The sequence below is a fragment of the Hyperolius riggenbachi genome, chromosome 2, assembly GCF_040937935.1.
Source record: "Hyperolius riggenbachi isolate aHypRig1 chromosome 2, aHypRig1.pri, whole genome shotgun sequence".
Lineage (NCBI taxonomy): Eukaryota > Metazoa > Chordata > Amphibia > Anura > Hyperoliidae > Hyperolius > Hyperolius riggenbachi.
Window position 1 is genome coordinate 304,930,839 of NC_090647.1, and position 69,460 is coordinate 305,000,298.

General features: G+C 43.2%; 3 protein-coding genes across 18 annotated transcripts in view; 2 read left to right on the forward strand and 1 right to left on the reverse strand.

Moving 5' to 3' along the window:
• AIRIM (AFG2 interacting ribosome maturation factor) overlaps positions 1 to 2,277 on the reverse strand; it is a 30,121-nt gene extending 27,844 nt beyond the window's left edge. Inside the window, exons 1-2 of one of the 4 annotated variants that reach the window (XM_068269047.1) lie at positions 1,813 to 1,831; positions 1,616 to 1,704 (exon numbers count right to left, since the gene is read on the reverse strand). In XM_068269047.1, coding sequence (XP_068125148.1) covers positions 1,616 to 1,647 — 32 coding nt within the window. In that variant the 5' untranslated portion in view covers positions 1,648 to 1,704; positions 1,813 to 1,831. The other 3 variants (XM_068269048.1, XM_068269049.1, XM_068269050.1) reach the window with 3 other exon arrangements.
• Positions 2,164 to 16,511, forward strand: SNIP1 (Smad nuclear interacting protein 1). Its single transcript, XM_068269046.1, has 4 exons — positions 2,164 to 2,463; positions 7,087 to 7,195; positions 9,449 to 9,999; positions 12,490 to 16,511. Exons 1-4 carry the CDS (start codon positions 2,300 to 2,302, stop codon positions 12,770 to 12,772), a joined length of 1,107 nt encoding a protein of 368 aa, XP_068125147.1. The 5' UTR covers positions 2,164 to 2,299; the 3' UTR covers positions 12,773 to 16,511.
• Positions 16,512 to 22,531: 6,020 nt separating this feature from the next.
• MEAF6 (MYST/Esa1 associated factor 6) lies at positions 22,532 to 53,808 on the forward strand. Of its 13 annotated transcripts, none has more exons than XR_011025839.1 (10): positions 22,532 to 22,695; positions 24,669 to 24,784; positions 25,799 to 25,886; positions 28,893 to 28,938; positions 29,709 to 29,901; positions 37,513 to 37,650; positions 43,548 to 43,577; positions 51,650 to 51,683; positions 51,947 to 51,980; positions 53,680 to 53,808. XR_011025839.1 is itself a non-coding variant. In XM_068265435.1 (9 exons), the coding sequence occupies exons 1-9, from the start codon at positions 22,606 to 22,608 to the stop codon at positions 53,686 to 53,688; spliced, it is 720 nt and encodes a 239-aa protein (XP_068121536.1). In that variant the 5' UTR covers positions 22,532 to 22,605; the 3' UTR covers positions 53,689 to 53,808. The 13 variants fall into 13 exon arrangements, 6 of the variants coding, with proteins under 6 accessions (XP_068121536.1, XP_068121540.1, XP_068121537.1 ...); XR_011025837.1 differs by lacking the exon at positions 37,513 to 37,650 and adding an exon at positions 49,500 to 49,613 and having other exon boundaries at positions 51,629 to 51,683; XR_011025838.1 differs by lacking the exon at positions 37,513 to 37,650 and adding an exon at positions 49,500 to 49,613.
• Positions 53,809 to 69,460: the final 15,652 nt, after the last annotated feature.

Consider the following 69,460-nt stretch of genomic DNA (forward strand, 5'->3'; position numbering starts at 1 on the left):
AAAAACAGTATGAAAAAGCTGTGACAATTAGTTACATTTCCTCTGCTCTCTTCAGACATGTCAGACAGAAACACAGGAGCTGCATGTGTTGGGAGCTCTCTTCTCTGTCACACACAGAGTTACACATAGGGCTCTATTCTCAAAGACTTCCTGCATGCGGTAAAGTACATGCGGGAAGTCTGCGACCAAAACACCGTCAAGTTGACATTCTCAAAATGTTCCGCATGTTTTTTCCGCCTGAGGAAAAATTTCCGCAAAAGTCGGTATTTTCCGCAATAAAAAATCAATTCTCAAAAATGTTCAGGCGCATCATTTCGTCGTTATTTACCGATTTTTTTATCACCTACAAATAGTAGGCGATATATTCCGCATCCCATTGACTTTAATGAAGCCTGGAGGCTTAAGGGCTGTGCTTGCTGGACTTTAATTTTTTTTTTAAACACTTTTTCATGCGACCTTTTTACCGCATGATTCCCGCATGAATAATGGCTGTTTCAGCATCTTTTTTCCCCCATGCGGAAAATATTAGTGAATGTGGAAAAAATGCGGAGTTTCCCGCTGGCGGAAATATAGCGGTAAAATTTTGCGGTGTTTTTTCCTCTTAGTGAATAGAGCCCATAGAGTTAACTGATCAAGTGTGAGGGGAATTTCCCCTCTCCTCATGGCTCAGTCAGCCGTCAGTTTTGGCGTCAGTAAAGTTTGAATGTATTTTGATAACAGTAAACAAAGAAGTTGCTACTAAAATGTATACACCAGTACTTAGCAGCACTTCCCAAACAATTCCTGTGTCAATTGAAAAAAATATGTGAATCGATAGTATTCCTTTAAGTCACATACAGATACTAGACTAGGTGGAACTCGGCTGAGGCAACCGACAAATACCACCTAGGGAGTAAATCTGGCATGTGTATGGAAACCCCCAGAGATCTCCTAAAGATCCTGCATGCCGGATCTTTAGCAATATATGACTCCCAATCTTGCTTGAGTGCATTGTTTTCCCCACACCCACCCACTCCATACTAATTGGTCATGTGGCACACATCATTCCTCATAACAGTAAGCATCACTAGCCTTCATGCATCTGTACAACTGAATGCTGATTGTAAGCTTGCAAGGGCAGGACTCTCTCACCCTTTTGTGCCTTGGAATTTGTTATTCATTTTCTGTCTAGGGTAGGTATAGATTTCATGTGCCCAGCTTGCTGGAAGGTGAACGCCCATCCAGTAACTCATCATTTTCATGGCACAACCCAGAAAAACTAAAATCAGAAGTGTTGTCTGACGTACCAGATTGTATGCCATATTTATTTCCCTTTAAACCAGTTGCCTGGCTGTCCTGCTGTTCTCTCTGGCATCAGTAGTGTCTGAATCACGCACCTGAAACAAGCATGCAGCTAATGCAGTCACACTTCAGTCAGAGCACCTGATCTGCATGCTTTTACAGGGTCTGTGGCTAAATGTAGGTAGCGGATCAGCAGGACAGCCAGGAAACTGGTATTCTTTAAAATTAAATGTCAGCCTCCATATCCCTCTCATAAACCGTTCCCTTTGAATAGCCACTACCTGTAATTAATACAACACATCATTGCATAGTATACTGTATGATGAATAAATACTGTATAATGTATGGTGTGACCCTAGTCCGCATTAGCCTTTTCCTCCCTCACTGAGCTGCTCCCTTTGGCCAACGGTCATCGTCTGTAACCTAGTGATAAATACATAATAATGATAATAATCTAGAAGTTGCTTGATATGATCATGTTCAGTTCTGTATTGTAATTCAGGTTTGCACCTGCTATAACGTATAGGTTACCAGATGTTATTCCAAACGTTATATGAACAATATCTGCGAGACATCTGCAAAAATATACAGTCCCAATTATTATAATGGAAATAAAAAGGTTAGTATCACGAATTCTATCTCCACCCAGTTTCGATTTACATTACATATTGAGGTTAGTCATGTGTTAATGGCAATTAGTGTTGTAATTAAAAGGAAGCTGAGGACAGAAACTCTTGCAAGTCTACTGTATAGTTTGATATAGAGACAGCTGTATGTAAAACACGCCCGGTGATGCGGTGTTGTGTAAGGTGTCCGCGTGCCACTTACGTCAGCAGCCACGCGTAGTTACAGCTGCAGAGAAGCCAGCCACAAGCTTCACACAAGCAGCTACTTCAACGGAACTCCGTCACCGGAAACAGGAAGAAGTGTGAGTCCCCGGCTAGAACATCCGGAGCCCATTGGCTGCTCTTACAGACGTGGTGCTGTTCTCGGTCGGTGTTGTTATTGTCAAAGAAGGATGAAGGAGGAGAGGCAGCGCAGAAAGAAGCAGTACAGCCCGGAGATGGAGTCTGAGAAGAGAAGAAGGAAGAGTCCGGCAGGACATCACCGGGCTCGGCAGAGCTCTCCATCTGACATCAGCGGAGGAGAATCCCCGCCCCGGCAGCACCGCGGTAGAAGCAGGTGAGTCGGGCAGGGCGGGGACATTGTGTGACGTTATTAAGTGTCATTGTTCTTGATTGAGCAACATAAACATCCTGTTTTTTATTTTGAAGTGTATGTATGTCTGATCTCGCTTATTAGGATAGTGCTACTTTTCATGTGGCCAGGCTTCATTCCAGTAGCTGATTACAGTTACTATTTCTTTCATAATATCCTGCCACCCTACTACTACTACTACTGTATGGCTGTCATGTTTTCAGTTGCCTTCCTGCTCTATTTTTTAATGTTGCTACTAAGATAAATGTACAGATGACATCAACTGTGACTGAATATCTTGCCTGACGGCTTTCTCGGCCTGTGAGCATAGAGGCCAGCAGACAGAGCAGTACAGTTGTACATCAGACGATGTATGACCATATCGACTATTGTTTAGTATTTATATAGTGCTGGCATGTTCGCAGTGTTTTACAGAGTATATTGTCTTATCACTTAACTGTCCCTCAGAAGGGCTAAAGGTAGCCATACACTGGTCGATTTGCCATCAGATTCGACCAACAGATAGATCCCTCTCTGATTGAATCTGATCAGAGAGGGATCGTATGGCTGCCTTTACTGCAAACAGATTGTGAATCGATTTCAGCCTGAAAACGATCACAATCTGTGGTGGTGGTGGTGCTGCTGCACTTCTCCTGCAGGTACACCACTCCTGCTCCACTGAAGTACAATTTCAAAAACGGAGACTGCACACAAAGGGCTTTAGCGACAAGCTGTATTAGTGAGCATGCAGATGTGTATGTGCCTCTGCATGCTCACTAATACAGCTTGTCGCTAAAGCCCTTTGTGTGCAGTCTCCGTTTTTGAAACTGGTTATTGGAACATTCAATAAGTACCTTCTGATTACTTATGATCCCACAATTCAATGTGAGTGATCACATCTGATGATATATTGTACTGTTAATGGGCAGCTTTACCATGTACACAAATATGACAGTACTGCTTAAAGCAGTAGGATTAGCCATACTATGCCAGGGGGAAAAAACATATATAAGTAGATAAATACTTGATCTACTTACATAATGCATGTATTGTACTGTCCACGTTTTGATTTCAGTGAATGTTATATAGTAAATGAAGAGAATTCTGTTCCTGGTGGGGGCCATGTCTTTTGCCCACAGTAAAGGCTAACTCGTGATTTAATTTCTGCCCTTTACTTTTTTTTCTTTTCTCCTCCAATTGCTGAGTCACCTCAGCTTTGCTTGTAAACACAAGTGAGCAGAGGATCAGGTTTCAGATAAGCAGCTGGCAGGGAAATAAATGGAAGAGGAGTGTGAGGAAACGCGGAAAAGCCACCGCAAGTGCTCAGAGTGAGGCGGCTGTTTCCGCGTCTAACGTGGCGGCACAACGCGAAGAAACCGCCGCATGGGCAGAGCGGTGGAGTCCGCGTTGGATGCAGCGGATTGCGCGCATAGCAATACTACTGACATTGTGGTTGGACGCGGGGAAGCTGCCGCTTGCTTGGAGAGCGGGGCGGCGGCCCCCGCGCCCGAATCAGCAGATACATTGCAAGACATGTCTGGTGTGGCTGGGACTGCTAGTCCACACAGGTTCAGAAGGACGCGCGCGCGCTGAGAGGCAGAGCTTATATGACAGCCAGAGAAGAGTCGGCTGACCAAACGGGTCAGCTGACATTTTCACCACCTTCCATTGGTCCAGCACTTAGGGGAGGCGCTGGAGAGCGCTTAGGTATATATACTGGATGCTGGTCATTCGCTGGTTGTCTGCCGTTGCGATCACTACGTGGTAGCACTCAGACCTTGTCTGTATCTGTGTTCTAGCATAGTTTCCAAAGGTGTTGTTGATCAAGGAACTCACACCTTAGCATTAGGAATATTGAACTGTATTATTTGTTATGACCTTCTGCCTGCCTGACTATTCCTCTAAACTCTGATTCTGTACCTTGCTATTTCTGATATCCTGTTGCCAAACTCTGCTCGTTCCTGGACTCTGTATTTGCCTCCTGATTCTGTACCTTGCTATTCTGATACTCCGTTGCCATACCCTGCCTGTTAATTGGATTCCGTATCGGTCTCCTGAATCTGTACTTTATCTGTCTGTGTGTTAACGACCTGGCTTGCCCGACCTCGAGAACTGGCCTTACTGTTAGAGGCAGTTCCCAGACCTGTTAGTGACACCCTCTCACTGGTGTCACTCACGCTCTGTCCTTCCTACTCTCAGCCTAGCTCCTCCCCCGGGAGAGTCTAGGCCATCGGAAGGAACATACTTCAGTGCAGTACTCAGAGTATACTGTTGCATCTAACACTCACTTGTTATCTCAGGTGTCCAGAGGTTAGTAGATATATCTGATTATCGGTGATACTGCAGATCACCAATAATTAGGTATATTCTGTATTCTCGGTGATACTGCAGTTCACCGGTAATCAGACCCTCTCTGTGTTACACCGATCGTTACAAGGAGGAATATATTCTAGATAAAAGAACCCCCAGCATGCAACTGTTTGGCACTGACTACTAATGGGCCAGTGCTCTTTGAGTATGTGATAACTCCAAATCATAACAGAAAAAGTTTTGAATGCAGGATTAGCATATTTATCACTTAATACACTCAGACCAGTTGCTGTTGAAATCTGATTTTTATGGTGCCACTCCCGCTTTAAAGAAAAACACTTTGAAAGCATTTATACTTACCTGGGGCTTCTTTCAGGCCCCTCCAGTCTACTTCTCCAGTCTTCTCAGTCGGCACGCACTGTGCATGTTGACTGGAGGAGACAGGGCTGGCCAGTGGAGGGTCAGAGTGTCTTGAGAGGACAGCAATGAGTCCACAGCCTAAAAAAGGGCTGAAGGAAGCCTCAGGTAAGTATAAATGCTTTTAAATTGTATTTTATTTTCTCAGGTACACTTCAATGAGGAAACACAATTTGTAATTTTTTACAGCTAGCCACTTAGATTGCTGACCTGTTGTAGTAGCTGTATTTGTGTAAAGACTTCGGTAAGAAAAACAAAGTTCTGATGCTGTGAAACTGTTAGAGAAACACCAAGCCTTTTAAGTTCTGCTGAGTAGATTTTTAGTCTGGAGGTTCACTTTAAAAAGAAACATGTCTTTCATATTTTACGGTTTAAAAATGATTCTCCTTCTAACACATTCTGAATAACCGACTGAAAATTCGCATTCAATGCCCTGACTTCACTAGCCGCATGCCTCTTGCAGACAAGGCTGAAGCCAAAAGATTAATACAACTCCAAGACAAATCAAATTTTGAATCGTGCGATTCCACTAGATACAAATTCGTGTGGATTTACCGCACACAAATTTGCATAGCAATGCGTTTAAATGGGCCTGCTTATATTTGATACGAAATTCCCATCCATTAATAATCTGCATGGGAGTGCCACAATTTTCTGGTCGCTGCATGTGACTTTCATTCATTCATTTTCACATTTGTTCTTTTCATGTTTTCACATGTCAGCAGGCACAAAAAACCCTAGTGATTATGTATGCAAATTTGCACGTAAAAAAAAAATTGGACACATTCTTATGCGGGTTTGCATTTGCTTGCGATTATGCTTCAGAAAAGTAGCAGCCGAATTTGCATGCTTCTAGTGGAAACGTACCCTAAAACATATCATCAATATGATGACCTCTGTGTTCCTATGAGTCCAGGTTTGTCAGTGATTGGCCCGTTTTTGTAGTCCTCATATCCTTTCTGTGTTGCTAATTTATATGCTTACACATTTGCCAGTATTCAGATTTTTTTTCAGGATTTATGATTTACATTTTTTTAATCTTCATTGTAAATCGACTTCGCGGTTTGCCCAGAGAATGGAATTGAATAACTTTGAGAAACATCTTTATCTGGGAAGAAAAATGAACAACTCTCTAGTCTATACTCAGATATCTGCACTGCAGAGTGTGGCCCGAATCTTCCTGTGTACTGCAGGAAATGGGAAAATGAGCTGGGGTCAAGTCTGGAGGGGTTATGGTCACAAATATGGGCAAACACCTTTAAAATTCGGGATCCAAGGTTGCAATTGATACAATTTAAAACGATTGGTAGATGGTATGTCACACCACTCCGTGTTAGCAAGTTTGCAAATCGCAGGGTGATGTGCTGGAGGTGTGGACAGGGGGACGGAGGTACTCTACATATGTGGTGGTGGTGCCCAATAGTTAAATTCTTTTAGAATTAGGTTTGTTAAGATGGATGAATTGTGTAAGAATGAGGATTTGGGATGTGCTGTTAGATCCGAAGAAGTGTGGGGAAGCCTTACAACCAACCTCAGTTAGGCCACCTTGAAGAGAGAGGCTGGAGAAGGGAGAGGGGTATGTGCAGGATGGTGTCGGTGTATATGTGTATGAATGTGTTATGAGAAGGATAATTAAATAGCAAGCTCAGCAACAGTCGTTTAATGGTGAGGGAGGGAAAGAAAAAGGCATAATTGTGCATATTCAGCTCCTACCAAACTATGATGATCACACAATTCAGTTCAGGGGTATGGCATGAAATGAGTATTGCTAATGCCCCATGTAACTGATCACTCATGAATTTGGGTCTGTGTGCTGAGTTTAAAAAAAAAAAAAAAAAAAATACATCGTAAATCTATTTTTTTTTTTCCCCATACAATCAGGTCACCAGTGAAAAGGAAAAATGAATATGCCAGAAGAAGCAAGTCGCCAAGGAAGAGACACAGAAGTGACAGCAGAAGTCCACCTCCCATGCTTGTAAAAATTAAGCAGGTAAGCTTAAAAGAAAAACACCAATCTTCAGTTTTAAACTGAAGTGAAGCGAAACCCGGAGGAATGTACTTTCATGCCATTTTTTTTTTTTTTTTACCTCAGAAATAGAGCATAGATACCTGTTCGTTAACATAATCACATGAAGGCTGAAAGTAGTATTACCTCTAGACTCCTTATTGCACCCAGGCTTGCCTTGCCACTGTCGCCACCATTCTTTGTTCCGACTGTGTCCTGGCTTCGTTCGGAGCCAGACACATGCACTTAAGGGCTGGTTCACACGAGCGTCTGCTGAGCTTTTGCTTGGCATTGCGTTTAAACGCCAGCGTTTAAAAGCTAGCTTTTGAAAGCTTTTGAAAAGCGTTCAAGGCTAGCAGTTCTGGTCTCTGCTATTGTTTCCTCGCGTTTACTGCCTCTGAAAGCAGCATGTTGCTTTTGAGACTAGACGCAATGCTGGGATCTACTGCCAGGCTTTCATGAAAGCCTGCAAAAGCCAGCTCTAAACGCTCCCATTCACTTGCATGGGATGGCAGTAGATCCCAAAAAACGCTGCGTCTGAAACTCTGCGTTAAACGCCACAAAAACGCCCGTCTGAACCAGCCCTAACACTCCGCACGGTCTTCTGGATCATGCACCTGCCTGGCCAGGCATGGCAGCTGTGGTCGAGAGATTGCTGGGTATGACTAGGAGGCTCCCAGCAACAGCTGCTACACACAGACATGAGGGAGCATTTATGTAGAGGACATGTGCATGGACTGTGCATGTGCCCTGGAAATACTATCAGAGTTTCAAATGAGGGTGAGGCAAGATGGAGGGGAGGACAGGTGCATTAAGAAGCCTGGGGGTATCTGAAGAGCTTATAAATCATAGAGATACATAAACACACACATTTATATATTTGTTTTCCCTTCAGGTTTACTTTAAATCTAGTAGGCTTTACATTTTTACAATTTTTTTAAAAATGTTATCTTAAAATTCTGACCCTCAGATTGCTGTATAAGTGTGTATCTACTGTAGACATTTTCTCTACCTCATATTTGCTGTGCTGGGCAAGCAGTCAATTGAGCTTACAGAAACAATATTAAGAGTCAGTATTTCAGGAGAGGGAGAATTGCATAACATTTTCAAAATCTACTTTAACTACTAGGCGACCACTCCGCCAATTGGCGGGGACGCAGCGGCAGCCCCAGGGCAGCTCAAAGCCAGTTGGCATGAAGTCCTGGGACTGGGTTTTGCAGGAGATCACATGCGCATCTCAGCTTGAATGACGGAACTCCGCTTCTTCATCAGTCTTCCAGCGGTGATCGCCGCTAGGAGACTGTAATACGGTGAAACCGCCATTTATTTACACTGTATAGCGCTGCGATCTATGGCAGCGCTGTACTGGGGACAGCCGTGTGACACGGCTGGGACCCACAGGAGTGATCGACTGTCATAGGCTGATGTCTAAGACAGCCGATCGTGGTGATTGGCTGGCGGGGGAGGGAGGGCAGGCTTTCTGAGGGAAAAAAAAGTGAAATTTATTTACAAAATAAATAATCATGGCGGCGGGGATCAGACCCCACCAACAAAAGGCTCCGTTGGTGGGCAGAAAAGGGGGGGGGGGTCACCTTAAAGCTGCAGTGGCCGAAATTTGTAAAAAAATAGCCTGGTCACTAGGGGGGAAGGGGGTAAAGCATGTGGTCCTTAAGTGGTTTAAACAAGGAGAAATTAGTACTGAAGGATTAATTACAATAACTGACGGTGTACTATAATTTATCACATCTGTGAGTTGTCCTTTAGTCCTGCTGTAAATGTTTTCTTAAAGGGACTAAGGCTGTAAAATCCGAGTATGGAAGAGCCATCAATGTGTAAACATCTGTGATAAGTACTAAAAGGATTGGCAATGGTTAGGGTTAATTACTCAACCAATCACTTTTAAATCATCATGTCTGAAACTTCGTCCCCTTCAGCAGCCCAAAGTATCTCAGATGCTCTTTGCCCCCCCCCCCCCCCCCAGCTCGGCAACCATCTATGTGGCTGTGGCTGCTGAGGGCCACCAATGCAGGTAGGGGTGGTCACAATGCTTTGGCAACACTTTATAATAAATCACCACCTTGGTTTTGCGAGGGGGGTGGGGGGGCGAGCTCCAGACATATGACGCTCTTCAAATTACAATCTTTATACTCTTTAATCAGATTTTTAAGTTATGATTATACTGTTATGGATATGTACTGCAATTTGACTTTGTAAATTGTACCCATTTTATCTCCAAAGGAAAAAGAAGAGCGCCCTCACAGAGCTCATGACACACAACGCAGAGAGAGATCGGAAAAAGACGACAGAAGAAACAGACACAGAGACCAAGTGGACCGAGGTCGTAATGACTACTCCCGGCACAGAGAGAGAGACCGTGAGGAGCAAAACTTAAGAGATCAGAGGGCAGAAAGGGAGTTCCACAATGAGAGGAGAAGGGAAAGACGCCAGAGGGAAGAACGGTCAGAAGAGACAGAAAATCAAGAAGGTAGTAATGATGATAGCCAGGGGCAAGATAAAAAAGAAAAAGAAAAACCCAACTTTGAACTTTCTGGAGCATTACTTGAGGACACAAATACTTTCAGAGGAGTTGTAATAAAGTACAGTGAACCTCCAGAATCCCGTATTCCTAAGAAGCGATGGCGTCTGTACCCATTTAAGAATGATGAAGCCCTCCCAGTCATGTACATTCACAGGCAAAGTGCTTACCTCCTGGGCAGACAGAGGCGTATTGCTGACATACCAATTGATCATCCATCCTGCTCCAAGCAACATGCTGTCCTGCAGTATCGGTAAGAATAGCATTATAATGTTTAAATGTTATTTTATTTATTTTTTACAGGGATTATTTACAAAAAAGTGAAGTTTCTGCTTACTGTAGTGATGGATTTAATATATTAGACATTCAATTTGATTAAAAACAAAAATCTGTTAATATCAAGAGACCTCTCAGTTGATTTTTGATTGTTATATCAACCAGAACTTTATTGGAAAAGACCATTCTTTTAGGGTCCTTTCACACCAAGTCAGTTGTGTTGCATTCAAAAAGCAACGCAAAGTATCCAAAAATTTGCAGCACATGTTGCTATTGCAGTGCGACTATACAGTGATGCATGCAGCACAAAGTAATTATACCTCACTGCAACTGTAAACGCACATGTTACCCGGTTAATACACAGCTTGTTGTGCATTACTGCCTTGGAACCCACCGTACCACACTTGGTGCGGAGGCCCCATAGGAATAGCATTGTACTGCAATGCGGTGTGGAAAGGTCCTTATTGTTCAAACAGGGTGGTGTGCTTTGCAGTATTGTAGGGGTGGTATCAAGCTACAGTGTTCTCCCCAAAATTATTTTCCAGCCGGGTGGCATGAAATAGTAGCCGGGTGGCATGAAAAAGCAGCTGGGTTGGTAGAGATGAAAATGTAGGGCAACTCTGCTTACAGCATAGGAGGTGGTGAGGAGGTGAACCAATGACAGCCGGGTGGTCACCAAATCTAGCCGGGTGGAGCACCCGGCTAAAAGAGCCTGGGGAGAACACTGAAGCTAGTAGTGGCTGTGTGCAGATTGATATTCTATCTTTTCTATAATTTGTATTGTCTTGCGTACGCTTTTTTTTTTTTTTCCCCCCCTCTACATTCTTGTACAGGTATACTTTTTCTTAGATCTAAACTACCGTATATTCTGGCGTATAAGACAACCACTCAACTTTTTCAGTTAAAATATAGTTTGGGATATACTCGCCGTATAAGACTTCCAATGCACACCAAATAAAAATTTTTAAAAAATCATATACTGGTGCTATGTATGAACAGATACTGGTCCTGTACTGTATGTGGTGCCTAGTATATAACAGTATATACTAGATATAGATATACTATAATAGATTGGTCAACTCTCCCTCAGTGTATTGGTCAGCTCTCCTTGTCTACCTGTTTATCAGAATAGATTGCGCTGTGCCCATAGAACACGCCTCTTTCACCCTTCTGGCCCACCCTTGTATCCTATTTACCACCTTCTCTGCCTCTCAGATCTCGCACATGTGCACCTGTCGGTAACAGCATAGGGTGTGTCACCCGGCATCAATGACACCCCACGTATAAGATGACCCCTGACTTTTCTGATGATTTTCAAGGGTTAAAAAGTAGTCTTATATGCCAGAATATACTGTATATCTTGTACAGATGTATAGAAGTATCATCCATGATGTGCTGACTGTCATTGTAGAAAGGCTGTGATCAGATTCTTGCACTGTGACCAATTCACTGTCTACTTTAATACAGGCTTTTAGAAAATCTTGATGTTTCTTTGATATCTTGAAAACCTAAACAAAAACCTGCATAACATAGCAAGGAGAAAGTATAGTCTGTGTCCATCGTTTTATGAAGTGAGACTCTGGCCCGAGTCCTAAAGGACAACTGAAGTGAGGGGTATATGGAGACTGCCATATTTATTTCCCTTTGAACAATACCAGTTGCCTGGCAGCCCTGCTGGTCTATTTGGCTGCATTAGTGTCTGAATCACACCAGAAACAAGCATGCAGCTAATCTTGTCAGATCTGACAATGTCAGAAACACCTGATCTGCTGAATGCTTGTTCAGTGTCTATAGCTAGAAGTATTAGAGGCAACGAATCAGTAGGATAGCCAGGTAATTGGTATTGCTTAAAAGGAAATGTGTATGGCAACCTCCATATCCCTCGTGCTTCAGTTGTCCTTTAATTCTTGTGTCTGTCTGCCCTTTCCTTCATTAAGCACACCTGAACCGAGGTAAAGCTACCTAAGTACGAAGGTATATTCATGCTGGATCTTTGTGCATTGACCATCCCTCTCCTCATTCTTGCAGGTCTCTCTAATCACTCCTTGAAAATGTGATTATGGCTAAAGTAAAATATTCAGATATGAAGAGGCATTACTATTACCCTCCCATTATTTTCTATTACCCTCTCATTCCATCGTCTTTCCCATACTATTCACTCCCCTTAAAGGTGGCCATACACTGGTCGATTTGCCATCAGATTCGACCAACAGATAGATCCCTCTCTGATCGAATCTGATCAGAGAGGGATCGTATGGCCACCTTTACTGCAAACAGATTGTGAATCGATTTCAGCCTGAAACCGATCACAAGCTGTGGAGCTGCCGCTGCTGCTAAATCTCTCTTCAACTAAGTATACAGGGGTCTGCATGTTACTGCTTCCTAGTTTAAAGTGTTTCTCCACCCTCTAATTAATTTTTTTTTTTTTTTTTTTTTTATTAATAATAGAATATTTTTTTGTCTTCAGGATGGTTGCCTTCACACGTGCTGATGGGACACCAGGAAGGCGCGTTAGACCTTACATCATTGACCTTGGATCTGGCAATGGCACTTACTTAAACAACCAAAGAATTGAATCTAATCGGTACTATGAACTAAAAGAAAAAGATGTACTGAAGTTTGGATTCAGCAGCAGAGAGTATGTGGTTCTACATGAGTTTTCAGATACTTCAGAAGTGGACAAAAAAGATGATGAGGATGACGAGGATGAAGGAGTGGAGAGCCCCGGCAGCGAGCAAGCTGCAGACTAAAGCATCACAGCACAATGACCTTTCAATCTAGAGTGCTTTTTCTAATGAAACTCTGTCATTAGTTCAACTGATAACTTAAAACATTGAACTTATAAAGATATGGACTTTAACATTGTCTGTTAAAGACGGTATTGATGTATATACATTTATTATATAAATACATACTTATTTCATTCATATTGTGTTTTGTTTTTTCCCCTTCTGTTTCTTGCAACACTTCAACACACCAGATATATTTGTGTGCTCTGTGGTCATAAGAAAGTGCTCAAACGTGAATTTTATTAAGGATTTCAGATGTTGCCTGGTGTTATGTCTTGTATTATAAATGCCAATATGTTTCTATTATAAGAGTGCGTTAAAACCCTAGTTCATAATTTTTTTTTAATTTTTTATTTTATTTTTTGCATTTTATAGAAATGCAATTATGAAAGGAAAATGTGCACTTTAAAATTACCCTGCAACAGTAAACATTTTTAAAGTAATATTTGAAGCATAATTTTTTCTTTTTATAGTTGCATTTTTTTTATGTTGTTTTGAAGGGCATTTATAAAAATAAAGGTATAGTTAAAATGTATTGTGTACAGTTGTGTATGTACTTAGCGCTAAAATGCTACTGTCAGAATATAATTGGTTGATGTAATAACTGATAAACTGAACGAGGCAACAAAGTTCTAAAGACGTGCCACGGTCTGAAGGCACCATTCTTATGTTACCTGACTGTATCTTTAGCCAGTTACTAGCTTAGCTGGTTGACGGCAATGACCTTACAGAGGCCTCTGCCTGTTTCTGAATTCAGGAAGGTAGCCTTCATAAGGCCACTTTTCAACGAGCAGCTGATTGGCAGTGAAACGGGCATACACGGCACGTTTCTCTATTAACTTATGCGCCGGATCGAGCTAGCGGCACGATGCCGGCGCATCCCAGCTCGTGCGCGTGGATCGATTGCTGCTTGTCCCCGCTGGAGCGGCTAATGAGCCGCTCGTTTCTGGGCATTGTTATCCCCTCCGGTATCGAGCACAGTATCAATCCGGTGGGGTATCGGACATGTCTGCTATTATCAACTCGATTGATAAGCCTCCCTTCCTGCAGTGTATGCCCAGCATAACTCTCACAACTGCTTGCTGCAGCCTGGCAACTGCTTGCTGCTTCTTGGTTACTGCTCATTGCTGCCTGGTAATTGCTTGCTGAGCACAGTACAACTACCCGTGGAAATGAGTCCTAACTTAACTGATGGGTTTCAGCCTACTAGCAAAATGGCTTTTAAAACTGTACAGCACAAAGAGGGCTTCACTTTATTTTATTTTTTTTCCCTGGCTTTTATTTTACTGTTGTATGTGAAAGCAATTGGTTCACTTATTTTCAAAAGTTGTACGTCATTCATGGTTGAAATTCAGGATGTTCAATGAGATGCTAATTTTAGTTGTTAAAAATGTATGTTCCTTTAAAATTAGAACAGTCAAATGCAGCATCTAGTGCATTTGATTGGTACATTGCCAAAAATGCATACATTTTTATAGAAGTGGCAGAAAAATCATCATCAACCGGGTATTTATTGGCATCTTGTAGACCATCCCTAGTTATAAAGCAGTATCTAATGAATACTTTTCACAAGCTTAAAGGACAACTGAAGTGACAGGGATTTGGAGGCTGCCATACTTATGTCCTTTTAAGCAATACCAGTTGCATGGCTATCCTGCTGATCCTCTAATACTTTTAGCCATAGACTCCGAACAAGCGTGCAGCAGACCAGATGTTTCTGATCTTGTCAGATCTGACAAGATTAGCCAAATGCTTGTTTCTGGTGTTATTCAGACACTACTGCAGCCAAATACAATAGCAGGGCTGCCAGGCAACTGGTAATGTTTAAAAGGAAATACATATGGCGGCCTCCATTTTCTTCTCATTTCACTCGTCCTTTCAAAGGGTTGTATTCTACACTAGGCATCTGAAACTTGACTTCACAGAGCTATAGTGTAAACTCCATGCAATTTATTATTTTTCTATGGTGTGTTTACAGTGGGTTCCGTCAGGGTAACACATCATGCTGTCTTTACTGGACAACGTGCATTAAGCATACTTTCATTATACTGTATGCTTCCCTGTATGTGTTGCATTGCACTTCTAACGTGTGATGAAACTTCTCCGCACCATTACGATTGTAATGCAACGTGCGTAGTGTGAAAGGACCCTAAAGTGTTTGACTACTGGTGGCTGCTAGCGCTCAATGCAATGAGTTTTAGGATGCCCATGTACCTAAGGCCGCTAAGTCTTCCTCTGTAGCCAGAACTAAAATCTTCCCATTGAGAAGCAGTGGGTTGCACTGATGACTTGTCTTTGCATACTAGCACTGACTTCTAACTGTAATGGAGCATAACTCCTAAACCAAGGAACTTTCCATAGAAGCCCAATTTTCTCCATCCAGACGGTAAAGACTGTAGCTTGTCTATACTGTTGCATCGCTCCGAAGCTTTTCATCTTGGCATGAAGCTTTGCTACAGCCTCAGCCTGGCATGAATTTAAGCTGTGTGCAGAACTAGATGCCTCTTTCAAAAGCATATGTTTGTAGGTACTGTAATTACCAAGTAAGATGTATTAGCTGTACTTGATAAAAGTACAAGAATATCTGAGAGCATGTAAAAAAATAAAAAAAAAATCTGACCTGTCATTGATGTGCAGAAGAATATTTTAGGAGTAGTGTAATAGGCACTGAGCAGTTTGTATAGTATTGTAAATAATGGGATATTATCAGACAGCAGATTCACTGATCGTTGAGCCCAAATCTCAGGAAGCTGCAGATGTAAGCTTAAAACATTTATTGTAATAGTAGGTTTGTGTTTGTTCTGTTTATTTTGCTTATCTGCTTGTGTACTCGCAGTGTGCATTCCAAGGCTGGCTGAACAGAATTAAGGCTTTGTTCACACTGGCAGTTTTAAGGGCATTAAAAGACAGTATTTAATATAAATTGCCCATGCAGCCTATAGAAAAATTACCCAACCCATGCACCTGTGGGGTATAGACAGGAAGCACATATTGAGTGGTAAAGAAACTGAGGTATGCAATATTCTTTTCTTGTATAGTGTAGTTACTGTGCTCAACTCTATGTGTCTATGGATTGAGCAATAGTTTTAACCTTGCAGCCCATGAGCCACCTCGCAACCACAGAAAAAAGCTACAGGGACAGAACCAACTGCGGTTAAGAGTACAGTAAAACGTGCACTGCCCACATAACAGGCTGTGTGAACAAAGTCTTTAAACTATGATGGCAGGTAAACCCGTTTGTGTGGATTGACTGTTTAAAACCAAAAAAGTTATGTAAATGCCTGGCCTTTGAATGCCAAATAAAAAAAGTTCCATGAAGTAAAGGGCGGTAAGGAGAACAAAAAAAAAATGCTTATAAAATACTTAAATTTGGTCCAATCATCATTACCACCAATTCTCACCCCCGTGGTGTACATGGAATTGGCAGATTCTCTAGTTAAGATACATTAGGTGTTTCTGCCAGAACTTTTTTTTGGCCAAATCTTTGGATGTAGTTTTTGTTTGTGGTTATTAGAATATCATACTAGCACATTATTTTTATACAAATATAAATATATTTTTGATGGTGTTGTGACACTGCTAAATGTTGACTTTTAATGACAACTGTTCTAATTAGAAAGCTGGTGCAGATCGGCAGCTTTCATTTTCATTCTGGATGTGTATTGTAAATAATAATAAAATACTCTACTGCTCTCTAAAACTGTTTCTGTGTAATCATTGACAATTGAGCTCACATAAATCTTTATTTTATTTGCAATTCTGCATGCAGGTTAAACATCGAAAAATAAAAATATAATTTTATTTCAGTAATACAACTTTGGCTTGGGACCCACTACAAAGTACAATCGCTATTGATTTGTGGTAGCACTTTGTTTCCCTGCTCCTATACACTAGAGTGCAAACTCTCCCAAAATGCTGCATTTCCTGCGATTATGATTTCCCTAATTGCATTTGCACCAGTGGAATCTGCTCCATTCACTTATATTGCAAAGCGTTTTGGGAAGTCACTAGCAAATGAAAGTGATTCCAAAACGTTCATTAGCCATTTAGAGTCTGACACTTTGAGCCTAGAATATTTTCACATTATTCTAATAGGCTGAAATTTTTGTTTTCATAAGCTGTAAGCCATAACCAAAATTATAACAAAGGGTTGAATTATCTCACTTTTCATGTAATGAGTCTATTTCATATATTAGTTTTACCTTTTCGGTTTGAATTACTGAAATAAATGAATTTTTACACAATATTCTAATTTTTTGAGTTTCACCTGTATAAGAATGACACCATAGTGCACATTGGCCGTTGTTTTTGGTGCTTGTCTTGCTGTAAAAATCCACTGATTGCAGCATTTAGGGCCTTATTTTTTTTTTTTTTTTTACAAGCAGTTGAAAAGGCTAAGGGCTGGTTCACACTGCAAGAGCTTTTTTTAAGCGCTTTATGATTTTAAAAGTTCTTGCTACTGTAATCCTATGTGTGTTCAGATCAGAAACAAGCATGCAGATAATCTTGTCCAAACTGACAATGTCAGAAACGCCTGATATGCTGCATGCTGGTTCAGGGTCTGTGGCTGAAAGTATTAGATGCAGAGGATCAGCAGGACAGCCAGGCAACTGGGATTGTTTAAAAGGAAATAGATATGACAGCCTCCATGTCTCACTAAAGTTGTCCTGTAAGTTGCATATTTGCACTATAACTGTTGGCCATAGGGATTGTGGCTTGGTCCCTAGGGAGAAAAGTCTAGGCACAAGCTGATACAGCCAAGCAACATGTACTGTTGCTATAAAGAGGGACTATGGTTCAACGAACAATGCAACGGCTTTTGGGGGACAAGTAAAGAGGGAAACGATGAGCTCAGCTGTTGCTTAAAGGGATACTGTAGGGGGGTCGGGGGAAAATGAGTTGAACTTACCCGGGGCTTCTAATGGTCCCCCGCAGACATCCTGTGCCCGTGCAGCCACTCACCGATGCTCTGTTCCCGCCTTCGGTTCACTTCTGGAATTTCTGACTTTAAAGTCAGAAAACCAATGCGCCTGCGTTGCCATGTCCTCGATCCCGCTGATGTCATCAAGAGCGCACAGCGCAGGCCCAGTATGGTCTGTACCTGCACTGTACGCTCCTGGTGACATCAGTGGGAGCGAGGACACGGGCGTGCAGGCGCAGTGGTTTTCTGACTTTAAAGTCAGAAATTCCAGAAGTGAACTGGAGGCGGGGCCGGAGCATCTGTGAGTGGCTGCGCGGGCACAGGATGTCTGCGGGGGACCATTAGAAGCCCCAGGTAAGTTCAGCTCATTTTCCCCCGACCCCCCTACAGTATCCCTTTAAAGAGGAACTTCCGCCTAAACAAACATACTGTCATTAAGTTACATTAGTTATGTTAATTAAAATAGATAGGTAATCTCTTAAGGCCCATACACACGCAGTACTAAAGGCACTGGTCCGTCGTCGCCTCCCGCTGGGCGGGTTTTCAGCAGACAGTCCAGCGTGTGTACAGTCTGTCGGCGGACTGATAAGGCTGTTTCTGAGCTCAGAAACAGCCTTTTCAGTCTGCAGACAGACTGTACACACGCCGGACTGTCGCTGGAACGCGCGCCCAGCGGGAGGTGACGACGGACTCGTCGTTGCCTTTAGTACGGCGTGTGTACGGGCCTTAACTCACCGTTTTTAAAAGAACAGGCAAATGTTTGTGATTTCATGGAGGCAGACATCTTTTTGATTGAAAGGAGGTGAGATAGCATGAGATACAGTTCTAACTGTCCAGTGTCCTGATCACCCTTCCCAGCTGCATGGCTAGTATTCAAATCTCAAATTCAAAATTTTAAAAAACAAATTTGAGCCAAAATAGCAGAAGATCAGAAATCCCATCATGCTTTGCACAGCATCAGGGAAAAATGCCCGGGCAGTTTTCTTCTGTGCAGCTAAAAATGAGGCTTGGGTAAGAAAAACAGTTTTTTCAGTGCTGCTGAGTAGATTTTTCATCTGGAGGTTCACTTTAAAGAGAGTTTGAAGCCTTTCAAAATACCTGTTTTTATGCTGCAGGCCTCTTCATTATAACCCAAGCTGATTCGCCGCAGGAATGCAGCAGAACAAGGTCTTAATCTCCAGGGCAAGATTTGGGGCTCCTTCCAGGTAAATGCAGAGCTTTGGGCAGTAGCTCTGCCTCTACTCTCATCGATCTCCGCCTCTCCCAGTCTTCTCTCACTGAGAGGGGCGGGGAGAGGTGGCGATTGGTGCAGATTGACTGTACTGGAGGCAGAGCTACAGCTCAAAGCTCTGCCTCCCCGTGCAGCAAAATCCACGACCTTAAAAGTCCTGCATTTTGCCCTGTGACTTAATGGGGATAAATACCTCGTTCTGCTGCGTCCCTGCAGTGATTCAGCTTGGGTTATAATGATGAAGAAGCTTGCAGCATAAAAACAGGTATTTCGAAAGGCTTCAGTCTCTCTTTAAAGGACAACTGAAGTGAGAGGGATATGGAGGCTGCCATATTTATTTTCTTTTAAACAATACCAGTTGCCTGGCAGCCCTTCTGGTCTATTTGGCTGCAGTATCACACCAGAAACAAGCATACAGATAATCTTGTCAGATCTGACAGTAATGTCAGAAACACCTGATCTGCTGCATGCTTGTTCAGGATCTATGGCTAAATGTATTAGAGGCAAAGGATCAGCAGGGCAGCCAGGCAACTGGTATTGCTTAAAAGGACATAAATATGGCAGCCTCCATATCCCTCTCACTTCAGAAGGTCTGAAGAAATAAAAAAAAAAAAAAGAAAAGAAATCCACATACCTCGTGCTTCCTCCAGCCCCTGGCAGTCGACCTGTGCCCTCGCTGCAGCTCCATTGGCTCCCAGTCCCCTCCGGTGCAGATGCCAACCTTGCCAGGTTGGCATCTTTCTGCATCTTCCTGTGTTCCACTGTGCGGCTCACTGAGTTGCACTGACCTCATCTGGGCTGTTCTGCGCAGGCGCAGTACTGTCCAGATGCCAACTGTGCCAGTGCGCTGATGTTATCTTGCGCCAGAGTGGACCCCGGACCACCAGCGTGGAGCGGAACTGCTGCTATACACGACACATACAATATATTTTTAATAGATTGCTGCTAACTCCACAGATAGTACTGTTGTCGTTAAGCTCCCCAACCTCCTCTGGAGTTTGCTGATGGGTATCCAGGTTTCACCCTGCCCAAGCTTATAGTACTCCCCCAGGGCCCCTGCAGAGTCCTCACAGCAGTGAAGCATCCTCACCAACTCATCTGTCTGCCCGCATACTCCTTGCAGTCTGTATCTTTCTGTCTTCATCTCCCTGGCGCCTGATCTCTGTGTACATACACAGGTGACATGCTGCCAGGTCACAGAGAACGAATGCCAGCAAGAAAGGAGACAGGCTAGAGGAAGCATGGTCAGGTAATTGGTGCCATGAATAATCTTCAAGGGCCCCAAGGGACAGCGGTTTGCTGGGGGCAGACCTGGGGGGCTATACCTGCAAATGGGGTCCTGGGCAATCGCATAGTGCTGCACCCCTGCGGCCCTTTTGAACCAGATCTCCAAACTGGACCGATCAACAATTTTAATGGATTTCACCTGGATGGCCATGGCCGTGTTGTGGCATTGATCATATGATCAGTGATCGAATCTGCAGGGGATAATTGATAACTGTATGGAAACCTAATGCTAGGTACACACTATGAGATTTTCTGGCAGATTTACTGTCATTTTCCGATCACTTTCCAACTGTTTTCTATTCACTTCTATCAGAAATCGGCTTGGACACAGAGCCGGGACAAGGTCCTCCAGCACCCAAGGCTGAGACACCAAAGTGCGCCCCTCCCTCCATCCCTTCCACTCCAGCTGTCACACACTGATTGCTATTAGAGTAAGATTCGCCCCAGGGCCCCCAACACCTTAACCTCTAGTTATCTGGCTTGCAGTCACTGCCATGTATCCCCTTTTCTTATTTCTCTCTGCTGCAAACACAATAAGGGAATGATAGCTGAGTGAGTTGTGCGTCCCCTCCTACACTGCGCCCTGAGGCTGGAGCCTCTCCTGCCTCTGCCTCGGCCCTGCTTGGACATGTTGGAAATAATGGATCTGACAGTAAATCTTCCAGAAAATCTCATAGTGTGTACCTAGCATTCAACACAACTGGATTAGATTGCAAGCTACACTGAGGGACAGTAAAAAAAAAAAAAAAAAAAAAAATAACTGTAAAGAGCTTCCCAAAATATAAGCAATATATAGATAAAAATAAATAAATAATAAAAACCGAGAAAAAATCTTCCACTGTGTAAGGTACTTTGATTGTTAAACAAGCTATAAGAAATCAGTCAGAATTTCGCGAAACAGCGTGGTCCAGCACAGAAAGGATAGAAAAAGATGATAAGAAAAACAAAAATTTGCTTTCCTAAAACAGAAAGAATTTGCGATAATTCAGGTTGGAGTGAGCTTGAGATGTCTCCCAGAGCAACACTGCTGAATATATGCAAATTAACCATTGTACCCTTAGAAGCTAAACACACCTCCAGAACCGCTGGAATGCAATGATGTGTCAGCTTGTTAAATTGTACAGAGCCATAATAATCCAACATGCATACAGACTGTTTCGGATTGTTTGATCCTCATCAGTGCATGGCATGGATTAATCTGGCTCTATGGAGTAGGGCTTGTAAACCGAGAGGTACAGACTAACCAGCAAGCTCATGGTGACCCAGAACTCATTGGAGTGTGTAAGGGACTACAATGGTCCTAAAAGCCCCCTTACTAAGATGTTAAGAAAAACAAAAATTTGCTTTCCTAAAACAAAAAGAATTTGCGATAATTCAGGTTGGAGTGAGCTCGAGATGTCTCCCAGAGCACCACTGCTGAATATATGCAAATTAACCATTGTACCCTTAGAAGCTAAACACACCTCCAGAACCGCTGGAATGCAATGATGTGTCAGCTTGTTAAATTGTACAGAGCCATAATAATCCAACATGCATACAGACTGTTTCAGATTGTTTGATCCTCATCAGTGCATGGCATGGATTAATCTGGCTCTATGGAGTAGGGCTTGTAAACCGAGAGGTACAGACTAACCAGCAAGCTCATGGTGACCCAGAACTCATTGGAGTGTGTAAGGGACTACAATGGTCCTAAAAGCCCCCTTACTAAGATGTTAAGAAAAACAAAAATTTGCTTTCCTAAAACAGAAAGAATTTGCGATAATTCAGGTTGGAGTGAGCTCAAGATGTCTCCCAGAGCACCACTGCTGAATATATGCAAATTAACCATTGTACCCTTAGAAGCTAAACACACCTCCAGAACCGCTGGAATGCAATGATGTGTCAGCTTGTTAAATTGTACAGAGCCATAATAATCCAACATGCATACAGACTGTTTCAGATTGTTTGATCCTCATCAGTGCATGGCATGGATTAATCTGGCTCTATGGAGTAGGGCTTGTAAACCGAGAGGTACAGACTAACCAGCAAGCTCATGGTGACCCAGAACTCATTGGAGTGTGTAAGGGACTACAATGGTCCTAAAAGCCCCCTTTAGATGTTAAGAAAAACAAAAATTTGCTTTCCTAAAACAGAAAGAATTTGCGATAATTCAGGTTGGAGTGAGCTCGAGATGTCTCCCAGAGCACCACTGCTGAATATATGCAAATTAACCAGAAAAAGATGATGTACTGTAGACACCGTCCTGAGCTCCGTATGATGAGCACAGCTTCCGCCCACACGTGCAGCGGAGAGGAGGAGATGGGGGCAGGCCTATAGACTACAGATCCCCTCCAGCCTCCTCCCACACTCTCCATCATGGCGATGCATAACAAGGCCACGGCGCCGCAGGTTCCAGATACGCGGAGAGAGCTGGCGGAGCTCGTCAAACGGAAACAAGAACTAGCGGTAACTGAGCGACCCAGATATTGGGGTGGATGAGGCGGGTCGCTGCCTGGGGGCGGAGGGCAGTTTGCAGAGGGGCGGGCTTGGCGGGTAACCGCTCAGGGTGAAGTGGGCCCGTGTGGGGTGGAGGGAGAACCCTCGCAGGATCCGGAGATGCACACGACCCATCTTCCTGCTAGGCGTTCTGGTCTCTATGGTTCCACCGGCGTTACGTGATGACAGATGCCGGTGGTGGAACCATAGAGAGCAGGACCGCTTGAAGGAAGATGGGTCGCTTGTGTGTGGATCCTGGGGAGGCGTGTCACTTTACTGCTCCGCTGCATAGTTTGCATGATGGGAGAGCCTTTTTCTGGCTACCTACATACTGTATATACAAATAGAGGTCACTTCTAACTAGTTAATACTGGGGGTGTGTGTGTCACATCTGGCTCCATACACTGGGGGGGATCAAGTGCATCTGGCTATTCACGCTGGGGGTCAGTCACTTCTGGCGACCTAAGCAGGGGGTCAAGTGCATCTTGTTATTCATGCTGGGTGAAAGTGCATTTGGCTACCAGCGCTGGGTGTCTGGTGCATCTGGCGACCTGCGATGGTGGTCAGGTGCGTCTGGCGACCTGCGCTGGGGGGGTCAGGGCGTACATTTGAATACGGTGCTGGTAGACTTGGGCGCAGGATCCAGCTGTTAAATGGCTGGTCCTGTTTCTGCACAAGTCCGGGGCGTTTTAATTACTATTCCCCCTCCAGGCCGACATGGATAGTGGGGGAATGAAATAATTCGGCTTCCAGCGATTGCTGGAGGCCGAATTATTGTGTTTTTTAAACAACTTCGGCTCCGTCTTCTGACGGAGCCGACCTTCCTCACTGAGCGCCGCTATAGACTGATTCCCATTACAGTCTATGGCGGCGCTGGCTGCGCCCAAAGCTAGCAGCGCTAAAAAGCACTGCTCCGGGGTCAGGTGCATCTGGTGACCTGCGATTGGGGGTCAGGCGCATCTGGCGACCTGCGATTGGGGGTCAGGCGCATCTGGTGACCTGCGATTGGGGGTCAGGTTGTCTCAGGTTCCATGCTAACCAGGGGCTCCCTTAAAGTGGAACTGAAATATATGTAAAAAAAAAAAAAAAAAAAAAAAAAAAAAGCTTCTTACCTGGTGCTTCTGCCAGCCACTTGCGGCCTTCCTGTCCCGCGCTGGTCCTCCACGATTCTCCATTTTTCCTCTGCCAGCCGCTTTCTGTTACAACAGACTCGGCAACTACGCCTGCGTCCCCCGGGCCATGGGTATTTTTCGCCACAATTTTATTAGCTATTAGCGCAGGATGCTAGAAAGATCCACGTGACTCGGGGCGCGCAGTTGCCGTTGACTTTTAAGTTGATGGTACGATAGTACTGAAAGCGGTGGGAGAAAAGAGAATCGGGGAGGACCGGCGCGGGACAGGAAGGCTGCAAGGAGCTGGCAGAAGCCCCAGGTAAGTGAAACACTTTTTTTTTTTTATTTCTTCAGTTAAGCCCCCATGAGACCGCTTGTCCCTTGCTGTTTCCCCGGGTGGCTGCTGTCACCCACAATAGTGCCTGAAAGCCTGGCCAAGTCATGCTTCATGGTGCATGCCCGGCCAGGCGTGCTCTCCCGTCCCTGCGAGTGCTGTACTGCGCAAGCATAGACTGCTCACAGCCACGTGAGTGCGCCGTGCATGTACAGTATGACTCGGCTAGGCTTTCGGCACACTATTGTGGGTGACAGGAGACAGCGAGGGACGGGCGTCCTCAAGGGGCCATAAGGAAGCCCCAGGTAAGTATAGTACCTGAGACGCTTCTCGTCTCAGGTACACTTTGAAGTATGTATACACTTACGTTGCCTGCCAAGAAAGAGCTTATTTTAATGAGTGCCTGCCTGGAGTAGCAACTTAATATTCTAAACTCTGAACTATGTAGCCTTTTGTTTTTTGTTCATGAGTTCCTTGTGCATGGTTTTTCCTTATAGGAGACCTTAGCAAATTTAGAACGGCAGATCTATGCATTTGAAGGAAGCTACCTGGAAGACACACAGATGTATGGGAATATCATCAGAGGATGGGACCGTTACTTAACAAACCAAAAGTAAGTACAATGGCTTCAATTCGTCAAAGGGTGTTCGATAACAAAACCCCAGTCCTTAAAATACCGCATTCGGTATTTTACACTTCACTGTGCTAATTCATCAATATTTTCCCATGTGTGGTAGAGGTTCGTTAAGTTACCGAACTACTAGGCTTCAATTCATCAAAGGCTGTTGGATAACAGCAGAGTGGTGCAGAGCAGCTTGGAATGTCCCTGTGTTGTTACAAGCTGATAACAATAGAAGGCATCCAGACATCCCTTTAGATGTAAAGGTGTTATAGTTACTGTTATTTATACTGCCTCTGCTGCTCTGAATCTGTCGATCAGTCTTTCTTAACATTTTATTTATTTGCCACAACGTAGATGAACTTCCTGGAGACATTACAAATGCCATGCTTGGTGATTTCACCACCAGCATCTTTGCATTATCAAACAGGGCCTGAAAGGGTTACACCACCGAAGGGAATCTGGGGATATATTTTGACCCGTTCTCTCTGCTCACTGCCTGGGGTGTCTGAAAGCTTGTGTGGAGAAGCCTGTGTGACCTATCAGTGGCACTTGCAGGAGAACAGGGGCTGTTTCTATTGGCTGCCTGCTCCTGCTAATCATGAAAACATTCACACAGAAGGCTTTCCAAGCCTGTAACGACAGGGGAGAGCTTGAGATAAACACCGAATGTGTTAGCGAATGTGGGAACCTTGATGAATTAACATTTGTTGAGCACATGTCGGTAATTTATCTCATTGCTGTGTCATTTCAGCTTCTCATTCGGTAACAGCTTTGATGAATTAACATTTTCTAAAGTGCTTCGTTAAGTCAGCTGTTTTCAGCATTACCGAATGCGGTAATGCTTGATGAATTGAAGCCTATATGTCAGGCTGGTGGTCTTCTTGCTGCAAAATGTTGAATAATGTAATTCCACTTTTCATTCATTTGCAGAATTTGTTTCAAAAATGATTACCTTACTATTGCGTTTAACTTTTTTGGTCTCTTTTTTTTTTTTTTTTTTTTCAGGAATTCAAACAGTAAAAATGATAGAAGAAATAGAAAGTTTAAAGAAGCTGAAAGGCTATTTAGTAAATCTTCAGTAACGTCTGCCGCTGTGAGTGTGTAACGAAACATTTTTCTTCTTGCATTTGCATTTACGAACTTTTGTAGATCTAATATGTTTATCTAGAACTTGCTATATTTCAGAGGGTGAGGGTAAGATTGATTTATAACACTGGTAGATCTCGTTTGGGAGAGACTCCTTCAGTTCTACTGTGGCAGGAAGGACAACCACACATAAACATATTATATTTTTTATTTCTTTTGTGAAGTTGGGAAGGGTTAGATGTCCTGCCAAGAGTGTGGGTTTGTTTTATTTTTATTCTTTTGGGATTGTTGCGTTTATTTTTTTTTTTTACCAACATTGTCTTCTATTTGAAAAGAAAAGGCAAACTTTTACAAGGATAATAATATCCAGACATGGTTCAAGTGTTAGCGAATTAATGTTCTTGCAGAATAAAGAGATTAACAAACCAAGTAACAATAGAGTTCGCTAACCAATTATAGGAGAACATAAGCAATCGCTTCTTATTTTCTGCACCTGAACCTCTAGAGCTTAAAGGGTCTCGAAGATCTGAATATGAAGTGATACAAAGGCTTGTAATAGGCCTGGTGCACACCAGAGGAGTTTTTCTGAGCGTTTTGAGTTTTTAAATCTGCTGCTAATGTTATCCTATGTGTCTGTGCACACTGGAGTAATGAGGTTTTGTAAAAAAAAAACCCATAGCATTACATTGGGAAGAGCTTTTAAAACCTGTAAAAGCTCTTCCCAATGTAATGCTATGGGTTTTTTTTTTTTACAAAACCTCATTGCTCCAGTGTGCACAGACACATAGGATAACATTAGCAGCAGATTTAAAAACTCAAAACGCTCAGAAAAACTCCTCTGGTGTGCACCAGGCTTTACTGTGTATGATGGGGGGGGGGGGGGGCGGTGGCGGGGGGGGGGCGGTGGCAGGGGGGGGATCAGCATTACTCATCCACAAGGGGCTGCTCCTCTGGCACCAACACCCCCCCCCCCTCCTCGGTCTATCCATATGGGAAGGAATAGGGAGAGGGGACGCAAAAATGGGAGGGGAAGGTAAATTTCCTTTTACATCCTGTAAGCCAGGGTGTCCAATCCTTTTTCAGGAAGTGCTAGATTTGGTGACGTGAAAGTGCTGGAGAGCCATCAGCGCCTTTTTAGTGGGCAAGTTATGTACGTTTCAAATTTCAGAACCCTTGTCCTGCAGGTTTCAACAACTAGTTCTGCGTAACAGTCTAGGGTTGCACAGATACTGTGGCACAAATTGAATTAATGAAGGTTTCTGTGAACAGTGTGAATGTCCAGAAGAGATGCAGCAGGTGCAAGCATTCCCTACTACTGTGATTGGTATGAGCAGTACTAGATCACCCTGCGTGTAATTATGATCGGGAGCTGCAGCCGAGGGTAGCACTCTATATTTGCCTGGCCACGCCCCCTTCAGGATCTCCTATTCATCTGGGCAGGCCATTCATCAGAGTTGCAGGTAGGGGTGGCCCTCTACAGCGTGGCTGGCCACGCCCTCTAGATTACTTGTATTCATGTGGGCATGCCAGTAATGCAGGGAGCTGCAGCGGAATGTGTCCCTCTGCATCTGGGCCAAGATTAAGGCCTCTTTTCCACGGGCAGTTGATAGGCAGTGAAATGCCTCTTTAAAGAGAACCCGAGGTGGGTTTGAAGAACATTTTCTGCATACAGAGGCTGGATCTGCCTATACAGCTCAGCCTCTGTTGCTATCCCAAACCCCCCTAAGGTCCCCCTGCACTCTGCAATCCCTCATAAATCACAACCACGCTGCTGACAAACAGCTTGTCAGAGCTGGCTGTTTATCTCTATAGTGTCAGTCTGCTGCTCTCCCCGCCTCTTGCAGAACTCCAGTCCCCGCCTGCATCCCTTCCCTCCCTGCTGATTGGAGGGAAGGGACGGGGGCAGGGACCGGAGCTATGCAGGAGGCTGGGGAGCAGCTGAGACTGACACTACAGATGTAAACGCAGCCTCACAGCATGGCTGTGATTTTATGGGGGATTGCAGAGTGCAGGGGGACCTTAGTGGGGTTTGGGATAGCAACAGAGGCTGGGCTGTATAGGCAGATCCAGCCTCTGTATGCAGATAACATTCTTTAAACACACCTCGGGTTCTCTTTAAACACTCACAGCTGCCTGGTGACTGCTCACTGCTACCTGGGAACTGCTTGCTGAGCACACATTTCAACTGCTTATGGAAAAGAGTCCTAACCGTTTTAGGAAGAAGCTGTGGGCCATATAGAATTTGACCTAGGACTGTGATTGGCCAGTGCGCCAGACTTTGGACATGCCTGCCATAAGCGCAAAAAACTACTGGTAAGTTCATTAATGACTTCATGGAGCAGCAACGAAGCATTGTGGCAGCTCAAAAAAAAATTGGAGGTGTATACCCAGCTATAGCCTGCTACACACACCTTCACTTTTGGCTAATCATTGACCAATGTTACCACCTTCATGTAGTATGAGGGATTACCTACACAATCTGCTCATAGTAGTCAAAATCTGTTGACCCTCATACTATGGAAGTGGTAAAATTGGTCAGTGATTGGCCAATCAAAATTGGATTTGTGTACCAGGCTTTACACAGTATGTAGTATTTCATCTAACTATCCCTCAAGCTAATCTCGCCATAGTCATCTATCCATCACAGTGTAAGACCAACAGTGTATTGCTCAACAGGGATGTTTTTTTGAGGACGGACATATGAACTCTGTTTGCATGGAGAACATTATTTGACGCACTGTGGTCTCCTTTCTATATAACTTATACATCATACCCTTATCAGATTTTGTTGATGGTTGATTACAAATATGTATTTGATCTCAGTGATAAGTCCAAGTAAATACCTTCTATTCATAATAAAAATGCACATTTCTTGCAAGAGACTTCCCACAATTAATGCATCATCAGTTTACCTGTGCCAAGTCAGACTATGGCACAGTGACACTGACCGATTCACACAAGCAAATTCTAAACACTCTGGAACATGTTCTAACAGTAGCCTTTTGCTTTTCAGGCAGTAAGTGCATTGGCCGGAGTGCAAGACCAAATGATTGATAAAAGTAAGTGTTTTTTTTTGTTTTGGTTTTTGTTTTTTTATCTGTTATTTTTACTTCATCTTCACACAGCTACATTGTGGTTTATCTGCCAACCATTGAAATAAACTGTACTACAGCATAGTCCCCAGTATCCGGCACTGGTGGGGGATCGCCTGATGTCGGATATACGTGCTTGCCGGTTGCTTGAGCAACCGGCTGAAAAAAAATAAATAAAAAACCTCCCCCTGCAAATACTCACCGAGCCTCCAGCGATGTCTGGCAGCCTCTCCATACCTCCTTGCGGGCTCCTACCAGCTTTCTGGTGTCTTCCATGCACGCAAGTTGCATGACCCGCATCGGGTCAGTTGAGAAGCCGTCTTCCTTGCGCCGGAAAGCCTCTAGGAGCCCGCAAGGAGGTACGGGGAGACTGCCAGACATCGCTGGAGGTGTGGTAAGTATTTTTTAAATGCCTCAAAACCCTCCGTTCATGCCAGTTAGTTGAGACGGTTACCTGAATTCTGGATAGCGAGGACTAGGCTGTATAGCGTTTTTAGTTCTGTATGCCAAAACATATTATAAAGTAAAGCCTAGTACACGTATCCAATTTTTGATTGGCCCGGCACTGATCAATTTGACTACTTCCATGTAGTATGAGGGACAACAGATTTTAGCTTGTGTAGGTAAGCTCCCATACTTCTACATTACAAGTGGTCAAATTGGCCAATCAAAATTGGAACAGCGTACCAGGCTTTAGTTTCTGAAGTTTGCATGTAACTTTGATTGTGCTTTTGCAGGAGAGCCGGGCAGCGGCACTGAGAGTGACAACTCTCCAGACTTTCAAAATCAGGAGAATGAACCTAGTCAGGAGGATGCTGAAGATCTGGACGGTTCACTGTCAGGGGTAAAGCCTCAGAAAGCGGCATCATCGGCCAACTCCGGGGGTCATCACAGCAGTCACAAGAAACGCAAGAATAAAAACCGGCACAGGTTGGATTAAGAATAATTATGTAGCTTTGCCTTATTAGATGCTTGTCCCTTGTTGTGCAATGTTCTGTTCCCCTTAAAGCAAACCTTTCATTTTGATTAATGAAAAAGTATACTTGCCTCGGGAGAGGGAAGCCTTTATGCTGGGTACACACTATGAGATTTTCTGGCCGATTTACTGTCAGATTGATTATTTCCAACATGTTCGATTTGCTTTCCAATCGATTTCCAAGCATTTTCCGATTGACTTCCTATTAAAGTGAACGGAAATCGATCGAAAAAATGCTCGGTAATTGATCGGACAGCAAATCGGACATGTTGGAAATCGAGCTGACAGTAAATCAGCCAGAAAATCTCAGTGTGTACCCAGCATTAGATTCTCTCTAGAGGCATTTCCTGTCTGCCTCTACCAAATGAATGGACATCACTTTTGAAATATGGGTACTGGCTTTTCCCATCATTCAGGGGTCAAAACATGAACCGATACCTAACACTTTGCTTCCCATTTGCAGAGAAGCGTTAAAAATTGGCTAAACGCAATGCCACCAGAAGCCTGTGTGAAGCAGACCTTACTGAAACAGCATCTGCAGCACACTGAGAATGAGAGCATTCACAAGCTTCCTGGTCTCCTTCTGTTCAGAGATAAAGACCAACCAATAAAATAGAGCCTTACTCTATATTCTATAGGCTGCTGTGTGATTTTAACAATTAAATAAAACAGCCCACATACTGAATGTGCCTGACTCGAGGGAACCGGGGCAAAGAAAATGAGTTTCAAAAAATAAAATTTTCAATGTATCTGCAAATAAAGCTACGTAAATAGTTGTGCTTATAGCTGAGAAATGATACAAATCATTTTTTGTACCCTATCCAGCTGCTCAATATTAGGCCAGCAAAGACAGCTTGCTTATTTCTATTTCTTCTAAGTTACTTTTATTTCTACAGTACAATGTGTACAGACCTGAATTTTCATAGAGTAATATGAGACAAACCTTAGCCCTAAAGTACCCGTTTGATTGCCAAAAATGAAAAATACCCTATTTATGAAACAAAATGTTTGGCTGAACTTTTCTTGTTTGTCTTGAAGCATTGTACTAAGGGGCTATTCACACTTGGGGCTAATTCACACTTTGGGCTCAATTCACTAAGACTGATATTATTTCCTCACAGGATCTTTTAGAGACAGCAAATGGCACACCTTTCATGTCAATTCAATTAACAAAGGTTTTCAACTCATGCTTTATTTTAATAATGGACTTCTTCTTTACAAGTTATTACGTAGTGAACTCCAGTCAGGGTTTCTCAGCATGGGAAGCTCCCTTCCTCCTCCTTGAAAATGCTGCAGTAATCCAGACCACATTAGAACAGGTATAGGAACTTATAGGATAGAAAGAATAAGCCTGAAAATTTTGTTAGTCTCTTTAGGGCCCGTTTCCACTTGTGCGGTGGAAATCGCCGTGGTAAAAATGTGCATGCGGATGCGAATTTCGCATGCGATAGTATGCAAATTTTCATGCAAATTCGTATACGATTTCGCATGGATGGCGATGTATGCGAATTTAACCATGACAGTGCCTGTGTGCTTTTCCATTGATTCCATGCGAAATCGCATGAAAATTTGCATACCAATGCCGCATGCAAAATTCCCTATTAAATACATTGTATGCGATTCGCATAGCGGTATGCGAATTCTGATGGCTCTGCCGTGCAGATTTTTTTTTTTTCTGCACAGAAAAATGCATATTCTGACAAGTGGAAAAAGTACCATCCCCTTGTATTGGCTATGCAAATTCACATGCGGCAAATGCATGCGAATTCACGATAGTGGAAACGGGCCCTTAAGGATTCATGTGGTATTAATCCCTTATTGCAGTACATAGAAAATGGAAGCCAGCTGCAATATAATTAATATATTAACTTCATTTCTTAAATCCACTAGGGATGGTCAATGAGATTTACTTATTTAATTTATTTATTGTATTTATAAAGCGCCAACATATTACGCAGCGCTGGACATTCATTTAGGTTACAGACAATATTTAGGGGTGACATGCAGCAATATGACAATACAGGAATGCAAGAAAACCAGATCACACAGCACAGTATGGCTAGTTACACACCAGGACGTTGCGTTTAGGGGACGTTATAGGGCACATAACGTGCCCCTAACGCAACACCTGGTGCTCTCTGGTGTGGACGTCTGAGTGAGCCGCTTTGTGCAGCTCACTCTGGCGTCCGTGATGCGTACTGTTGGACGCATGCGGCATCACGTGGTCCCGCCCGGCCAATCGCCGCACAGAGCGGCTGCTCCAGGAAGTAAACACTGCACGTCACTGAGTGCAGTGAATATTAATTAGCCATGTGCCCGGCCGCTTTCCCCTCCTCCCCAACATGACTGAGCATGTGCAAACAGTCTAACGCTGCTTAGCCGCGTAGAACGCACAGCATGCAGCACTTTGCTGCGTTACAATGTAACGCAACGTGGGCAGTGTGAACAGCCCACTTGTGTTACATTGCTGTGTGTTGGGGGAGCGTTACAGGCTGGACTAACGTGCGCCTGTAACGTCCCTGTGTGCAAGAAGCCTATGAGTACAAGGTGGTAATGCTTAGTCTGTCACTGGATGGAGCATGGCGATTAGGCAAGTTAGGTTCACTCAAATGCATAGCATGGGTTTACAGTAATGGAGGTGCCTGATCAAGTAGGACACAAAAGGAGGACCCTGCTCAAAGGCTTACAATCTAGAGGGAGAGGTAGGTACACGAAAGGTAGGGGACCAGAGTTCAGCTGTGGGTTTAGAGCAGTTCTGAGGGATGGTAGGCCAGAGTGAAAAGGTGAGTTTTGAGGGCCTTCTTGAAGGTGTTGGAGGGGGCTGCCCTAATGGGTGGAGGTAGAGAGTTCCATAGTGTTGGAGCGGCTCTTGAGAAGTCCTGGAGGCGTGCATGTACATGGGTTTGCTTGCACTAACTGCATAATCATATAAACTGTCTTGTGGTTTGGAAATTTTCTGCTGATAATCAGTGACACTTACTAGGTTCACTGCACTTTTTCTTATGTTCTGCCTTTCTGCAAACCTCTACAAGTTGCATTGCAATATGCATCCTCCCCAATGTTCCACACTCCATATTCATTTCACCTGCTCTGCTTTCATTTAAAGGATACCCGAACTGAAATGTGACATAATGAGTTAGACATGGGTATGTACAGTGCATAGCACACACGACTATGCTGTGTTCCTTTCTTTCTCTGCCTGAAAAAGAGTTAAATATAAGGTATGCAAGTGGCTGACTCAGTCCTGACTGAGACAGGAAGTGACTACAGTGTGACCCTCACTGATAAGGAATTCCCTTTTTTTTTTTTTTTTTTAATACCTCTTTCTTGCTCTCAGAAGCCATTTTCTGCTAGAAAAGTGTTTTATAGTTGGAATTCCTTATCAGTGAGGGTCACACTGTAGTCACTTTCTGTCTCAGTCAGGACTGAGTCAGCCACTTGCATACCTTTATATTTAACTCTTTTTCAGGCAGAGAAAGGAAAAAAAGGAACACAGCATAGTTATTTGTTTGCTAGGCACTGTACATACACATGTCTATCTCATTATGTCACATTTCAGTTGGGGTATCGCCCACTGTATATTGGCGGCGGCAAAGTGGCATGCCCAGGACCACGTAACGCACATTGGCGTTGGGTCCTGGGTCTCTTCCGGGCCGGGGATCGCGCGCAGTGATGCGCGCGCATCCGCCGGCAATATGCTCCGCCCACCCGCGACTATAACCCGCTGGCCGTTCGGAAGCGCTGGCTGGTTGTTAACCCCACGATCACTGCATACAGAGTGTATAATACACTTTGTAATGTATTATACAGGCTGCCTCCTGCCCTGGTGGTCCCAGTGTTCGAGGGACCACCAGGGCAGGCTGCAGCCACCCTAGTCTGCACCAAACACACTGATCCTGCCCCCCCCTTCCCTCTGATCGCCCACAGCACCCCTCAGACCCCTGTTTACACCCAATCACTCCCCTAATCACCCATCAATTACTCCCTGTCACTGTCAACGCTATTTTTTTAGTTTAGGTCCTAACTGCCCCCTGGGGGCTCCTGATCACCCCCCCCCCCCTGTGTACTGTATGCATCTATCCCCCCTGTAATAACCCACTGATCACCTGTCAATCACCCCCTGTCACTGCCACCCATCAATCAGCCCCTAATCTGCCCCTTGCGGGCAATCTGATCACCCACCCACACAATCAGATCGCCCCCAGACCCGACGTCAGATCACCTCCCATGTGCATTGTTTACATCTGTTCTCTCCTCTAAACACCCACTAATTACCCATCAATCACCACCTGTCACTGTTATCCATCAGTTTAGACCCTAATCTGCCCCTTGTGGGCACCCAATCAACCGCTCAGATTGCCCTCAGACCCCCCCTTATCAATTCGCAAGTGCATTATTTACATCTGTTCTTCCCTGTAATAACCCACTGATCACCCATCAGTCACCCCGTCACTGCCACCCATCAATCAGCCCCTAACCTGCACCTTGCGGTCACCCACCCACACCATCAGATCGCCCGCAGACCCGATGTCAGATCACCTCCCAAGTGAATTCTTTACATCTTTTCTCTCCTCTAAACACCCACTAATTACCCATCTGTCACCACCTGTCACTGCTACCCATCAGATCAGACCCCTATCTGAACCTAGGGCACTCAATCACCCGCCCACACCCTCAGAACGCCCTCAGACCCCAGCCATGATCACCTCGCCAGTGCATTGCTTGCACCTATTCCCCCCCTCTAATCACACCTTGAGACACCCATCAATCACCTCCTGTCACCCCCTAGCACACCTACCCATCAGATCAGGCCCTAATTTGCCCCGTGTGGGCTCCTGATCGGCTCGGCCAAACCCTCAGATCCCCCTCAGACCCCCTTCCGATCACCTCCCCAGTGCATTGATTGCATCTATTTTCCCCTCTAAGCACCCCCTGAGACACCCATCAATCACCTCCTGTCACCCCCCCCCCCCAGCACTCCTATCAATCAGATCAGGCCCAATAAAACCTGTCATCTAAAAGGCCACCCTGCTCATGACCGGTTCCACAAAATTCGCCCCCTCATAGACCACCTGTCATCAAAATTTGCAGATGCTTATACCCCTGAACAGTAATTTTGAGGAATTTGGTTTTCAGACTACTCCTCACGGTTTTGAGCCCCTAAAATGCCAGGGCAGTATAGGCCAGTAACCCCACAAGTGACCCCAAGTCCAATGAGTACCTTTAGGTGTTCACAGGTCATTTTGAGAAATAGAAGACTTTATTTTTTGTCAAGTTAGCGGAAATTGATTTTTATTGTTTTTTCACAAAGTGTCATTTTCCACTAACTTGTGACAAAAAATAAAACCTTCTATGAACTCACCATACACCTAACGGAATACCCTGGGGTGTCTTCTTTCTAAAATGGAGTCACTTGTGGGGTTCCTATACTGCCCTGGCATATTGGGGGCTCTAAACTGTGAGGAGTAGTCTTGAAACCAAATGCCTCAAAATGACCCGTGAATAGGACGTTTGGCCCCTTAGCGCACCTAGGCTGCAAAAAAGTGTCACACGTGGTATCGCCGTACTCAGGAGAAGTAGTATAATGTGTTTTGGGGTATATTTTTACACATACCCATGCTGGGTGGGAGAAATATATCTGTAAATGACAATTTTTTTAATTTATTTTTTTATTACACACAATTGTCCATTTAGAGATATCTCTCCCACCCAGCATGGGTATGTGTAAAAATACACCCCAAAACACATTATACTACTTCTCCCGAGCACGGCGATACCCCCGCGGGACAGAGGACGGTGTGGGAAGCCTCATTAGGATCCGGAGGCTTCCCCCACCCGAGTACCCCCCAGGGGATGTTTTTGATGTTACAGAGTCTCTTTAAAGCTGCAGTGGTGTGAGTGGAAAAAAGGCTCTGGTCCTTAAGGGGTTTTATGACTGCAGTCCTTAAGTGGTTAAATCCCATTCACATTTGCTTACTCTCTCCCTCCTGCTCTTACTTGCAGCTGGTGATATATCGCCTAACCCTGGGCCTCAGCTTGCTGCCGGACAAGCATCCCTGGCTTGCCTGCTTCACACACTTCACAGCCATGTGTCCACAAATAACCTCAACATCCATCCTTGCCCCAACCTTATTTCCATCCATCCCACCCACAAACACATGCTCCCCCTACCCTGCGGTCTCTGGAATGCCAGATCCGTCCGCAATAAACTTACAGCAGTCCACGACCTCTTCTTCTCCAAATCCCTCACCATCCTCGCACTCACTGAGACATGGCTCATCCCCTCTGACTCTGCCGCAGAGGCTGCCCTCTCCTACGGGGGGCTTCACCTCAGTCACACCACCAGACTAGTCAACAGGACCGGGTGGGTCTGCTCCTCTCCCCATCCTGCACATTCCGTGTCCTCACTCCACCTCCCTCCCTACAATTCACATCATTTGAGGCCCACACTATCCGCCTCTACAATCCCCTCCCAGCCATTGTTACAGTCCGGGCCCTCCGGGCTCCACACGACAATTTCTCGACAACCTTGCCTTCTGGCTCCCACACATCCTTTCCTCTGACCTCCCCACCATCATCCTCGGGGATTTCAATAGTCCCATCGATGAACATTGTTGTGACCCGGCTACTCACCATAGCCAACTCACATGGCCTAGTACAACACACCAACGCCCCCACTCACACTGCAGGTCACACTCTCTACCTTAAATTCACCAAATCCACCACCATTGCAGACCTCGACATCGCACCATTTCCACCCTCAGACCATCACCTTCCCACCTTAAACCTCCTCATGGGAGGCACCTCCAAACTACCCGCCCACCCACCTGGTCGATGGCAGCGAGAGCTACGTCGGCTCAACCCTAGCGTCCTTGCTGACACCCTCCATGCCCTCTTCTGCACTCTTCCTACCCTAACCTGTCCTAATCGTGATACAAATTTTCTGTGCAAATGTATGCTGCTTGAAATTTCCAGAGCATCAGTGTGTTATTCAGACAGTGCTGTTCATGCACTGAGGACTCGTTTACACTATTGCGTTGCGAAATCGCGCCAAAATTCGCATGCGTGTGCATGTGAATTTTTGTGCGAATTTGCATGAAAATTCACATGGATGACGATGTATGCGAATTTAACCATGGCAATGCCGGTGTGCTTTTCCATTGATTTCATGCGAATTTGCATACCAAAACAGCATGCAAATTTCCTATTAAATACATTAGCGGCGATTCGCATGCATTCCACTCGCAGGCGATTTCTGCGGCTCTTTTGTGCGTTTTTTCACCGCTGAAAACGCACCTCAACAACGCTACAGTGGAAACAGGCCCATCCACTTGCATTACATGTGCGAATCCGCATGCGTTGGACGCATGCGGATTCGCGATAGTGGAAACGAGCCCTTACTGATATCACTGAGTATCGCATGCTTAGCTTTGCTGAAATTCACTCAGCAATGCAGTGGTGTGCTCGGGCCCTTCAAATTTATACACACATGCAAGGACTGTCACTTGCAGGGATCTGAATAATTGTAATTTAGTAATTGGTTCAATATCACTATAATCTTTCAGAGCGGTCCTTGGTGGAAATATTCCTGTAGAAATTACACAGATCCTTCACCTTTTCTGCCACCTTCTCTGTAGCCTTTAAAAATGTACAAAACCTGCTCAAAAGGCTTAATTTTCACATGACTATTCTCTCTCCACAAGGTGAGGTAAAATAAGAACAGGTTGAGTGATGATTAAAGTGGACCTGAACTCAGAACTCCTCTCTACTCTAAAAGATACACAACATCCTAATAACCTTTAAACAAAAACATGTATTTGTTACAGTTGATACAAATCCTAAAATAAATCTGCACAGTTTCTACTTCCTGATTCATGGAAGCAGACATATTGTTTATAGCCTGTGCTTTCAAATGGGCTTATCTGCCATAGGCAGTCATGTGACGAGGGGGAGATCAAATTTACCACTAGTGATTAATTACACAAATGATGGGGGAATTACACAGGCTCAACTCTTTTTAAATACATACAGAGTAAATTTCTGTTAGTTTTTCCTTTTTGTCCTGTGCAAGAGTTCAAGTCCACTTTAAATAACAGGCTTAGACTTTATTACTACATAACAGAGCATTAGTGAATTGACATGCTTTATTTTATGAATTTTGTCTGTATTTTAAGAATTATCTTTATTTTAGCACTGCAGGTTGTAAAATAAGAACGCAGTGCTAAAATAAGAACAAACGGCTTAGTGAATTCACCTCAGTAATCGTATGCAAATGAGAAAATTCCTCCAAAAAGGATATTGCCATTGAAAACTCTTAGTGAATCGATCCCTATGTGGGGCACTGTCGGTTATGACACATTGAACATAATGTGCGCCTGCATTGGTGTGTAGGCTTTTATATTACCGCTCACAGTACAGCTCTGTGTTCCTGATGTAACGCAGTTGGTAACATTTTCATCACACAGTGCACACCATTTTCGGTTAGGTTCTATTGCGTTGCACTGTAACATACTGCTACACGCATGACGTGCGTCGGGAACACCAAATTGCATTCATGCATGCGTTGTGTAGTGTGAAAGAGCCTCCCCTTATTTTGCAAAATGCCTATTTACACTAAGTGCAGACAGAGTGGTAACACAAAGTGTAGGTGGGAACATTTTGCTTAGATGTTTTATTCTCTCCTATGGAATAATTAACATTGTTAGTGGTCATGCCAGGAAGTGGGAACAGGCCCCGGCTTTCTCTAAGTTTTTTTTTTTTTTGTTTTTTTGTTTTTTTTTTTTGTTTTTTTGTTATGTAAAAGGCTGATATTCAGCCTTGTTTGGCAAATCTTGTCACTTAGGAGATGGATCCTCCTCTCAATATATGATGCAAATAATTCTAAATGTTTCTAGAACACTGCACACCAGGCAGCCTTATCGCAGCAGAACTGGCTTCTGTCAGACTTTGCACTACTAACAATCTGATTAAATTAACGTTCTCCCCACCTGACAACTGCCTGGCTGAAGTTTGTACAAATGGGCACAGAACACAAATGCCATTAGGGATGAGCTTCCAAATTACTCCTTTGAGAGGGAAGGTTCTGGATCCTATAGAGCCTTCCTGGTCCTCACCCTGTGCCCGAAGACCACTGTTCCCAACTTTCCGAATACGCCTTTGAGAGTCCTCATTAACTCTTTGGAAGCACTTGCATCCCTGAGTACTACCGTAGACGTGGATGCACGTTCTTTGGAAGCAAAGGGGTGGACTTTCACAGGGGACTGAGGGCGCGAAGAGAGAACAGAGTAGACTATGGGATCCAGAGCCTTCCCTCTCCTTAGGGGAGTAATTTTTTTTTTCTTCTTCCCCAGGTTCCTGTAAGGCCTGGGACCCACTGGCAGTGCTTTTCTAAGCACGTTATTTGTAAAGCTCTTGATAATGTAAGGCTATGGGGGATTAAAAAAAAAATTTTTTTTTTTAAAATTGCATCGCTTCAGTGGGGAGACGCACACTGCATTACATTACCAAGAGCTTTTCAAATCACAAGCGCTTAGAAAAAGTACTACCTGTGGGTCCCAGGCCTTAGATGTGCTTTAAAGGATACATCTGGCAATATTAAAAACAAAAAAAAAAATCAGATCTACTTACCTGGGGAATCCTATAGCCCTTGGAAGCCTATGTGTCCCTCCCTGCAGCTCCTCTTTTAGGCAGTCTCCCAGGGTCCCCTCCATAGAAGCCGTCAACAGGCTCTGTGCAAGCATGCAGCCGAGCCTTTTGCGCTCCCAAAGCCAGGAGCGTACTGCGTAGTTTTTTTTGCGCTTGTGCTGGTTATGCTCCTGGCTATGGAAGCGAGACCATGAGCAGCGCGCATGCACAGATCCCACTGACCTGGCGGCTGCTATGGAGGGGATCCTGGGAGACAGCCTGAAAAAGGAGCTGCACAGATGAAGCCCTAGGTAAGTAATGGAGGTGTGTGTGTATGTACACAGTGGTTTGCAAAAGTATTCAGCCCCCTTGAAGTTTTTGTATTGGCATTCCACGTGAAAGACCAATACAAAGTGGTGTACACGTGGGAAGTGGAACAAAAATCATACATGATTCCAAACATTTTAAAACAAAAAAAAACAACTGCAAAGTGGGGTGTGCGTAATTATTCAGCCCCCTGAGTCAATACTTTGTAGAACCACCTTTTGCTGCAATTCCAGCTGCCAGTCTTTTAGGGTATGTCTCTACCAGCTTTGCACATCTAGAGACTGAAATCCTTGCCCATTCTTCTTTGCAAAACAGCTCTAGCTCAGTCAGATTAGATGGACAGCATTTGTGAACAGCAGATTTCAGATCTTGCCACATATTCTCGATTGGATTTAGATTTGGACTTTGACTGGGTCATTCTAACACATGGATAGGTTTTGTTTTCAACCATTCCATTGTTTCCCTGGCTTTATGTTTAGGGTCGTTGTCCTGCTGGAAGGAGGTGAACCTCCACCCCAGTCTTAAGTCTTTTGCAGACTCCAAGGCCACATACACACATCAGACCATAGTCTTTTGAAAATGAAAGATCACAGACCAAATTTACTCCATTCCATGTAGTATGAGAGCCATACCTTCACAGTCTTTTCTATGGAGCTGAACTCCCCATCAGAAAAAAATCTTTGCAAGATGCTGCACACAAACATGCTGCACACACTCAAAAGATCTGTAGCTGCAAAAGAACTGTTCCTGCCAAAAATCCATTCCTGCAAATTGCAATGATAGTCTATGAGATCTGCAGATCATCATACAGACATGATTTAACTGACATTCATCTGCAGATCAGATCCACCAGGATGGATTTTCAGATCTGCGATGATTGCTTGATCTGCAGATGAATGTCAGTTAAATCATGTGTGTATGATGATCTGCAGATCTCATAGACTATCATTGCGATTTGCAGGAATGGATTTTTGGCAGGAACAGATCTTTTGCAGATACTGATCTTTTGTGTCTGTACAGCATCTGTGTGTGCAGCATCTTGCAAAGATTTTTTTTCTGATGTGGAGTTCAGCTCCATAGAAAAGACTGTGTAGAGTATGGCTCTCATACTACATGAAGGGTGGTAAGATTGGTCTGTGATCTTTCATTTTCCAAAGACTATAGTCTGATGTGTGTATGAGCCTTACGGCCACATACACACATCAGACTATAGTCTTTGGAAAATGAAAGATCACAGACCAATCTTACCACCCTTCATGTAGTATAAGAGCCATACTCTACACAGTCTTTTCTATGGAGCTGAACTCCACATAAGAAAAAAAATATTTGCAAGATGCTGCACACACAGATGCTGTACAGACACAAAAGATCAGTATCTGCAAAAGATCTGTTCCTGACAAAAATCCATTCCTGCAAATTGCAATGATAGTCTATGAGATCTGCAGATCATCATACACACATGATTTAACTGACATTCATCTGCAGATCAGATCCACCAGGATGGATTTTCAGATCTGTAGACGATTGTCTGATCTGCAGATGAATGTCAGTTAAATCATATGTGTATGATGATCTGCAGATCTCATAGACTATCATTGCAATTTGCAGGAATGGATTTTTGGCAGGAACAGATCTTTTACAGATACTGATCTTTTGTGTCTGTACAGCATCTGTGTGTGCAGCATCTTGCAAAGATTTCTGTCTGATGGAGAGTTCAGCTCCATAGAAAAGACTGTGTAGAGTATGGCTCTCATACTACATGAAGGGTGGTAAGATTGGTCTGTGATCTTTCATTTTCCAAAGACTATAGTCTGATGTGTGTATGAGCCTCAAGAGGTTTTCTTCCAAGATTGCTCTGTATTTGGCTCCATCCATCATCCCATCAACTCTGACCAGCTTCCCTGTCCCTGCTGAAGAGAAGCACCCCCAGAGAATGATGCTGCCACCACCATATTTGACAGTGGGGATGGTGAGTTCAGAGTGATGTGCAGTGTTAGTTTTCCGCCACACATAGCATTTTGGCCAAAAAGTTCCATTTTGGTCTCATCTGACCAGAGCACCTTCTTCCACATGTTTGCTGTGTCCCCCACATGGCTTGTGGCAAACTGCAAACGGGACTTCTTATGCTTTCTGTTAACAATGCCTTTCTTCTTGCCACTCTTCCATAAAGGCCAACTTTCTGCAGTACACGACTAATAGTTGTCCTATGGACAGATTCCCCCACCTGAGCTGTATATCTCTGCAGCTTGTCCAGAGTCACCATGGGCCTCTTGACTGCATTTCTGATCAGCGCTCTCCTTGTTCGGCCTGTGAGTTTAGGTGAACGGCCTTGTCTTGGTAGGTTTACAGTTGTGCCATACTCCTTACAGTTCTGAATGATCGCTTGAACAGTGCTCCGTGGGATGTTCAAGGCTTTAGAAGTCTTTATGTAACCTAAGCCTGCTTTTAAATTTCTCAATAACTTTATCCCTGACCTGTCTGGTCTGTTCTTTGGACTTCATGGTGTTGTTGCTCCTAATATTCTCTAAGGCTACTTTCCCACTAAGACGTTGCGTTAGGTGCCACGTTAAGGTCGCATGACGTGCACCTAACTCTACGCATAGTGGGGTTGTAGCTGGACGTTACATTGAGCCGCGTTGAGCGGCTCTTCACACGTCCTGTGATGCATACTCTTGGACGCATGCGGCATCACGTGATCCCGCCGGCCAATCGCCGCATAGAGCGGCGCACCAGGAAGTAAACCCTGCACATCACACCGTGCAGTGAATATTAGCCATGTGCCTGGCTGAGGAGGGGGAGTCCTCCTATACTACTGAGCATGTGCAAACAGTCTAACGCGGCTTAGCCACCTAGAACGCACAGCATGCAGCACTTTAAAATAATGTGAAGCGTTACAATGTAACGCAACGTGGGCACTGTGAACAGCCCATTGATTTTTCATTACTGTGCGGTGGGCTGCGTTACAGGCTGCACTAACGTGCGCCTGTAACGTCTCTCTGTTAAAGCAGCCTTAGACCACCTCTGAGGCCGTCGCAGAGCAGCTGTATTTGTACTGACATTAGATTACACACAGGTGCACGCTATTTAGTCATTAGCACTCATCAGGCAATGTCTATGGGCAACTGACTGCACTCAGACCAAAGGGGGCTGAATAATTACGCACACCCCACTTTGCAGTTATTTGTAAAAAATGTTTGGAATCATGTATGATTTCCTTTCCACTTCTCACGTGTAAAACAGCAAGGGGGCCGATTATTTTTGCAAACCACTGTGTATATGTATGTATGTATGTATGTATTATTTTCATTCTTAGTTGTAAGTGGCTAGAGAGATTTTTTTTTTTTTTTTTTTTTAGGGATTGTATACCTATAAGCCTGTAAGTGGTTAGTTTCCCTCTGTTTCGTATACCTGCTAATAGAAATATTGATCTAAATAGGAATATTGAGAACTGTATTACCTTCAGCAGTTTTATTTGTATAATCCGTGCATTCTATGTTCTCATTTTGCTGTCTCCTAATCCAGCACATTTGCAATGATTTCTTTCAAGATTAGCTTGCTGCTGTTTTTTTCCCTGCTAATCACGCAATTACTCTAATCTGTGCATTAACTCCTATTGCTTTCTTTTCTTTTTAATGCTTCCCTCCCCCAGCCCATCTGGCATGTATGATTATGACTTCGAGTAAGTGTGATTCTATGGTCTGTACTACCACTTCTGTTCACCTACTACAAATGGAAATATATGTATATGTGTGCAGGCTTTTGAACTATATTTGTTCTATCATTCTTCAGTGAGATAACACCTGCTGTGTGTTTCATTTTTTTTTTTTGTGTTGCAGGCTAAAGGTGGGTGCACACGTCAGATAAGTCTTTAGAAAATGAAAGATCACAGACCAATTTTACCCCCTTTCATGTAGTACGAGAGCCATACTCTACACAGTCTATTCTATGGAGCTGAACTCCCCATCAGATAAAAATCTTTGCAAGATGCTACACACAAAGACCGCTGTACACATGCAACAGATCAGTATCTGCAAAAAATCCGTTCCTGCAAAAGATCCATTCCTGCAAAACGCATTCATAGTCTGATATCTGCAGATCTCATACACACCTTGTTTAACGGACAATTATCTGTAGATAAGATCCACCAGGTTGGATCTTCAGATCGGCAGATAATTGTCTGATCTGCAGATGAATGTCCATTAAACAAGGTGTGTATGGGATCTGCAGATATCATAGACTATGAATGCATTTTGCAGGAATGGATTTTTTGCAGATACTGATCTGTTGAAGGCTCCCTGCACACTGCAAATCCGTTTTCCGATTCCGATTCCGTTTCCGATTTTCCTTGAATACATTCAACAGAAAAACGGATCAAAAAACGCAGCATGCAGTTAAGATTAAAAATCTGAATCGGAATCGGATGTAAAAACAGATTAAAAAGCGGAATCGGAATCTGAAATGCATGCAGTGTGCAAGAGGCCGAATGTGTACAGCATCTGTGTGTGCAGCATCTTGCAAAGATTTTTATCTGATGGGCAGTTCAGCTCCATAGAATAGACTGTGTAGAGTATGGCTCTCATACTACATGAAAGGGGGTAAAATTGGTCTGTGATCTTTTTCCAAAGACTTTTATCTGACGTGTGTACGCACCTTTACACTTTGTTCTTCAATTTGTGATAGTGGGGTTGGGCAAAGTTATGTGGATTTCAGGAGCCTGTCTGTTCAAATCCAGGTGCAAGCTATTTTTAGAAAGCAGCTTATTTAAAGGGGTTCTTTCGCGAAAAAAGTAGGCAGTTAAAAAATGTGACAGATGACAGGTTTTGGGCCAGTCCATCTTTTTAACCACTTGAGGACCCACCCTTTACCCCCCCCCCCCCCCTTAAGGACCAGCGCTGTTTTTTGGGCTCTGTGCTGGGTGGGCTCTGCAGCCCCCAGCACAGATCAGCAGGCACGCAGAGCGATCAGATCGCCCCCCCCTTTTTTCCCCCCTATGGGGATGATGTGCAGGGGGAGTCTGATCGCTCCGGTCTGCAGGCATGTTGCGGGGGGGGGCACCTCAAAGCCCCCCTCCGTGGCGAAATTCCCCCCCCCCCCCCTCCCTCTCCTACCTGTCATACCCAGTGATCCGGGCTGCACAGGACGCTATCCGTCCTGTGCAGCCAGTGACAGGACGTCCCCTGTCACATGGCGGCGATCCCCGGCCGCTGATTGGCCGGGGATCGCCGATCTGCCTTACGGCGCTGCTGCGCAGCAGCGCCGTACAATGTAAACAAAGCGGATTATTTCCGCTTGTGTTTACATTTAGCCTGCGAGCCGCCATCGGCGGCCCGCAGGCTATTCACGGAGCCCCCCCCCCCCGCCGTGAATTGACAGGAAGCAGCCGCTCGCGCGAGCGGCTGCTTCCTAATTAATTAGCCTGCAGCCGGCGACGCAGAACTGCGTCGCTGGTCCTGCAGCTGCCACTTTCCCGACGCACGGTATAAGCGTGCGGTCGGCAAGTGGTTAAGGGGGATTCTCAGGGCTTTCTTTGTTTTCAACAGCATTTCCTGAACAGTTGCAAAATCTAACTGACATAATAGTGTGCAAGCGATTAGGGAGGCCGGCTGGTATCTTGATATTTTGGCAGTTAAACTGCTGTTCAGGAAATGCTGTTGAAAAAGAAAGCCCTGAGAATCCCCCTGAAGCTGGCCACTAACGGTCCAATTTCTAGTGAAAAATCGTTCGAGCGATCAGAAATTCTGATCGGACGAAACATCGTTCACTACACCATCAACTAACCAATCATTGCTTCCTATCTATCACGGCCACCAAGAAAATCCAAATTTTCGTTCGACGAAAATTCATTCGGGCGACATTTTTTTCACTCGTTCATAATCGATTGTGTCCACCAATGGAGATTATTTACAACCAATCCGATCAGAATTTCTGATCGCTCGAACGATTTTCCGCTAGAAATTGGACCGTTAGTGGCCAGCTTTAAAAAGATGGCCCAAAACCTGTCATCTGTCACATTTTTTTAACTGCCTACTTTTTTCGCGAAAGAACCCCTTTAACAACTGTACTCAAAAGCTATCTACCAACTGTAATTTTTATGGTGCCAAAGTATGTATTTTCTTAATCCTGATGGAACTTGACTCCAAATGTCTGCGTGGGTTTCCCCTGGGAACACCAGTTAATTTGTGTCCCCCTAAATTGGCCCCAGACTATGATACATACACTACAGGATACACACATAGACATGACTATGGTAGGGATTATATTGTGAGCCCCTCTGAGGGAAGGTTAAGTGACACGACAATATAGTCTGTACAGCGCTGCGGAACATGCATAACTACAAAATAGTAATAATGCTCTGTGGCACCCTGTCTGTATGCAGGTTGCTTAATGAGCTAGATCTCCTGGCATGCATTGCTAGGGCTGTGCTACATCACTATGGGTGCATTGAGCTGCAGCCACAGTGACATAGAAGACAGATGCCCACATATAGTTGGGGGAGAGGCTACGAAGCAGCCCCCCCCTTCCCGTAGGTAAGCAAATGCTCACTGCTCCCCCAAAAACCCCACACAATTTACAAACTTTTTAGGGGAGAGTTGTTTAATTAGTGTTAACGTAAGAACCCCCAGGTGCTCGGTTTTCTTTAAAGAGGAACTGTCGCGAAAATCTTAAAATTTAAAACACATGCAAATAAGTACATTTCTCCCAGAGTAAAATGAGCCATAAATGATTTCTCTTCTATGTTGCTGTCACTCACAGTAGGTAGTAGAAGTCTGTCATTACTGACTGGTTTTGGGCTAGTCCATCTCTCCATAGGGGATTCTCAGCATGGCCTTTATTTTTTATAAAGATATTCCCTGAAAAAGATTTATACAAAGATGCTGGCCAGCCTCCCTGCTCACCGTACATTATTTTTGCAGTTAGACGGAGCAACTGCCATTCACTAAGAGCTTTTAAAAATAAAGAAATCCCTGAGAACCCCCCCCCCCCCCCCCTATGAGAAGATGAGCTAGTCCAAAAGCTGTCGGTAATGACAGATTTTTACTTCTTATTGTAAGTGACAGGAACATAGGAGAAAAGTAATTTATGGCTCATTTTACTCTGGGAGAAATGTTCCTCTTTAAAGGCAATCTTGATTTTATTTATATAACCTTATTTATACAGTATAATCTTGTGATAGTAAACTCTGATACAGTAAAACTTTGGGTACAAGAAACCAAATGTTCAGGTCCTGGCCATGCACCATTATAAGTATATGGAAGTAAGGCCTAGTATAGTAAACCTGGATAAGATGGGACTTCTGTTATAGTATACACTTTTATATTTTGGCCCCTGGGATATTCTGTATCCGTATATAGTGTAAAGTGGACGGGTGCATGCGTCATATGTCAGTCGGAGACCCATGAGCTGTGAGTGGGTTAAAAGCCACTTGTAACCTGCACGCTACTCTGGTCCTATGTGGATTACCTCGAAAGCACCAGCCAGTGAGACCTGTGGTTCCTGTGTAAGCTGCTGCTTGATTACTGAGGGTATTGCCTGTCATCTGTGACTTGCTTGTGCATGGCTGCAACACTACAGTAGCATCTGAGCTGCACAGAAATGTGGACAGAGTGCACACATTTAGCACAGTGCATTTTTATCTAGATTAGACACTCTGTGCTTGCTTGCTAAAGCACTGACAAGAATAAAATGACTACCAGTTATTGACTGAATTAAAGTAGAGTACTATAGTATACTTGATGTGCTTGATTGACAATTTCTGATATAGTGAACTACTTTGACCGCTCCCTTGGATTTCACTAGAAAGGGATTCTAGTGTATGACGTAGTGGTTAGAAATGTCACTTTCTCATACCATGGGCTTCATAGGTCATAACACCTCAAAACCTATTTGGCCACCACAGTGTAAAATTGCTTAAAACATTTATTGTTAAACAAGTGCAAACTTACAAACGTCGGCCTTGTTTTGCCAGCATAGAGTTTTTCCTGTGCTCTCCCCTGTGTATTGGGCACCTGGTTAGCTTGGGTGCACATGGAGAAACCTGTAGAGTGGAAGTAAAGTGCATAGTGTGAGAAAACACTTCACCCTGGTTGAGAAGTGCTTGTGCGGACCAGGGACTGATGAGGTGATAGAGAAGGAACGGAGGACTCCCCTGACGGACCCCCACTAGTATCACAAGCATCACTGTGCTTTCTCAAGAGGAGTAGAGCAACAGTGTCCTGGCATCAGCGGTACTACTCTAAATACGCATTTAGAGCGGCCCTGCAAGTGCCAGGACACTGTTGCTCTCCTTTTGAGAAAGCAGGGCGACACCTGTGACACTACAGTGTTCTCCCCAGGCTCTTTTAGCCGGGTGCTCCACCTGGCTAATTTTGGGGTGCACCCGGCTGTTATCAGCTCACCTCCTCATCCTAAGCTGTAAGCAGAGTTGTGCCCCACCTGGCTACTTTTTCATGCCACCTGGCTGGAAAAAAATTCTGGGGAGAACACTGTACTAGTTGTGATACTGGGGGGTGTCTGTCAGGGAAGTCCTCTGTTCCTCTCCGCCACCTCGCCAGTTCCTGGTCTGCACAAGTACTTCTCAACCTGGGTGAAGTATTTTCGCACACTATGCATTTTATTTCCACACTACCTTTACACCCCCCCCCCCCATTTTCTCATTGTTGCACTTATGTGTTTGCTTATAAATTAATGAATTTTGGTTTATGCACTACCACGTTTAACGGTTTTTGGACACATCGGCTCTTTACGTTATTTACTTAAACCCAGGTTCATTAACTTTGGAGATCAATTTTGAACTCTTCTGGTGATATTTTATTTGATTTTTACAGATTGCAGGGCTCATCAATTAATATTTGAAGGCTATATGAATTGTGTCAGAGGACAGGCGTGTGTGCGCGCATGAAGGAAAGTGGCTAGCACACTTTGGGGGTGGGGGGTCGTGCCCGAGGCCTAGAGCCCATTCGTAAATGAGGTAGTCTTTTTTAACTAGTGTTTAAAATAAAGATTGAGATTTTTTTTTTTTTTATATACTGTAAATCGAGAGATGGTATTTTTCATGAACTTCTTTTCTGTGATTTATCAAGTCACGATCAAGTAATGTGTTATACATAACTGCACATGTGCATTTACTATGATTGCATTGGACATACAGCGCAACAGGTTTTTTTTTGTTGTTTTCCATTGTTTTTTTAATGTGCTTTAACGAACCATACAGTATATTTTTGTACATAAGTGTATGTATGCACGAGATGTTTGTATTTGATTAAGGGACTGCCTGTATAAAAATATGCTTCCATCAGGTATGACGTTTGCAGAATCTGTCACAAAAAATGCATTTGTAATAACCTGAATCCACACTCTGACACACTATGGCAACTGAAGATTTCCTAGCTTGGAATGTATCTTGTTCTGGTTTTTAACAATCCTTTATTTTCCAGTCTTTGGCTACTGTCAAGTGAAAGCACCCATAGAGCTGCCTATTATGCTGGCTGAGCTCCTTTTTTTTTTTTTTTTTCCTGATTTTTCTCCTGTTTTATAATTGCTTATAGGTTTATTTTTATGTAACTGATAGGCATCTTTAATATAGAGTATAATCTTGTTATAGAAAACTCCAAGGCACCGAGAAGTGGTTTACTATATCAGAATTTGTCCTAGAAATGGCCCAGCACACCCTGGTACATTCTCTGCTGCAAGGAGCAACTCGGTCCTCCCATTGGAGGTGAAAAAAAACAAGAACTTGTACATTTGGTTGACTACAAGGTTAAGTATACCTTAGGGCTGTGTAGCCAGCCTGGGAACATTGCTGGTACAGTATCCAGGGCACCTTAAAAATTGCAGCCATCACTGAATAGAGGCAGCCACCCACTTCCTGTGAGTGGCTCCAATACCTCCCTGGGTAGGACTTGCAGCACATGTCCTGCAAAACCTTCTGCTCACACTTAAGCCAATCATGAAGCCTCTTATCAAAATGCAGCTAATCATAAGCCACTTGCATCTGTAGTATGAATGGCTTTGATACCCCCGCGGACTGGACTGCGCTCCACACGCTACCAGGAGCATTATCACTAACAAGGATAGAGATTCCTGGGAGTGCCTACAGTCCTGTGGGAGGACGGTGACGATACTTTTATTGGGGATTGCAAAGTGGAAGTAACACTGCATCCTTTTTTTTTTTTTTTTTTTTTTTTTTTTTTTTTTTTTCTTTTGTTTATGTTCACATTGTTCCTCATTTTCCCCAGACTGCTTATTTGTACAGTACTGTATATCCAGCGCTGGTGCCATTATTGTCTTACAAATGTTATGCATCAGCTCACCTGCAACCAGCCTGAAGAGAGCAGCCAACCATGGGTCTCACACTGACAATATGACGCATGCCCCGCTTACTGTTTACTATATCCAGAGTCAGCATCACGTGGGGCCAAAAAACATACTATAACAGTTTTATTATATCAGTTTACTATACCAGGTGTTGTTCCCTTAGACTTGTAATGGAGATTGGCTGGGACCTGGAGAGGTAGTTTACTATATCAGTTTGTTGTAACGAGATTATACTGTGATATATTTTTTAGTTAATAGAGATGGGTCAGTAAGATGCTAATAGTTCCAGCTACATGCAAGCACACTTAATGCAAATTACATGCAGTTTGGAGTAATTGTTTATGTAAGAAGGAATCCTTAGCATCTCATTGGCCAGCTCTATATGTAACTGGCATCTAATTGAAGGACATTTATCGTTGTTGTGTTTTTTTTTGACTACTGCAAGGTGCTGTAAATGGTTGGCCATCAGTTCTGTCAGTTTCTGTATCTGCAAACCTCAGAAATGACGGGATGAATTTTAATGCAAACCTGAAGTGAGAAAACTCTTCAGGTTGGGTACCTACCCTTGTAGAGGGGAGGCTCTGGATACCATAGTCTTCCTGGTCCACAATTTGTTCCATTGTCCCAGTGCCATCCCCGGTTGAAATTTCTGGGCCGGAATACCTCTTATGCCCTCCTTGGGCAGCCTTCAGGAGTACTTGTGTCTTTGAGTGGTTCAGAAGATAGCACATCCATACTGCACATACCAGAGCCCAGTATGCATGTGCTTATATTCAGAAGTATTCATGGATGCAAATACTTCTGAAGGCTGCCCAAGGAAGGTCGAAGAGCTGTTCTACCTAGTAGGTCAAGGAACTTCAAGGGGGGGGGGGGGGGGGCAGCTGTGAATTGATGTGACAAACTAAGGCCCAGGAAGGCTCTATGCTATCCAGAGCATTCCCTCTATATGATTGTGTATCTGACTGCTAATAAGTAGAGGCAACAGCCTGATGCTGATTATTATAAGAGTGCTAAAAGGCGAGGGTCTCACTGCACTCCTAATTATACAGTGGTGTCTTGGTCATGGCATCTGTGCTATTACTGTGTATAGTTTGCAATGGAAATCACAATCACAGTCCTGTGCACATGGCTTTAGTTGAGGGCGGTAACCATGGTAGGTGACAAAGCCTAACGGTGGGAATTCAGGTTTTTAAAAATGTTCATTTGTGACTGTTTGTCTTTATGGTTGGCCTTTTTGATGGTGTGTCCTTTTTGATGTTTATGTCCTTTTTTCTCTTTAGTAGTTGTGGGACACGGTCACAAAAAAGTAACTTGATGTATGTGTGTGTAGTTTTCCTTTGTGGATGTCAGTATGGCTTACTTTAAAACATAACTCTGTAAATGAAATTTGTTGAAGACGATCTACTTTGTTTTCAGTCTCTCTATCTCCCGTTCCAGCCCAGAATGATGCCTGCGCTTCTTTTGCTCTTGTGTAAGTGACTTCACACGGGGTCTTCTTTAGTAGTTTAGAGATTACTCACATGTGAGCTTATACTGATAAGGCTAAAGTTAAGTTTTTGTGACTGTCCCGTAAACTGCAGTCATTTTATATATATTTATGCTTTGTAGACTGGCATATGCTTAAACTGAACATGGTTTAAAATTATGTAAAGTAAAATATTTTACTACTTCATAAAAAGGCCACTTTATTTTTATATTCTCCTCATCTTTGCTTTCTTTTTCTTCCTTTGTTAGGATTGACCCCAAACTAAACAAAAAGCCACGATCTGTAAGTAGTTTACATGTAAAGCCGTTTGTTTAGATTGGTTTAAAGTGTTTTAGTGCTAATTTTATCTTCGGTTTCAGAAGTATCTTGCTGTGTACAGTGGATTGTGTAATATTATATTTTATACACAAAGTATTGCTTGAATTCTTATGTAAATATTCATAATAGGTTAAAGTCAATAAATATTTTTCTCTCCTTGGATTGCAGCAATTGATCAAGCTGTTAAGCTTTTCAGAAAAATATTTAGACCAGATAATCAGTCAAAGGAAAGACAAGTCTAGGCACGAGCCCCTTTATCAAGTGCCCCTTATGATCAGGCTTGGGTTTCTGCGTAGGCCTTGTAGGATGTGGCCTAGGGCAGTAAAATGGCTGGGTGTGATTCCCTGAGTTCATGTAATTACTGCGCTCACGTGCATCATGCACACTAGCACCGAGTATGGTTTGGTGTTTCTGCTTTGTATTAATTTGCTCAATCCATAAATATAAATGTCAGTCACTGCCACCCTTGTGTGTAGCCCAAATAAAACTGAGGTGTCCACCCCCCTCAATATAAAGAGAAAGCAGTGCCCTATACTATATGGCTTGACCATATGAGACCCTCTTGGGGACAGTGAGGCATTTGATAGATGTCAGCACTATTTAAATATGGAATATTACAACAACCTGTAGCGGGTGCTTTCCTATCATGCTTTCTTTTTTCTTTGTCATGTAATAACGCTACTTTCAAGGTTTCATGACTAAGATAAATAACTGACACTGAAAGAGTCATGCTCTGGTCTGTCATTTAAATAGATTAAAGAGAACCGAACACTAAAGGTGGCCACTAATGATCCAATCATTTTCATCCAATCTTACCATTTATATGTAATATAAGGTAACTGCCTTAAGTATCCATTCAGTATATCCACTCAATTTACCCTTGTACTATGTAGATTTGGTAAGATTGGATGAAAAAGATTGGATCATTAGTGGCCACCATAAAATGTATTAAAACAGATACTTGCCTAAAGAGGGAAGCCTCTGGATTCTAATGAGACTTCCCTCTTGTCCTCTGGTCCCAGTTGCCACTCTGGCTGATTGGGGCAACGCTCCTCTTCTAGTACTGTCCAGGCATTGGCCATGTTTGCGTGGGTGCAGTACAACCTGTGTTAGTGCTTAAAGAGGAGCGTGGCTCCGATCAGATCATCGTCAAGCCCTTGCTTGGTGATTTTTATTTAATTTTTTTGAGTATCTGTGCTCAGCGACTGGGGACTAGAGGACAGCGAGGGAAGCAACATTAGAATCCCAGAGGCATCCCTCTTCGGGTACACTTTAAAGTGTACCTGAGATGTTATAATAAAGATTTGATACTAACCCGGGCTTCCTCCAGCCCCATGAGCATGGATGCGTCCCTCGCCGTCCTCCCGAATGCCTCTGTTCAGCTGCAATCAGTCCCAGTAATCTGGCTCAGGTTTACTTTAAATGTGGTTGTTATGGGTCTTCTACAAGAACTTGTTGGGAGCAAAGAGAATGCAGAAGGAGCAACATAAGCATTCTGCCTCTTTTTTTTTTTTTTTTTTTTTTTTTATATATGCACTGCTATTGGCCTGTCGTGTGTTTCAAAATGTGTGCAATCTTTTCTCTTATTCCTTACAAACGTTTTTCATAGATTCAGTCTCCTGCATTCACTGTGTTGTTTTTTTTTTTTTTTTCTCCATTTTAGGAATATTAGTTTTCGTTCCATCTTCGAGCAAGACTTTCAAGAGCCATTACTTCCAGATCGTGGAGCTCCATGTTTATTATAAATAGAACTTTGACATATCTGTCTATAATAAATCCATTTTTATATATATTTTTTTTCAGTGGATATAGGCAGAGGTGTAATGGTATGTGTAAGCAGCTGCTTTCTCTGTGCCTGTTACTTTTTGTGCCAAGTTCAATTCACAGCAAGGAGAATCTTGGTTATTGTGCCCACGGTTGTCATTGAACCAGCAGTGTAGTATCTCTGGTCACAAAGGATTGCTTCCCACCTCCTTTATCTTGCACTCCATTTTATTGCTAAGTTCTGCATTGTTTTCCTTACTGAAAATATACCGTACTTGAACCCTATCTAAAGGTTAAAAAAACAAAACACCTCAGCATAACTGTTGTCCCCACCTCTACTTTACTTTCCTGTGGGAAGGGGGCTGCACAGCCCTTCACATGGACAAGGCAGCAATGTTTTGTTCTGCTACTGCTTAGCGCTCTAATAAATTGTTAGGTGGAGTGTGTCTCACCTAATGACATTTGTTACAGCCACTTGTGTGGGGGCAGTATATAGGTAAGAGTTATAAGTGCAGAACTTGATAGCACTAGCCCAGTACTGGTGCAATCTAAGGGATCTCTGGGCCCTGATTCAATTTTCCATTTTTTTTTTTTTTTTTTTTTTTTTTGTGTGAGGAAGTTGAGAAACATCGGAGGGGACTGGCTGGGCGATTGAATTTGGATCCTATTATCACATCTGCTGTGTGAGAGGGGAAGAATCGCATCACTTCTTTCTTTTCTCTTATTCTGAGCACCAGCTCAGGCCAGTTTCACCTGGGCGCTGCCTCCAGTCATACGGTTACTGTGTAATTTCACTGGTTGCAGAAATACAAAGATAAAAAAGAAAAACTTGGCTTACCCCTAAGGTTCCTAGATTGTCCTTGCTGCAGTTGAACAGATATGATTGCAGTAGGCCTTCAATTGCACTACATCCTTGAGCTGCAACTGTACTTGAAAAAGACATTTAGAATTGCATTTGCCTTGAGTCTTGCTGTCTTGTTGCATTTCACATTGCTCAGCCTGCAAATTAAGTCACCTTCCTCGGTGTTCCACTTTGAAGCTTAAAGAGAACCAGAGACTAAGCACCCTCATGTGTTTTACCATATATATCAGTGGGAACATTAGAGAAAACACCTACCATGCTTTCTGTTTCATTCTGCACTGCACAGCTTCTTATCAGCCCTGATAAAATCCCCGACTGAGCATTTAGTCTGCATTTGCTATACTGACTTAACTATAATGATTCCTGAGCAGAGCCAGCAGAGGGCAGGCTTGGTCTCAAAAAGACACCAGAAAACACTCAGATATAAAGATTCCTGAGAAAAGCCAGACTGAATGCTCAGTTGGGGATTTTATCAGGGCTGATAAGAAAAGCTGTGCAGTGCAGAATGAAACAGAAAGCAGGGTAGGTGTTTTCTCTAATGTTCCCACTGATATAGGGTAAAATACATGAGGGTGCTTCATATCTGGTTCCCTTTAAGCAAAGTGACAGTTTACATATACCTTTTACACTAGTTTTATTTTAAAACTGCGTCTGTTGAACTTAGATTTGATAGTAGCTTCTGACCTCATGAATTTAATGCAACCTGTAGTGAGAGGAATGTGAAGGCTCTCCTCTTTATTCTTTAAAACTGCCATGTGTCTGGCTGTCATGTTTATCTTTTCTGTGTGTGTCTGGGCAGCACATGCAGCAAGCATGCAGTCACTGGAGTCTTTGTCAAATTAATCGATGTACATACTCCTGGGTTGCAGACTTGCTTAAAGGCAACTGTAGCGAGAGGGATTTGGAGGCTGCCAATTTTATCTTCTTTTAAACAATACTACTTGCTTGGCTATCCTGCTGATCTATTTGGCTGCAGTAGTGTCTGAATCACACCAGAAACAAGCATGCAGACAATCTTGTCAGGCCTGACCATGTCAGAAACACCTGCTATGCTGCATGCTTGTTCAGGGTCTATGGCTAAAAGTATTAGAGGCAGAAGATCGGCAGGATAGCAAGGCAACTGGTATTGTTTTAAAGGAAATAAATATGGCAGCCTCCATATCCCCCTTGTTAAATTTGTCTGTCAAGAATTAGAAACAGGATCTGCATGGCAGCCAAGTAGCATTTAAGGCAGGCTGTCTATTCCTCTACCTGCAAGTTTCCTATAAAGCAAGGATGAAATGATAAAGTGAATGCCTTTATTTAACTCGCCCCATTTAACAAAAAAATGTGCATCCTCACATGGTCTGGTTTTCCATAAAAATCCTTATACACCCGATAGTTACATCTTTGGCTGCCATTGGAGAATGCTAATGAAGATCTCCAGAGAAGTCTCAAAGCAAACCTGAATCAAGAGTGGGGAAAAAAACTTAATAAAAGGGGAAGGCTCTGGATCCCATAGAACCTTCCCCGTCCTCTCTGTACCCTTGTTCCAGCAGTATCCCCAGTTCAAATTCTTTGTCTTTGGGACTCCTCGGAAGCCTTCAGAAGCACTCGCATTCCTGAGTGCTTCCAAAGGCAGGCACATCCGTACTGCACCTGTGTGAGCCGAGACCAGTGTGTGTTCAGTACGGGTCTACTTGGCTTTGGGAGTACTTGGTGACGTGAATACTTCAGAAGCTTTTCAAGGAGTCCTAAAGGCGTATTCCGACATTCTAGTCAAATAACTTCAACGTATGGGACTGACAGAGGACCGGAAGGCAGTATAGGATCTAGACTTCCTTCTTCTTAGGTGAGCAGCTAACTATGCCTCTCCCCCTTCGGTTCATGTTTTCTTTAAGGTACCCATCGATGACACAATCTTGATACTTTTTTTTTTTTTTTTTATATACAGTCTTGTACAATCTTTCCAAATCTAAATAAACTGAGTGAATGCACTTTTACCAGATTCTTTAGGTAGTCTTTCATATTCCATAAATGTGGTAAATTATTCAATCAAGATTGCATCGATGGGCACATTAAAAGTGGCGACTGATACCATCTTGATTGTACAATCTTACCACTTTTATGTATTATGAGAGACTTGCTATATTTTCCATTTTTAAAGCATATTCACTGTACATTTGTACTTCTTTGGTAAGATTGTACAATAATGATTGTATCATTAGTGGGCACCTTTAGGGTTTAACCTTGTATTATACTGAAACAGTGAATTCCATTGTATCTTTGAATACAATAGTCACAATTTTTGGTAGTGTATATGTGTACATATTTTATACTTTGCATCCTTTTTTTTTTCTTTTAGGCCTAAATATTTGATTTTAAATTTGATTGTCTGATGTGCTAAAAGCTTGTGTTTTTTTTTTTTTTTTTTCCTGGAACTAGTAAACAGTTTACTTTTAGTTAAAGTGGAGGCCAAAACAAAACATTAGTTCTGGATAGCAGCGAAGGATCAGTACCTCTAAGGGCCTGAGCCCACTGATGCAGTTGTGTCCGCTTTTCAGTTACACATCAATGTTAGAGATGCTGAAAAGCGTACAGAAGTGGATGCAACTGCATCAGTGGGCTCAGGCCCTTAGGGTGATGTCACACAAACTTATTAACTGCCACAACTCCAGTGCTGCTGTCAATATCTGTGGCACACTGCAATAGCAGCTTGTTGCAGGTCATAGTTGTTAGCAACTGTATTGGATCCATAGTAGCAGTAACTGCTTAGAAACTTGTCACAGCTAATGAGTTGTCTGTGTGAAATGGCACTTGGGTTATTGTGTTCTGTTAAGTAAGCTTTCCATAACGTTCATTCCCTGTGATTGATTGGCAGCGAAGGAGAAAGAATAGTGAATTCCAAAATGTCACCAGAATGAATGACACCTGCCAAAGAGGAATTTTTCCCCTTCCCTTTAGGAGGTATCGTCTTAGGCCTCTTGCACACTGCAAATCTGATTCGTGATTCCGGTTTTCCCTGGATGCTATATTACAAAAAAAAAAATAAAAGCAGAAAAAAATGTAGCATGCAGTACCGATGAAAAAGTAAAATTGTGTCCAAAACTGAATCGCATGCAGTGTGCAAGAGGCCTTAATTCATGTAGTGTCTCTGTGGGGGGGGAGGGCAGGAAAACTTTCAGACACAAAATGAGTCCTAAATGACCATGACTTCTAGGTTCATATATATTTTGTATATTCCAGCGTATAAGGCAAAACCCCAACCCCCCCCCCCCCCCCCAACTTTTCCAGTTAAAATATAGAGTTTGGGATATACTCGCCGTAGAAGGCTGCTACTCCTACAATGCAAGCCACATAAAAAAAATATTAAAAATAAAAAAATCATATACTGGTGCTATGTATGAACAGATACTGGTGCTGTACTGTATTTGGTACCCAGTATATAACACTATGCAGGGGATTGACTGGTTAGATTGGTCAACTCTCCTCGTCTACCTGTTTATCGGAGCGGTATAGAAGAATGGATTGCGCAGTGCCCATAAAACACGACTCTTTCAGCTGTATGGCCCGCCATTGTATCCTATGTTCCTTCTTCTCTGCCTCTCAGATCTCGCACATGTGCACCTGTGCTGCTTCACTACAGTCCTCAGCAGTGAGATCTGAGAGGCGGTATCAGGATAGGGCATATCACCCGACATCAGTGACACCCGGCGTATAAGACGGCCCCTGACTTTTCAGAAGATTTTCAAGGGTTAAAACATATTATTCCTTATACGCAGGAATATACAGTATATATATTTTTTTTTAATTACTATAAACCTATAGGTGTAAGTCTTTATGTAATTTATTATTAAATTAATTTCAGTTTGCAGCCAGCTATGAATTCTCTAACTGACTTTGCTTCAGTTGCACATTTTTGTGAGTAGGGAACTTGTACTCCTTTGAAGTGTTGACTCTCTAGATTAGAAATTGGCTGCAGAGTGCAGGAAACTCTTGTTACGTTTCACACCTTGTCAAAGTGTCACCTGACACTTTCTGTTGGGAACACTTTTTTTCTTAAATTGGCTTTTTGTATTAAAAAGTAAGCAGGCTGAAAATGTTTGCAGTTGATCTTTGCAGTGCATTGAATCAAAGGGGTTTTTTTGTTTTTTTTTTTCCTCAGCAAAAATACATTTTTACTTCACAGACCAATTAATCAATTTGGCCTCACTAAACCTGAGCTGTATTTAATTTGTAAACATTAGCAATCTGTTATTTAGCATGTGTTTGACATAAGTAAGGGTCATATGTCTATTTCTTTTTAAAGGACACAGGCTTAAATGATTTTTATTATTACTTTGTACAACATGTAGCAGCTTTATTAAATTATTGTTGCAAGCAAACAGTAGTCATAACTCATATTGCTCCTTCCACTGATGCTGTTTTTGTTGAATCGCAAAGGCACTGCATGCACAATTTTATGGTGCAGTTACTTTTATATAAGTACATTAAATAGTACTTTTCAAACCCACAGAAAGGTTTACATTTTGCAGTGGGATGCGAGTTTTCTTAATGGAGAAAAAAAGCACAGTGATGACTGCACTCTCTAATCCTGAACTGAATGCATTTTCTTAAGTGAGATACTGAAATGTGAGGTTAGTTTACGTGCTGGGCTGTTAAGCAGTGCCACAAACATAGGCCGGACGTGACTGAAAATCTTTTTAGGTAAAACATTTCATACAATGTATTTTTCAAATGTACTATTTGTCCTTCAAGTAAACCTGTGTCCAAATGTGTTATGGAGTGAGACTTCAGATTAAATCCTAAATTATGACCCCTTCTTCCCTCACTAATATTTTCACATTGGCCAACCCACCGTCTATAGTTATGTGATATTAGTGATAGGATTAGTGTACACTAGTCTTGTGTTAGCCTAGTATGACTAATCTAGGGAAGAGCGAAAAACCTTTAACCCAACGTACTGTATGTGGAGAGTGTTTATGCACGGTACACATAGCAACCAGTTTCATTTGCAGACATGTACTGTAAAAACGACATTTGAAAGCAGAACAAACATTTCAAAGGAGCTATTCATTCTTGCATACGCAGAGGAAAGCAAAAGCAAGGCACAGACTTTCTGTAATCCTCAAAGATCTAATACACTAATTATTAAAACACAAACCATACTCCTAATTCTTATATCTGGTCAAACTTTTAAGTACATTTGTTATACAGGATCCCTTTAAGCAACTTTTTAAAGAGGAACTCTGGAAAGTGTTAAAATATGTGCTTATGTATATATAAAGTTGAAGATATTACTGTTCTTTTGCTTGTGGTGTGTTTTTTTGTTGTTGTTGTTGTTGTTTTTTTGTTTTTTTCCCCCTTGTTCCTGCTGAAGTTGCTGAGAAAATACAATTGCAGTTCCTGGGTGTAGCTTTCTGCTCTTAGGCTCAGAGCGCACTAGAGCGCTTCTTGTAGTGCTTTCCGAACGCTGGTGATCAGGCAAAGTGCTAAAACAGTGGAACCCTATGAGAGTGGTTCTACCTGAAGTGTTGTGATCAAATCACAAGCTGTTTCTGAAATCACAAAGCTGTTCTGTAGTGGGCCCTGAGTCTTATGTGACAGCTATCCACTGCAAACTGATATCGTCCACGTTACGTATTCTCTGCTGACGGTGTTGAATCCTGGACAGCCATAGCTAGAGCACATGAGAAGCATGGTCCTGTGGCCAAAAGGCATATAGCATCTGTCCTTGTATACAGCTGCAGGGATAGTGCAGTGGGTGAGGCTAGAACAGGCATGGGCAAACTTGGCCCTCCAGCTGTTGAACTACAAGTCCCATAATGCATTGCAGGAGTCTGACAGCCACAGTCATGACTCATAAAGGCAAATGCATTGTAGGTTTTGTAGTTCCTTAACAGCTGGAGGGCCAAGTTTGCCCATGCCTGGGCTAGAATGTCATCAGAATGTTGAACATACAGAAGTATGTGCAAGCTTTATTTTTGAACAGTTTTCAAAATATTTTCTCTTTAAAGAGTTTCTCTAAGCTTTTTTTTTTTTTTTTTCTGCTGGCTGTATTTATATTGCACATCTAAATACCTACATTGTCACCTTTAGAAGTACTGCAGGTCTAGATTACTGCGTCTCATAAAAATATCTCCATAGTTTTAGTGGCAAAAGATAGATATTTTGCACTTTTTTTTTTTTTTTTTTTTTTTTTTTTTTTTTTTTACACCGTCCATTCTGTCCATAGCACTTGGTTTTGTATTCAGGCCAGTTTTCCTCTTTAAATCAAATGACTTAGTTGCAGTGTTTTTGTTTTTTTTAAGCTTATGTATTGTACAATGTGGTTCTGCAAAATATACTGTTTACTAACACTTCTGTTGTCATTGTCTTCTGTTTTATGTTCATTTTGTTTCCTTCCTGGCTGACTAGCTCTAGCATGGTTTTGGTCATGCGTGGATCTGTTGGAGCTATTGTTCTTTCTAATACCCTACTTTCTGAAGTGATTCCATATATTTTCACATTTGACTAACATATGTTACATCTCAGACAACTTGTGCTTATTTTCTGTAGCGCCAGAGCAAACGCTACACATTTGCTTACTCTGTTATCGAGTTGCTGTTGGTGCTATTCACATATACATATAATGGCACTGCTAGTACATTCAAATGTAGAGAACCAAGATGATATTTTAGCATTCTGTTTATAAAATCTAAATCTTTTAAATTGGTTTGTTCCACAGTATGTCATCCCTATTTGAAACCACAAAATCTCTCAACTTCTCATGGCCAAGCACTCTAGGACTTGGTAGTTTGTATAATAAAAAAAAAGGGTGTCCTTCCTCTGGCCACAGCTCACTCTAGCATTTGCTAATGCATGATGTGTAATTGCACGCAATGTGCAGTAGGTGACGCCAGGCACTAGAGTGCGCTGTGAGTAGAGGGGAAAGGCTTCACAGTGCTGGACTCCGGCGGGGAGGTGAATAGATCCCAGCTGCTTATACACACCCCCCCCCCCCCCCCCATTAGCAACAAAACACGTCTGTATAATTTTGGACAATTTACCATTGCTATGCTATATGAGACTGTAATTACTCTTTTACCACCACATAGCTGTGGAGAGATTGTACTGGTTAAGGGCTTTACCTCAGGCACAGGCGACAATGGTTCGAATCTTGGCTCTTCTCCTGGAAATACACCATACGTTTTTTCAGCAGAAAGATGGTTCGATGGATAATTTCCAACATCTCCGATCTTACTTTGGATTGTTTTACTGCTCGATTTCTCATAGAAGAGAATGGAAATTGATAAAAGAGAATTGAGCGGAAAAACAAACATCGACCGAAAAAACGCATTGTGTATTCCCAGCATAACTTTTTAGTAAGCCATCACCTATTAAGTAAGGAATCTATGGGCCAGACTCCCTAACATTGCTACTGGCTACTGAGTGCACCCTAGTGACTGCAGCTTAAGCCCTTTGAGTCCACCAGGAGAAAAGTGCTATATAAATGTTATTTGTCTCATCATTGATGGGCACCTTAACACTAAGCTATTGTGTTGTTGGGTGGTGTTTTTAAGTTTGCTTTTAGATGGGATAATACAGATATTTACTACACAGCTTAGGGAGTATGGCACATTAAAAATTGGATACTATTTATTTTTGGCCTTTACAATGAGAAGTGTCCTATATCTTTCATTATCATGATCTGCAGTGTAACCAACTCTCTTTTTTTCTATAATGAACAGAAAAAGAACTGGATCTTGGGTACATACAAATTCATATAAACTTTATTAATCAAAACCTTATTAAACCTTATTAAAATCTCACAATAATAGAGAGAGAGAGATATATAGTCGAGTAGACACAACCCCAATAAAAATTGCCAACCAGCAAACCCTGCACACCAATACAGAGGCTGCAGTCCTCTGAAATGTTCAGCATGCTCTCATGAATATGCATTTCTTTGGGGGATCCAAAAAGAAAGCTCCTGAGTGGATAAAATATAATCCAAGTTGCATCAACAGATGAAACCACTTTCTCCTTAGTTGTAGCCAGATTGAGTGAAATTTGAACTATGTCACAGATTGAGAAGTCATTCCAATCACCGATCAGACGGAGTCTCTTGAGGTGCTTATAAATGAGCATCTGTAACGCATCACTTTTTACACTTTTTGTTGTCTTACAGCCTTATTCCAAAATTATTCAATTCCTTTTTGTCCCTCAGAATTTTACACCCAACTCCCCAGAATGACGATGTGAAAAAAATGTTCTTGAGGTTTTGGCAAATGTATTTAAAAAATAAAAAAGGAATCCTGTATAGAAGTATTCACAGCCTTTGCTCAATACTTTGATGCATCTTTGGCAGCAATTACAGTCTCAAGTCTTTTTAATATGATGCCACAAGCTTGGCCCTAGTCTGACATTCACATCCACAGATGTAGAGTTGTCCTGAAGCCGCACCTTTCATACCTTGGCTGCGTGCTTAGGGTCATTGGCCTGCTGAAAGATGAACTGTTGCCCCAGTCTGAGTTCAAGAGCGCTTTGGATCAGGTTTGCATCCAGGATGTCTGTATATTGCTGCAGTCATCATACCCTTAATCCTGAGTAGTCTTCCAGTTGCTGCTGCTGCTGAAAAACATCGCCACAACATGATACTGCCACCACCATGCTTCACGGTAGGGATGGTATTGACTTGGTGATAAGAGTTGCCTGGTTTCCTCCTAACGTGACACCTGGCATTTACATAAAAGAGTTCAATCTGTATCTTATTAGACCAGAGAATTCTGTTTCTCATGGTCTGAGAATCCTTCAGGTGCCTTTTTGGCAAACTCCAGGTGGGCTGCCATGTGCCTTTTATACTAAGGATTGTTTTCCGTCTGGCCACTCTACAGGCCTGATTTCTGCAGAGATGGGTGTTCTCTTGGAAGGTTCTCCTCTCTCCAAAGAAGACCTCTGGAGCTCTGACAGTGCGTACATTTGTTGTGGGCGCCTGTCACTTTGGTGCAGGGTGAGAAGAATGATGTCTTGCCCTGCTGCCACAAAAAAATCTGGGCGGTACTAATTACTATTCCCTCTGAGTCGTAGCAACTCTGAGGTTGAAGTAATTCAGGGTCCAGCAATCCCTGAGTTACCTGTACATGGGATGCAGACTATAACATTGCTGCGCTAAACTCAGATGCTACGTCGTGTGCTGTGCATGCGGTGAAGCCCTGCCTCCCTGATGGTGACCATCCGGTTCTTTGTCACCTCCCAGACTAAGGCCCTTCTACCCCAATTGCTCAGTTTAGATGGCCAGCCTGCTCTAGGAAGAGTCCTGGTAGTTTTGCACTTCCACTTACGGGTGATGGAGGCCATTGTGCGCATTGGGACCTTCAAAGCAGCAGAAATGTTTCTGTAAACTTCTCCAGGTTTGTGCCTTGAGACATTTCTGTCTCAGAGCACTATAGACTATTCCTTCAACTTCATGCTTGCTTTGTGCTCTGACCTGCACTGTCAACTGGGGGACCTTTATATAGGCAGGTGTGCCTTTGCAAATCATGTTCAATTAACTGGATTTACCACAGGTGGACTCAAATTAAGCTGCAATAACACTTCAAGGATGATCAAGGGTAACAGGATGCACCTGAGCTTAATTTTGAGATTCTTGGAAAAGGTTATGAATACTTATGTACGTGTGGTTTTTCAATGTTATTTTTAATAAATTTGCAAAAAACCTTGAGTGTACTTTTTTCACGTTGTTATTGTGGGGTATTGTGTAAAATTCTGAGGAAAAAAATGAAGTGCGTCCATTTTGGAATAAGGCTGTAACATAACAAGCGGAAAGTGGAAAAAGGGATGTGCTGTAAATAATTTCTGAATTGCTGAAACTCGGCCAGGAAAGTATCCTGAGACTTAAGCCAACAATTGAACAGCCTGCCACATTTACAGGTCAACTGAGGTTTAACTGGGTGTGCTGAAATGTAAGAGTTGACATGAAGCTATAGGTTCACCAATCCAACACGTTTCTCTGGGCCTCATCAGGGACAGCGGTAGTGACGCAACACTTTTAGAGATGGCTCGAACCTCCAATTTTTGGTTCGTGAACGCAAACTTCTGCAAAAGTTTGGTTCGCGCAAACTTTCATGAACCGCAATAGACTTCAATGTGTATGCGAACTTTGAAAACTAGAAACATTTATGCTGGCCACAAAAGTGATGGAAAAGATGTTTCAAGGGGTCTAACATCTGAGTTTTTGCATGGATGAGTGGGATAGACGCCAAAAGTCCCGGAAAAAAAAAAATCTGCATTTGACACAAAGCAGCGTTTTAAGGGCAGAAAATCGCATTTTATTGCTAAATTGGAGGCCTAAAGTGCTTTAAAACATCTTGCATGTGTATACATCAATCACGGAGTGTAATTAGAGTACTGCTTCACACTGACAGATCAAACTCCCTATGTAACGCACCGCAAACAGCTGTTTGTGTTGTGACGGCCGTGCTGGATTGGTGCGCACTATGGCCAGAGTGCAGGCGATGGTTTTCAAGCCCATATGGTCTGGCTGAGGTAGCTGAATGACAGAACACTGAGTGTCCAGCTGATCGAATTTGGTCTGTCCACAATAAAGCAATGACTTTAATGATCTTGGGTGTGCCTCCCCCAACCCCTCCTCCCCCGACACACTCATACAGCCGGCAGTCATTGCTTCATTGTTATACGTGAGCTCCTTCACCGCGGCAAGGTAATGATCACAAAGGGGAATTGTACACATGTACATGCCTTTTGTGTTGTTGCAACTGCCGTGCAGCCAGAAAAATTAGGCAGGCATGTAGAAAAATTATTATAGCGGCCGCTGCTAGCAGCAGCCTTAAAAATTCAGGAATCCGCCTGGAGTCCTGGACCCTGTAGGTGGTGGCGGAGAAGGCAGTCAAGCAGCAGTCAAGCAGCCTGCAGGCAGAGATGCTGTGTGGGGACTGACTTAGTCATGGGGCAGACAGTCACACGGCGTGCAGGCAGAAATGCTGTGTGTGGGGACTGACTTAGTCTTCGGTGCGGGCAGCACCCCTCCGGGATCCATGCCTCATTCATTTTGATAAAGGTGAGGTACTGAACACTTTTGTGACCTAGGCGACTTCTCTTCTCAGTGACAATGCCTCCAGCTGCACTGAAGGTCCTTTCTGATGGGACGCTTGAGACAGGGCAAGACAGAAGTTGGATAGCAAATTGGGACAGCTCTGGCCACAGGTCAAGCCTGCGCACCCAGTAATCTAAGGATTCATCGCTGCTCACAGTGTCTACATCCACACTTAAAGGGGAACTCCAGCCTAAACAAACACACTGTCATTCAGTTACATTAGCTATATTAATTAAAATAGTTAATAAAATCTCTTACCCACCCTGTTTTAAAAGAACAGGCAAATGTTTGTGATTTCATGGGGGCAGCCATCTTTTTGGTTGAAGGGAGGTGACATGGAGCATATGACACAGTTCCAACTGTCCTGTGTCATGATCACTCCTCCCAGCTGCGCGCATTAGGCTTCAAATCTCAAATAAAAAAAAAATTGCAACAAAACAGCAGAACGAGAACAACAATATCAGAAATCCCATCATGCTTTGCACAGCATCAGGGGAAAAATGCACGGGCAGTTTTCTTCTGTGCAGCTAAAAATGAGTTTTAGACAAGAAAAACAAAGTTCTAATGCTGTGAAACTGTTAAAGAAACATCAAGCCTTTTCAGTGCTGCTGAGTACATTTTTAGTCTGGAGGTTCACTTTAAGGCCAGGTAGTCGGCTACCTGCCGATCCAGGCGTTGGTGGAGGGTGGATCCGGAAGGACTAAGGTGAGGCGTTTGACTAAAGAATGTCCACATGTCCGACATCACCATGAGATCGCTGGAGCATCCTGTCCTTGCCTGCGTGGACATGGGAGGAGGATTACTGGCAGTGGTACCTTTATTCCGTTGTGCTGTGACATTACCCTTAAATGCACTGTAAAGCATAGGTGCCAGCTTGTTCTGCATGTGCTGTATGCTTTCTGCCTTCAGGTGAGTTGGTAACATGTCCGCCACTTTGTGCCTATACTGAGGGTCTAGTAGCGTGGCCACCCAGTACAGAAAAGCGATATGATGTGCGCAACACTTGGAGAGAAGTGTGCCAGGGCTCAAGGAAGCAAGATACAAATATTCAGAGAAAGAAAGCCCATATGACTGGCACCACTTAAATATAATATAACATCGTTTATTCAAAAAATATATGTATATATATGACAACTACAAAATACCTATGACATATTGGAGTGTCTAAAACATTCATAAAAACAATTAAAACCGACCGTGTGGTCGCATATGGTAACAGCTGCAAACAATCATGTCCATATAGGTGATAGAAAAAAGGTTTGTAAAACCACCATATAAATCACAAAGAATGGCAATATATGCCCAAATAAACACCCCAGTGTGCATCTAAATAGAGCACACTCAAGGTTGAACCCGGGTTCAGTAAAGTGCAAAATATAAATGTGAACACATACACATTAATAAATATATATAGGAGTGTGCAATATAACAATGATACAACATATATTCGTGCAAAATGAGCAAGAGACTGCTATGTACACAATAGCCTAGGAGCAGCCTATACCTGGAGTGCACAGAGAGAAAAGATGTGCAAAAAATGAAGGAGGGATACTTAGCCCGGGAAGACCAGGGAGGCTAGGACAGTGCAGCTGAAGATATGAGGGAGTCCCTTCAAGACAGTCCCACAAGCTCCGCGGGCGTCACCCTGCTTTAGAAGGAGAGGGATACCATGCTGCCCAATGCCAGATCAGCGTTTAAATAGAAGAGATGGAGAGCGAGCAAAGCGCCCCAGGAATCTCCGTGCGTCCACCGGATGTGACGTCGCGGAAGAGGGAGTAGAGCGAGGTGAGAGACCAGGAAGGAAGAGCCACGCTGGAGCGCAAGCGGCAAAACCCGGAAGGTGAGTAACCCAAGCCCACCATCAGATGACGGAGGAGCAAGTCTGGAGACAAAGAATTAGAGAAAAGCAGCTAGAGGATTAGAAAACAGCCACCAGAGGGAGCCAAACCCATATCTATTCACAACAGCTCAATATACAATGCAATTATGCACATAACTATATTAATTCAATCATACAAACAAATATGTAAGAATATAGTACATCCATGAGTAACATCATATCAGGAACATTATAAACAAAGAGGGGGTCCAGGTGTATACTACTGGGGTCCAAAAGGAGCAAAGTTCTTTGTTGTTCATATAGGCCACATATTTAAAGGGGCAGGCAGTTCAAAGATTTAAAAGGGAACAGATGATCCAAAAGGACTCCTTATACAGGGTAAGCAATCCAAAAGATGTTTATAAGCAGCCTTGAGTCCATGTTGTATCCATAAGGTCCAAACATAAGAGCAAATGAACCATAGCACAAGAAAAGGTCCTAGGCAATGTCCACAAAGTCCATACATCAGATGAGCATTACACAGATATTAGAGCGATCAACTGGGTAGAAAGTTTGGGTGTCTGATGAAGTAATGATGATCTGTCCCCAACTTTAGCTCTCCGATATGCCTGGAAAACAACTTTTTTTGGGATAGCCCCTGTCCTTGTACCGATCAGTCAGTCCACGTGCCTGTGTGGAAAAGTCATTAGTGTTTGAGCAAACACCCCAGTAGTATACACCTGGACCCCCTCTTTGTTTATAATGTTCCTGATATGATGTTACTCATGGATGTACTATTTCTTACATATTTGTTTGTATGATTGAATTAATATAGAGCTATGCGCATAATTGCATTGTATATTGAGCTGTTGTGAATAGATATGGGTTTGGCTCCCACTGGTGACTGTTTTCTAATCCTCTAGCTGCTTTTCTCTAATTGTTTGTCTCCAGACTTGCTCCTCCGTCATCTGATGGTGGGCTGGGCTGCTATTACTCAACTTACGGCTTTTGCCGCTTGCGCTCCAGCGTGGCTCTTCCTTCCTGGTCTCTCACCTCGCTCTACTCCCTCTTCCGCGACGTCACATCCGGTGGACGCACGGAGATTTCTGGGGCGCTTTGCTCGCTCTCCATCTCTTCTATTTAAACGCTGATCTGGCGTTGGGCAGCATGGTATCCCTCTCCTTCTAAAGCGGGGTGACGCCCGCGGAGCTTGCGGGACTGTCTTGAAGGGACTCCCTCATATCTTCAGCTGCACTGTCCTAGCCTCCCTGGTCTTCCCGGGCTAAGTATCCCTCCTTCATTTTTTGCACTTCTTTTCTCTCTGTGCACTCCAGGTATAGGCTGCTCCTAGGCTATTGTGTACATAGCAGTCTCTTGCTCATTTTGCACGAATATATGTTGTATCATTGTTATATTGCACACTCCTATATATATTTATTAATGTGTATGTGTTCACATTTATATTTTGCACTTTACTGAACCAGGGTTCAACCTTGAGTGTGCTCTATTTAGATGCACACTGGGGTGTTTATTTGGGCATATATTGCCATTCTTTGTGATTTATATGGTGGTTTTACAAACCTTTTTTCTATCACCTATATGGACATGATTGATTGCAGCTGTTACCATATGCGACCACACGGTCGGTTTTAATTGTTTTTATGAATGTTTTAGACACTCCAATATGTCATAGGTATTTTGTAGTTGTCATATATATACATATATTTTTTGAATAAACGATGTTATATTATATTTAAGTGGTGCCAGTCATATGGGCTTTCTTTGTGGCCACCCAGTACAGCTCATTCCCCTTGTGTTTTTTTATACGGGGGTCCCTCAACAGGCTGTACAGCATGAAAGACACCATCTGCACAAATTTGGATCCAAATGTACTATCCATCTCCTCTTGCTCTTCCTCAGTGACG

Bases quoted from the DNA above. Each gene is read 5' to 3' on its own strand.
- MEAF6 (XM_068265435.1), top strand. From the start codon at position 22,606: ATGGCGATGCATAACAAGGCCACGGCGCCGCAGGTTCCAGATACGCGG. The intron at 22,696-24,668 runs GTAACTGAGCGA...TTTTCCTTATAG, and splicing joins AACGGAAACAAGAACTAGCG to GAGACCTTAGCAAATTTAGA. The intron at 43,578-49,499 runs GTAAGTGTGATT...ATCTTGTTATAG, and splicing joins ATGTATGATTATGACTTCGA to AAAACTCCAAGGCACCGAGA.
- SNIP1 (XM_068269046.1), top strand. From the start codon at position 2,300: ATGAAGGAGGAGAGGCAGCGCAGAAAGAAGCAGTACAGCCCGGAGATG. The intron at 2,464-7,086 runs GTGAGTCGGGCA...CCATACAATCAG, and splicing joins CAGCACCGCGGTAGAAGCAG to GTCACCAGTGAAAAGGAAAA. The intron at 7,196-9,448 runs GTAAGCTTAAAA...TTATCTCCAAAG, and splicing joins TGCTTGTAAAAATTAAGCAG to GAAAAAGAAGAGCGCCCTCA.